This window comes from Taudactylus pleione, unplaced genomic scaffold (genome assembly GCF_031769625.1).
Source record: "Taudactylus pleione unplaced genomic scaffold, aTauple2 ptg000199l, whole genome shotgun sequence".
NCBI classification, from domain to species: Eukaryota; Metazoa; Chordata; class Amphibia; order Anura; family Myobatrachidae; genus Taudactylus; species Taudactylus pleione.
In genome coordinates, this window is record NW_028284601.1 from 9,832,211 (window position 1) to 9,889,513 (window position 57,303).

At 48.7% G+C, this 57,303-nt stretch overlaps 1 pseudogene across 1 annotated transcript; it reads right to left on the bottom strand.

The window, feature by feature from the left end:
- Positions 1-10,017: 10,017 nt before the first annotated feature.
- Positions 10,018-53,025, bottom strand: LOC148518775 (cytochrome P450 2G1-like; annotated as a pseudogene). Its single transcript, XR_015878975.1, has 9 exons — positions 52,851-53,025; positions 46,817-46,979; positions 42,637-42,786; positions 22,627-22,787; positions 21,774-21,950; positions 16,947-17,088; positions 15,815-15,999; positions 13,439-13,580; positions 10,018-10,748 (listed from the first exon to the last, which is right to left on the bottom strand). The product of XR_015878975.1 is annotated as a cytochrome P450 2G1-like (transcript).
- Positions 53,026-57,303: the final 4,278 nt, after the last annotated feature.

Genomic DNA, 57,303 nt, shown 5'->3' on the forward strand with positions numbered 1-57,303 from the left:
ATCTCAGGCACGCCAGCGCCGTTCTCTCACCTCCAGCGACGATCCAACCAGCAACCTGTTGGCTTAAACAAATAAACAGTGTGAGATAAACCATAACAACAAAATAAAATTAGCATTTACTTATCCTGCTGAAATTATTTCTTACACCTGTCTCTATTCTCTTCCTACTAAACATTTCTTAACAACCTTATCATAAGTGTTTGTGTCTGTGCACCAGATATCTTACTTCAAAATTCAACCTTTTACCACCCTCCGGTTATCAATATATATATATATATATATATATACACACACATATACATCCTGCTCTAAAAACCCCAACATTGTATATATATGTGAACATTCCTGTTTCCTAAGCAACTCGTTCAATCATACTGATGTCAGTTTTGTGAATGGTATGAAGCATAGATAACCCAATATACTCCATGTTGTTTCTGTAAAATGGGTGTCTGTCTGCTTGAATCTTCTTGGACATCCCATAATATCAACAAATCAGTCTGTGTCACATCTTCAGGAAAGTCTCTTATCTTGTATCACTCTGCTTAAGACAACTTCACTCCTGAATAAGTGTTTTGTAGCTGTTCAGTACAGCACTTGTCTTCCATCTTCTTGGTGGCAAACAATGAATTCAAACTGCCAGACTTGTGCAGTTATTTCACAGTATATGAGGCCTTTATCAGTAACAAGCAAGGTAGGCCACATTTCCAGCTGTTGGCAAACATAACAGGTTTTTGCAATGTCTCTGAACATGGTTTGGATATAAGGAATCCCTTTGATTTGAGCTTGCTTGAATGCAGCGTCAGCTCCGTCATGGCTTAACAGTTCTCCTAGCACCATCAGTGCTGTCTTTGCGGTGAATTGCACACCATGTTCTGTGTTCAGTTCTCTTGTGCACACACCATTGAAGCTGTAGGTGTGTGTATCAGCATGTCCCACGTCGATCTTCCAGCTTTGGACAGCAGCACATATAGACTTTGTGTCAAATGTCCATTTTTCAGTGTGAAGACTTACAGGGCATCCAGTCTTGTCAGTGACTTGAAAAACAGTCATAAATTCAACAAGTTCGCTAGCCCCTTCTTCTGGCTGTCGGCTGTCAGCTTGTAAAGATAGCTGCTTTGCTTCAGCAAAGGTCCACAACAATCCTGTGTGGGTGCAGATAGCACCATAGTCCATGAACCAATAATGCTCTCTGTCTTGGAAATCTTCCCACCACCAAGGAGCTGCGATCATAAAGAAATCCAGTATGGACAGTTCAAACATTGGTTTAAATTTCACTTGGCCAGCCAGTAGCACTTTAAACTCCCCAATCAGCATGAGAGTTTCTGCCATTGTCGTTAGCAACTGTGTGTCTTTCAGCTGCTTCAAAACCTTTGGCTGGTAAGGCTTTGTAAGGAAATACACTTGGATGCGAATTTCATTACCAAACACAAAATCTGCACCTTTGTCACTAAACAAACCAACAATCAGTGTGTTTGTACTGCATGTATGCCCCTTGTCGTTGGTCAGTGTGTACCCACCAACCCATCCTTCACAATGAGCAAGTAAACCATGAACATCATTTGCAATGGATGTTTCATCAGAAAACACAACTTGTTCACTTTTTGCATCTTTAAACTCAACAATGACACGTTGATCATGCCATGTAAAAGTAATGTTATCACAAGGGGAGTATTCAGTCTCATGGGCATGGTCTATAACTGCAATCCTGCCTAATCCCCACCCCTTGCATTTTGTCTCATTGGGCAAGGCAAAAGGCATCATCACCACCCCTTCACTCAGCAACACCCCTCTCAATGGCCATGCAAACACATTCTTTTTTTCAATCAGTTCACATTGAATGGCAAGCTGGACAGTCTTAGGCAATACATGCATACCATCATTCACCTTAAGAGTATCACTAACCAATGGCATGTTATCAGAAACCTCATCTGCATTCAATTTTGAATCTGATTTCTGGACATATTCTTTGCATTCATGGATTTCATCAATTTGTTCACATTTTGTCAAATCATGAGACATTTGCATCACATAATGAGTTTTCTGATCAAAAATATTTTCTGTTTCAAGTTCTTTCTTACACACTTCTCTGTGTATCTCAAACTCACTAATTTCTACACTTTCTGTGTGTAATAAATCAGCACTTATTTCTGCGCTAGCTGACATCTCAGCTCTTACTTGTGAAGATTCACTCCCCCTCCCTATGGAATTTCTGGGACAATGTGAATTCAGGCTTACTCTTTCTGTCTGTGAGATAGGCTTTCTTATCACTGCATTCTTCTCAACAGATTTTACACTTCTTTCAACATATATTGGTCTACACAAAATGTCACTATTTTTACACTTATCAATACCAGGCAGTGAAAAACCAACATTATGCTTTTTCTGGAAATCAGCCAGCTGAAATCCCAATTCATTTTTCAACATATTTGCATATTTCTTGAAAATCTTAAAATGCATTATTCTTGTTTGTTTCAACAACACAAACACAAAGACAGTAAACAGACAACATACAGATATACTGTGATGTACAGTATACACTCTGTGACTGATCAGGTCACACCTCCCTCATTCACTCATGAGACAGAGGATTTTTTACATGGGTTTGCACAACCCTGCATTTGCACAACACTACGTTTGCACAGCAATGCTAAAACAATCGACTACACATTCCAAGCAGATTTATGACTATTAACTCTCTGTATCCCACTTCTGACACCACTTTAATGTTCCCGGTGGAACGAGATAAGGTTCTTGGATACAGAAGGTTAATTAAGCCACACAAACCAGTATCTTGAAAAAAGATATAATTTATTACAACAAATGACAAGATATGGAAGAATAATAGTTACTTAGCTTCGGAATATAAGATGGTTACACGATCCAGGAGCCTCCTCTCAGAATAGAGCTGGAACGAACAATATCCTAGCCACCAGCTGCAATCTCTGGTCCAGGCATAGGGCAGGCCACTGGAAGCTTCTTTGTTCTTCGTTTATATAGTATCCTACTTGTCATACCCATCTAACTCTACTAATATGGGCATAACCCTACTTCAAACTACTTTATTGGTTAACTACTGAGAAGGACTTTCTTAAACTTAACGCAAGCGTACATCGCAGTAGACAACGCCTTGTGGATTTATGGCTTGTCTGCTTTCCACATTCCTATACCATTTCATGCCTGATACCACTTCATGTCTGATACACACATAAGAACCATGAATAGAAATGGCTGTCAGTAGCCATTTTGCTATCCCAATACATGCTGGTTTCAATTTCTGAATAGCTCGGTGGACTTCATCTAATGTAATGGGATCTGACAGCATTTGTCCTACATTGGGCAGAATTGTCAATATTGGAGTAAGCCCGGCGTTTCTTCAACCGTGGTGGTTGTAGCTGCGTTGCCTGCAGCACCTGCTGCTGCGGTGTCATGCTTGTGTTTGTTTGTGCAACTAGGGTCGGGTAGATGTCTGTTTGAGAAATGGGAGGTGTGTATGCAAAGCTGGCAGGCCTGAGGAGATCTCTTGACATGTGAATACATGCTTCCCTGACCGGGAATCGAACCAGGGTCTCGGCAGAGGGATGCCGGATCCTACCCACTAGACCACCAGGGACATTGGTGTTGTAGATGGTATGGTGTATGTAGCAGATAAGAGTGTAGCAGTAGATTAAGCAGGCTGAACTGGGTTGTTTCTTGAGAATAATAAAAGCACTCTTCTTACTTGGTTCTGTAGTCCAGGACACTTGAGTGGCAGATCTTGGCAGAAGGATTTACCAGGCTTGGACTGGGTTTTCTCTGTAGTCTGGGAGCACTCTAAAGATGACAGGACCGGATACAGAGCGAACACCGGAATGGATAGTAGCTGTGGAATAATCTGGCTTGGCACCAGGGAAGCTGATATATCTGAGCAGACAGGTGGATACTTTGCACAGGTTCATCACACTGGAACAAGCTGGAATTACTTGGGAAGTTAGTGTAGCAAATACAGACAGAACTGCACCAGTAGGATAACTAATGAATGTAACTGGAGCAGTGGCATAACTATGGTCTTCGGAGCCCAGGGCAAATTAAAGATTGGTGCCCCCTCCCACCACCACACAGCAAGACATATTTATGCACGCCAGAGGCGCGTGCCAAAAAATGGGCATGGTCAAATACCTGAAGGGGCGTGGCTACTTAAAATGGGGCATGCCATCATGGCACGCCACCCATTTCTTGTCAGTCTGGGAACATTCCTTTCCATTCCATATGCATCTTACCTATACGGTGGTTTCTCATAATGTGGTACCTCTGAAGAAATACATCCTCCCGGGGATGACAGCGTCTTCAGTCAGTATTCACTATTCATGTAGGTCACATCGTCCGGAAGGTACCTGTTTGTGTAGGAATATTAACAAGGTCATCATCTTACAACAGCGGTTCAACCAGACTCATTCCCCCTGTGTAACTTCCTGCCCCCTGCATAGCTCAGCCACACCATCATCTCACGGCATCGTCTCTTAGCCACACCATCATAACCCCCTGTGTCTCTCAGCCACACCATCATCTCCCCCTGCGTCTCTCAGCCACACCATCATCTCCCCCTGCGTCTCTCAGCACACAGTCCTATCACGGCATCATCTTAACCACACCATAATCTTTCCCCTGTGTCTCTCAGCATGCCATCTTCTCCCCCTGCATCTCTCAGCCACACCATCATCTCCCCCTGCATCTCTCAGCCACACCATCATCTCCCCCTGCATGTCTCAGCACACCATCATCTCACTGCATCATCTTAGCCACACCATCATCTCACTGCATCATCTCTTAGCCAAACCATCATCTCCCTCCCCATGTCATCTCTTTTTAGCCACACCATTGCCTCCCCCCTGTGTCATCTCTCAGCACACCATCATCCCCCTGCATTGTCTCTCAGCACACCATCACCTCCCCCCACAGATACACATACACTGACATAGATACACAGACATATACACACACACTGACACATACACCATGACACACATACACATACACAAACACTGACACATATACACACAGACACATATACATACACACATACATATATGCATACATATACAGACACACACACACACACACTGAAAGCCTATACAGACACACACTTACACACACTGAAAGCCTATACAGACAAACACTTACACACACAAAGCCTATACAGACACACACACTGAAAGCCTATTCAGACACATACTTACACACACAAAGCCTATACAGACTCACACTTACACATAAACTGAAAGCCTATACAGACACACACACTGAAAGCCTATACAGACACACACTTACACACAAAGCCTAAACACACACATACAAAGCCTATACAGACACACACACACTGAAAGCCTATACAGACACACACTTACACAGACACTGAAAACCTATACAGACACACACTTACACACACACACTGAAAGCATATACAGACACACACTTACACACACACAAAGCCTATACAGATACACTTACACACACACACAAAGCCTATACAGACACACACACTGAAAACCTATACAGACACAAACTTATATCACACAAATGCAGCCAGCTGCCCCCCACATAAAAATGAACACCCCTTCCCCTCCTGTGGCAGCTTAGCCATCCAATCCCTCCCCAGCAGCAGCTTAGCCATCCAATCCTCTCCCCCATGGCAGTTTACCCATCCAATACCCCCTGTGGCATTTAGCCATCCAGTACCATCCCCCCCGCTGCTGTTTAGCCATCCGCCCCTCCAATAGCTTAAATGTGGTAAGCGGAGACAGAGAGCACCGGGTAGGGAAGAATCACTCCTCACCCAGCGCAGACGGCAGCTCTAGTCCAGGTCAGGAGGAGGATAGAGCTTGGTAGGAAGGCTGCCCAGGAGGGGCTGCGAGGTTCCGCTGCAGCTCCCCCTACAGACAGCCAAGCCAGCACCAGGCTAGCAGGCACACTTGCCTGCTTGTTAAAGGGCAAACTCAGAACACAATGGTGGTTGGGGGGTGGGCGTGCGGGTACGATGCCCTTGCCCGGTGGCGCCCCCCCTCTGAAGGCTTGCCATGATGCCCAGGGCATGTGCCCCGCTCGACCCCCCCTAGTTACGCCACTGAACCGGAGCACAGTTGAGCTTCACTCAGTAGGGACTGAGCTAGACAGATGTATACTTGCACAGGTGCAGACCAGAATCAGCAACAAAGGAACAGGCTTTATATTACCTATGAAACTAGAGATGCAGATTGTACAGGAGTAGAATGACATAGGAGTTAGTGCAGCAAACACAATCAGAACTGCACCAGCAGGATAATAAAGAAAACAGCAGGAGCTCAGTAAGCTTCTCTAAGTAGAGACTGAGATAGACATTGTACCGGCAATAAATCTGGAAAAGAGCGCTTGTATCTGTGTGCAATTATTAAAATGTATCACGATGTAATTTTTGTAAATAATAAAATAAAAAATTAATTATAAATTATTTTCCACACCCCACTTGTTTTTTATAGCTCTTTTGTGAACAGGTGGTATGGAGTACAAGTGTCCGTGGGTAGCCGGGTAACTGCGGGACTTTAAAGTAGGGGTGTGCACCGGCCACTTTTCGTGTTTTGGTTTTGGATCTGGATCTTTCTTCGTGTTTTGGTTCTGGATTGGTTTTGCCAAAACCACCCTTCCGTGTTTTAGATCTGTATTTTTTTGAAAAAAAAAAAGCATAAAAACAGCTAAAATCACAGAATTTGTGGGTTTTTCTGCTCCTATGCTATTATTAACCTCAATAACCTTAATTTCCACTTATTTCCAGTCTATTCTGAACACCTCACAATAGTGTTTTTATGTCCAAAAGGTTGCACCGAGGTAACTGGATGACTATGCTAAGCGACACGAGTGGGCAGCACAAACACGTGGCCCATCTAGGAGTGACACTGCAGTGGCAGACAGGATGGCAGTTTGAGAAACTAGACCCCAAACAGTACATAATACAAAGAAAAAAAAGAAGTGCAAGATTGAATTGTTCTTAGGCCCTCCCACCCACCCTTATGTTGTATAAACAGGACATGCACACTTTAACAAACCAATCATTTCAGCGCCAGGGTCTGCCACACGACTGTGGCTGAAATAATTGGTTCGTTTGGGACCCCACAAACCAAGCTGGCAATTAATCTGTCCCTGCACAAACTGGCTCTATGGAGGCAAGATGTCGTCCTCATCCTCCTCATCCACCGATTCCTCACCCTCTTCAGTGTTGTGTACATCCTCATCCTCACAGAGTATTAATTTGTCCTCGCTGGAATCCACCACCACAGGTCCCTCTGTATGTTCTGGAGGCTGGTCTCCCTGGAAGAGTTGATAATTCACTTTTATGAACTTCATCTTTTCCCTATTTTGTGGAAGCAACCTCCTGCGCCTTTCGCTGACAAGGTTCCCGGCTGCACTAAACACTCTTTCGGAGTACACACTGGAGGGGGGGCAACTCAGGTAAAATAGAGCCAGTTTGTACAGGAGCCTCCAAATTGCCTCTTTTTCCTGCCAGTACAGGTATGGACTGTCTGACATGCCTACTTGGATGCTGTCACCGATGTAATCCTCCACCATTCTGTCAATGGTGACAGTATCATATGCAGTGACAGTAGACATGTCAGAAATTGTTGGCACTTCCTTCAGTCCGGACCAGATGTCCAAACCGGCCCTTGACTTATGACACAGGCGCACACTTGGCGCTGCTGCTGTGTTGATGCACGTGCGGCTACTGTGCATACATTTCGCACACATACACAGAAAAAAAAGAATTGTTTATTTTTTGTGGAGTGCACTTTGGGGGTTGCACCATCCTTTAACAGACTTATGGGATACAGGCCCACGCTTGGCGGTGCTCCTTTGTTGATGCACGTGCAGCCACAGTTCACACAATTCACAAACACAGAAAATATTTTTTTATTTTGTTTGGAGTGCACTTTGTGGGATACACCACCCTTTAACAGACGAGCCAGCCGGCCCCTTACTTATGACACAGGCGAACACTTGGCGCTACTTTTTTGATGCACGTGCGGCCACAGTGCACACAATTCACAAACACAGAAAATTATTTTTTATTTTGTTTGGAGTGCACTTTGGGGGTTACAGCACCCTTTAATGACAAGGCAGCCAGCCCTTTACTTATGGGACACAGGCGCACGCTTGGCGCTGCTCCTTTGTTGATGCACGTGCAGCCACAGTGCACACAATTCACAAACACAAAAAATAATTTTTTATGGACTGAGTGGTCACAGCCCCTATGGACAACAGCAGCACAACACAGCCCAGCCAGCCCTAGCTCCCACCCTCCCTCTTCACTGTCCACAGCCGGAGTGAGAAATGGCGCTGATGCGGGGACCTTTTATAGAATCCAAAACCCACGAGATCCGGAAGGCGGGATGATGAGGTTTTGCCTCGATTTCAGTTCCGAGTCAGGCGGGAAAAGTCGAGCCTGACTCGGATACGACTCGGATCGGGGGGGTTCGGATTTCAGAAATCCGAACCCGCTTATCCCTACTTTAAAGCAGAACTAACTCTATTCTTACCCTAAAATAGCCATCCCTCCGGTGTCCGATGTTTGTTGTTAGCTGTTTTAAGATGCGCGACTTATCCACTCCGTCCCTTCGGCTTTGGCGCTCTGTTCCTCTCATTTTTGGGGTGAGCAGCGTCTAGCAAATCTCCTGCTGGCCCCTAGTACCTGCTCCACCAGTAGCCACTTCCTGCCGGATCCTTCTCCAACCTTGCACACTCCTGTTGCCCCCCGGTGTCTGACAATCTGGGTAGGTGTTTCCCCGTCCCCTCTTGTCATCATGTTGACATTGCAGCGGCTCACCCGCACTACAGTAGTATGTATTTCGAGATGTGTAGGTTGCTAAAATGAGCTAGTTTTGCTACCACAGACATTAGCAGCAATAATTTCCTGTAGTTTTTGTTAAATGATTTACATTTTTGTGGCTGATTGGTTTCAGCAATTTTTGGCAGATAAAAATAGTTTAACCACTTACTTGACAAATTTTTTTCCAAAAACCGCTCCGAAATTGTTTTTACATTATGATTGAATTAGGTCAAGAACATCTTTTAAAAACTTTTCCAACACAGCTTTATAAAAATTGTTTATTTATTAAACACCGTATACCATAAATATAGCAATTTTTATGGTATACTGCAGAGATAGCCATTGATGGCTGTACCATCGATAGCCGATGAGTTCAACCATTGATAGAAACCATGGATTGTTTGAGACCACAGCCACCGATGTTCCCTTTACATTGGTTGGGGGACTACCACCGTCAGCAATGGCTAGGGTCCTGATTCAGAGGTGCTCGCTATTTGCAAGTGCTCGCTCTGAATCAGGGCGGATTTTAAAAAAAAATCAATTCGCCTCCAGGCCGCTCGCATAGCTGTGGGTGACCACCCACAGCTTGTGCGGGCGACCTGGCGATGGTTGTGATTATCGCGGCCATCGGGCTTGCGACGAGACCCTTGTGGTAGTGTCTCATCCACCGCAAGCCCCAGTGTGTGTGTGCAGGACCCATTCTGTGAGTGTGCAGAATGGGTCCTGCGTAGTCGCACGTAGCTCCTTGGCAGAGGCATTTAAGAGGCGGTGCGGGGGCGGACGGCGTCCCGGAAACGGGGACATGTACGCCTCGTTTTCTGGGAGTAGCAAGCCTCAGTAAGCTGAGGTTTACTTAGCTGGCCGGTGGTATATATACATTATATATATATATATATATACAAATATTGACACACACATATAGATATACATTTTTTTTTTACACAATACACTGCCCGCAGCTGCAGCACTCACACAAGCAGCTGCCCCAGGGACACACAGAGAAGCCGCTGCACAGGGGAAACACAGATGCCGGGGACACACAGAGCAGCCGCTGCACAGGGGACACACAGATGCCGGGGACACACAGAGCAGCCGCTGCACAGGGGACACACAGATGCCGGGGACACACAGAGAAGCCGCTGCACGGGGGGACACACAGATGCCGGGGACACACAGAGAAGCCGCTGCACAGGGGACACACAGATGCCGGGGACACACAGAGAAGCCGCTGCACAGGGGACACACAGATGCCGGGGACACACAGAGAAGCCGCTGCACAGGGGACACACAGATGCCGGAGACACACAGAGAAGCCGCTGCACAGGGGACACACAGATGCCGGGGACACACAGAGCAGCCGCTGCACAGGGGACACACAGATGCCGGGGACACACAGAGAAGCCGCTGCACAGGGGACACACAGATGCCGGGGACAAACAGAGAAGCCTAAAGTATGTATATGAGAAAATTTTGTTGAAACAATGTAGGTATATAACACATACACCCCAGATCTTGAAATGGTAAGTGCAGTAGATTAACACCTTTTGTTCATTTGATTCATTTTTAATTACTCTTTTTGGGATCACATGTCCTCATGTAGGATAGATAGATAGATAGATAGATAGATAGATAGATAGATAGATAGATAGATAGATAGATAGATAGATAGATAGATAGAAGATTTTGTATTAGGTCAAATCAATGCTTTACGTTGAAATGTGAAAGGCGGTAAACTACAGGTGACGAGGAATGACGGTCATCTTGTAGTTGCGGGGAAAGTGACCAGCACTGCTTGTTTCAGGGCCTATGTCCAAGTCCTCTGGAGATACCGATGTGGTCAGGGTGAACTTCTGAAGGAGTACTGTGAGAAACACAAACAGCTCCATGCGGGCCAGGCCTTCTCCCGGACACTGCCGCCTCCCTAAAGAGATAGGTAACCATAAAGTGAGCTCAAACACAGCAATAAGGGTTTATACACAGCAAAGTAAAAACTTCTTGTGGTCTGCACATACTGGACGGGATGCATAACACATCGCCATTTGCATGTGATGCATCCCGCCACTCTTTGCATGCATGTCGGTGTTAATTATGCCGGTATGCATGAAGAGAAACGCAAAGGACAGGTCTCTCAGTAAGAGTGAGGGATTTCCAGGTCTACGACCCAGAAATCCCTCAGGCGTCCTTCTGCGCATGGGCAGAAGAATGTGTGCTATGGGGAGTGCTAGGAGAGATCTGAATGGATCTCTCCCAGGGGGAAGCCACGAATAGAACCCATAGGCTTCTATTGGCTTCTATTGGGCAACACTAGCTATATTTCTATCTATATTTGAATATACTGCTTTGTGCATCTAGTGTCTTCATCTTGCAGCAAGAACCACCTTCTATTGAGCTTCTATTGAATTTCAATCTTAAATGTAATGTTACCTGGTTTATTGGGTTCTTGTATAGGTCTTTACTACTTAGATCCAGGAGTGAAAGCAATTAAGGTCACCTTTAAGTTCTGCAAATTCTAAAGCATTCACAAAGATTTTAGCAATACTGTACATAGTAAAAGAACAATATTACATTCTGTATATTGCACTTGATTTTACTTAGTAAATTAGTCTCTGTATAACAAATGACAGTAAGTTATTGTGTGGATGTGAATAGATACTCACTATACTATGAGTACAGTGACAGACTTTGAACTCTTTAGATTTATATAATGTCTATGAGACTACTTTCAGTTTCCCAGTGTTCTCCTTTACCTAAAAACTCTTTATCCATCAAAATAAATTCCATTTCTAAGGGGTCTATTTACTAAACAGTGTTAGGAGATAGAGTGAAAAGTGATAAAGTACCAGCCAATCAGCTCCCAACTGTCATCTCACAGGCTGTGTTTGAAAAATGACAGTTGGGAGCTGATTGGCTGGCACCTAATCACTTTTCACTCTGTCTCCTAACACTGCTTAGTAACTAGACCTCTAAGTCTTTTTCTGATTGAGATTTTGGGCAGGATGCAGCAAAGAGAGATATGTGGTCAAATGCAAGTTTGACCGCGTATCTTATATGCACGGAGCCCTGGAATGCGATGCTTTCCGGAGCTTGGATGCCGTGGGTAACCCTATCTCTGATTGGATCCCTCCCAGCAGAGGGACTTAGAACTGGAAGTCCCTCATTCCCCAAGGACCGCTCTTACAGAGAGAGTGGGCCTTTGCACATTCCTTCATGCATGCTGGAGTTACCAATGCCAGCATGCATGCAAAGAGTGGTCGGGATGCATCACGTCCCAAATAATGCAACTGTTCAGGCATCCCTCCCCTTGTCTTGATCTGTGTCTGGGTTGGTAACAGAATATCACATATGTATTACGTTAAACACTGGGAAGGATGTGTGGTGTAGTGGTTAGCTTTACTGCCTGACAGCACTGAGGTCATAAGTTCAAATTCTGGTGATGAACAATCTGTGTGGAGTGTGTATGCTCTCCCTGTGTTCACATGGGCTTCCTCCAGGTGCTCCCATTTTCCTCCCACACTCTAATAACATAATCATGGGGCAATTCAATTATTTTATCGCACCCTATCTACTGTCTAAAGTGACGGGAGATCGGGGTGCGATATTCAATTGTTTTCGAGCACCCATGCATAACTGTTAAAAAATCTATATAATAATCAGCTGATAGTTGTCCCATCTCTAATATGCAAGCCCAGTGCGATCCTAGTGTGCCCGGTGGGGACAGAGGACCCCCTCCCCCCCCGGGCAACTTGGTACAGGGGTAAGTAAGGGGGTCGGGATGGAACAGGAGTAGGGGCCTGAGCAGGAGATCGAGGTGGGACAGAGCAGTAAATAAGGGAATGGGGTGGGACAAAATGCGGGGGGGAGAACAATAGAGAGGGGGAGGGGCTGAGCAAGGTGGGGTGGTCAGACTGAGGGCCTGATTCAGAGCTGAACGCTCTGACCAGAGCGCTCGCTCTGGATCAGGACCCTCCTACCTTTTTTTGGAGCATCCTCATGGACGCTCGCATAGCAGTGGGTTACCACCCACAGCTTTAGCGAGCGTCCATGATGATGGTCGCGATGGTCAAGACCATTGCGACCATCGGGCTTGCGACGGAGACCCTGCGGTAGGGTCTCGCTGCCGCAAGCCCTGGAGTGATTCTGGCTCTATCAGAGCCAAAATCACTCCCATTGACATCACTAGTGATGTCAGTGGGGCCGGCTTGAGACGGTAGGCGTTCCCATGGGAACACCTCCATCTGGCAGGCACGCCCCCGGCACGCCCACCAAAGGGGGCTTGCTGTCAATCAACATCGACAGCACGCCCCCTTTGGTGCGAGACCCGGAGCGATGGTGAGCCTGTCGCTCGCCGGGTCTCGCACATGCACACGACGGAGCTCCCTCTGTCGTGCGCATGCGCAGTGGGGAACATCGACCCGCTTGCGAGCGTCCTGCTGCTCGTGAGCGGGTCTGAATGACCCCCTGAGTGGACTCACTTATACTGGATTTTTTTTACTAAATAATTAAATGAATAATGATGGTGTTGTTGTCAAGTAATTTAACACTTCACAACAACACCATCACGTTATCAATAAATGTTCTCTAGATACATAGCAAACACCAAATGCACAGTACCTGCAGAGAAAGGCAGCAGAGCCAGGCTCTTCTTTATACCCCCCTGATCATCCAAGGACCGTTCTGGGGAGAACACCTCTGGTTGGGGAAAGTATTTAGGATCCTTCAGTACAGTTGTCAGCAAGAAGAGAATGTCCATGTCCTGATATGGGAGATAGAGAGATTTCTGATCATTTGCTTATACAAAAAGAAAATATGACAAAAATAAATCTCATTCAACATAGAGATTTTTTAGAATTGTATCTTCTACTTTTTAACATGTTCACCTATCAACAGAACAGAATAGAGGCAGCAAGCAATATTCACAAGAGTGAACCAAGGGCCTGATTCAGACCCGGAAGCAAAGTCGCGGATGCACGCTATGGGCGCTTGCCGTCTGTCTGCGCATGGGGCAAAATACGCATGCGCGAACCAGTCACTGCGTTCGGGAATCGTGCGCTCGTAGTACACAGACTGGACACTAGTTTGAGTGACAGAATGTGCCGTTTGTGGGTGGTAACAGTGAAGGTGCTTGTGAACGGGGAAGTGGTGATGCGAACGCAGGCGTGTCTGGGCGTTAAAACTGAGTTTTATTGGTGTGCATAATTAGCATGGAAGCATCACTGTACACGTCACTAGGTTGTATTTCAGCCTGCAGTGATCGCAGTGCTTGCGGCGGGGTAGGGTTTATCTCAAGCGATGCGTGCTGCTCCGATAGCTCTCGATGGTTCTAATTAATCCTGGAGATGACATGTGTAAGAAAAGTGGGTGTCTTTATACCGGCGTGCGCTCACTCTGCCGTCACACTCTAAGACATAGAGGGCGTCCTTACACCAGACAGTGCGATCGCAGAATTTGCATACCCGGACCCTTTTGGCATGCACGAGAGCGCAGTTTAGCGTCCGGGTCTGAATCGCCCCCAAATTCACTCTTGAGAAATAGGTACAGTATCAAACCTTGGACAGAGATTAAATGGAGAGAGATGAAGTTCCAGTCAATCGGCTCCTAACCTATTTTGCAAATACAGCCTGTAACATGACAGTTAGGAGCTGATTGGTTGGTACTTTATTTCTCTCCACTTGATCTCTCTCCAAGGCTTGATATATCTCCTCCTCATCTGCAACAATTAGTAACATCACTGACACATTTTAAAAGATCCACAGGTGGAGCTAATTATTCCACTAGTGCTTTTGTGAGGACATATGGAAAACATGTACTGTTTGATGTCCTGAAAACCAAGATTGAGAACATGTGCTCTAAATCACAGAGTCTCAAACTGAAGTTTGGGGTCTTCAGGACCCCAAACAGAGCATATTTTCCAGGTCTCCTCAAAGAATCACAAGTGACATAATTAGCTGCACCTGTGGATATTTTAAAATGTGTCAGTGAGTAATGAATACACCTGTGCACCTGCTGAGTGACCTGGAAAACATGACCTGTGTGTGGGTCCTGAAGACAGAGTTTGAGAAGCTGTGCTCTAGATCAGTGGTTCTCAAACTCGGTCCTCAGGACCCCACACAGTTCACGTTTTGCAGGTCACCCAGCAGGTGCACAGGTGTATTCATTAGTCACTGACACTTTTTAAAAGATCCACAGGTGCAGCTAACTGTTTCACTACTAATTATGTGAGGAGACCTGCAAAACATGCACTGTTTGGGGTCCTGAGGACAGAGTTTGAGAAGCTGTGCTCTAGATCAGTGGTTCTCAAACTCGGTCATCAGGACCCCAAACAGTGCATGTTTAGCAGGTCTCCTCACATAATTACAAGTGAAATAGTTAGCTACACCTGTTGATCTTTTAAAACGTGTCAGTGAGTAATGAATACACCTGTGCACCTGCTGAGTGACCTGGAAAACATGACCTGTGTGTGGGTCCTGAAGACAGAGTTTGAGAAGCTGTGCTCTAGATCAGTGGTTCTCAAACTCGGTCCTCAGGACCCCACACAGTTCACGTTTTGCAGGTCACCCAGCAGGTGCACAGGTGTATTCATTAGTCACTGACACTTTTTAAAAGATCCACAGGTGCAGCTAACTGTTTCACTACTAAGTATGTGAGGAGACCTGCAAAACATGCACTGTTTGGGGTCCTGAGGACAGAGTTTGAGAAGCTGTGCTCTAGATCAGTGGTTCTCAAACTCGGTCATCAGGACCCCAAACAGTGCATGTTTAGCAGGTCTCCTCACATAATTACAAGTGAAATAGTTAGCTACACCTGTTGATCTTTTAAAACGTGTCAGTGAGTAACAAATACACCTTTGCACCTGCTGGGCTACCTGGAAAAAGTGAACTGTGTGGGGTCCTGAGGACCGAGTTTGAGAACCACTGCTCTAGATTATGGGATCAGTATGGTGTGATATAAGTAGTGTCTCTCCAGGCAAATGTTATACAGAGTATTTACCTTGGGGATGATGTAGCCTTGAATTGAGGTGTCCTGTGTTGTGCGGTGGGGCAGTCCAGTGGGGACAATATCACTGAATCTCTGTATTTTATGGATTACAGCTTCAGTATAAGGCATCCTGAATCTGTCTTCTGCTGATGGGCACCTATCACCAATTACCTGGTCTATCTCCTTCTGGATCTTCACTAAACAATAGAAACTGGAAGTTATACTACTGACAATGTTATTCTAGGGAATCAGAATTAAGACAGAGGCAGGAGATAACGTTGTGTGACAAGAATAGATGACACTGGGACATACTTATTAAACAAAACCTGCAAAATGTAAGCATTGCAATAGCAGCCCCCATAGGTTTCTATGGGGGTTGCTATATTGTGAAACTGAGATGCGGACATAATACCAACAGTCGGTATGCCAGTGCTTTTAATGCTGTTGCTGGAATCCTATCCATACCTGTCAGAAACCCAGGGCCACTTCACGAAGGTAAGTATTGGGGTTGGGGGGTGGGTTAGGGTTAGTGTTAAGGGTTAGGTACTAGAGGGAGGGTTAGGTTTAGGCACTGGCAGGGTCAGGCTTAGACTGCGGTGGAGGAGGTTAGGTTTAGGCACTAAGGGGGTGGTCAGGTTTAGGGTGTGGGGAGGGAGGGTGTCGGTGTTCTAACTCTGGATGCCAGCGTCGGGATTCTGACCTCCAACTTGCGAGCATTTCCAAACTTGACCTATAGGCTAGATATCGCACAATTTTACAAAAAGATAAATTCTTAGGATTCCTCCCCGGTAATGGCCGCTCGCACATACACGGTCTGATGACCGTGCACGCCCAGTCGCGCACCGGGGCGTGCCAGGGATAGTAGAGCTTATGTCCCTGGATGTGTTACTTCACAAATCTGATCAGAACATAATAGCAAATAGTGGGAATAAAAATTCTAATTATTGGGTCTAAATCCCGATAATTAAGAAAAATGTGCCCCAATGTCCTATTTGTTCCAGCAACATGATATGTTAGTAAGAGGAAATGGAAACTAATACAAAACGGTAAAGTAGTAATGGGTCGATTATTAAGGGATTGTTGTGTTTTATTTCTGATATAGCCAATCGTAGTTTTATACCCAATCCAACATTATCGTCATTACCTTGAATATCTGGATATTTGAGAAGAATGAGGCAGCCATATCGGAGTGTAATGCTGATAGTCTCCGTCCCAGCAAAGAACAAGTTCACTGTAGATACCAAAAGATTCTCCATGTGAAACTCAGTGTCTGGATTTTGCTTATCCTGGGTAAATAAGACACATAAATAACCAAATCAACTTCTTCTTGGTGATTCTAAGAAACACAGATGACACCTCTCTGTACATTACACGCAAAAGACTATTAATTTGAAGTGGTGAACACAAGAGGGGACTTTTATGAAAGCTTTTCCGCAGGTAACAGCATAGGAAACTTGTGCAAAACCATTGACATTTTATATGCTATTTTTTTTAAGGGTTACAAAATTAGCAAAGCCAAATGCCTGACTGTTTGCTGTCCCAGGCTGATATAGCAGCTAATTTCATTATAGGAGAGCCAGTGAGATTTTATCCATTGTTCCTTTTATATTCAATCTGGAAGACACTGTTATGGTGGGTACACACCTGACAGATATATCTGCAGAAGATGGTCATTCATACACACTGAACGGCCATCATCTGATTCTGCCCGTGGGACCTGGTGGTACAAACTTGCTGATGGACAGATATCTCTGCAGACATATCTGTCCATTGGCTGTGCAGAATAGCCAATGCGATATGTCTGTGAATGACGCCGTTCACAGACATATCGTGGGTACACACTGGCCGACGGGCAGCAGATACTGTATATTGGCCGATCAATTGATCGGCCAATATATCTGTCAGTGTGTACCCAGCTTCAGACTCAGAGTCAGAGGGATGATCACTTGGAGCAGATACTTGTAATAGTAAAACTAGAACACAGCTCTGCCCCCCTTTAACCACTTACCTAGCGACATCATATGTGATGCAACCAGTGGCATGCTCCAGCGGTGTGGCTGCAGTGCAGTCCAAAATTCAGATAGGGGAGCCACACCAACTGCCACCCCAAATGTTGCCAAATATTGCCGGCCTGGACTCCCTGGCTGTTGGTGTGGCTCCCCTATTTGAATTTTAGACTGTGCTAAAGCCCTACATCTGGAGCTGCCACTGGATGCGACCGAAGCCAGCTGTGCTTCAGCTGCTAATCTTGCATCACATACGACCGTGCTACCCTGTTCTGTGCTTCAGCTGCCAATCTTGCATTACATTCGACCGTGCTACCCCGTTCTGTGCTTCAGCTGCCAATCTTGCATCACATTCGACCGTGCTACCCCGTTCTGTGCTTCGGCGGTAGAAGAGAAGATTCATTCTGCACAAGTGATCTCAATGCCTCCACTTGCACTGTCTGGCTTTCACCATACAGAATCAGCACAACCCTCCCTCACTGCTCACTGCCTTCGATATAACAGTGTACTTACTGTACAGCATAAATTCCTTACAGCCTAATAATCCATAATGAAAAGGATAAGGGACAGAGGACCTGATTCAGAGCCGGACGCTATTTGCGAACGGTCGTTCAGAAATAGGGGCCGGCTATTTATATCGAGCGCTCGCTCTTTGCGGTCTGTTGACGCCTCTATGTCTGAGCGAGCGAACGAAACATGCGTTCGCTATTTTGTAAAGACGCCCCCTGGCCGTTCGCATCATACGTCATCTCCGCTATTTATTAGATTAATCGAGTACATCGAAAGGCGTCTGAACTGCTCGCAGTGCTTGTGGTAGGTTTTACTTCCCGCAATCACTGCGAGCAGTTCAGGCTAAAAGACAACCAAGTGACGTGATCGATGACACTCCCTTACTAATAATGCACTCCCATTAAACGCCCGTTTTGACCGTTTGGCACGCCTGCGTTCGGATCTCCACAACCCGTTTTCAAGCACCTTCCCCTGTTACCACCCACAAACGCCTCATTCTGTCACTCAAATTAGCAGGCCCTCGCTGTTTTGCGACCGCAATGACTGGTTGGCGCATGCGCATTACGACCCATACGCATGCGCTGATGTGCGAACATCGCTCGGAGCGAACGACGGGCAGCTTATGAGCGGCTCTGAATCAGGCCCAGAGGTATCAAAATATTTTTGTTGCAGTTAATGCTTCGACAACAGCTGTTTTCAGAGGATTTCCATATTAATTCAGTATTGGGGTATACTTTAAAATAGAGATGAGCTCTTCAGATTTGCAGAAGACCGACCACATTCAAACTTTTGGATTCCAAGACGAACAAGGCCCTGATTCAGAGCCGGACGCTCTGAAAGAGCGCTTGCTCTGAATCAGGGCATTTTTTTTTTTGAGCGGCCTCCTGGCCGCTAGCATAGTTGTGTGTGACCACCCACAGCTATTGTGAGCAGCCAGGACGATGGTCGTGATGGTCAAGACCATCGCGACCATCGGGCTAATATAGCAGCTAATTTCATTATAGGAGAGCCAGTGAGATTTTATCCATTGTTCCTTTTATATTCAATCTGGAAGACAGATATATCTGCAGAAGATGGTCATTCATACACACTGAACGGCCATCATCTGATTCTGCCCGTGGGACCTGCTGGCCAGGTCTGGGGTGTGTCCCGTCCCCTCCTCGTGGCTGCCGCTGTTTGTGTATGGGTGGTCTGGAGACTGCCCATACAAACTTGCTGATGGACAGATATGTCTGCAGACATATCTGTCCATTGGCTGTGCAGCATAGCCAATGCGATATGTCTGTGAATGACGCCATTCACAGACATATCGTGGGTACACACTGGCCGACGGGCAGCAGATACTGTATATTGGCCGTTCAATTGATCGGCCAATATATCTGTCAGTGTGTACCCAGCTTCAGACTCAGAGGGATGATCACTTGGAGCAGATACTTGTAATAGTAAAACTAGAACACAGCTCTGCCCCCCTTTAACCACTTACCTAGCGACATCATATGTGATGCAACCAGTGGCGGCTCCAGCGGTGTGGCTGCAGTGCAGTCCAAAATTCAGATAGGGGAGCCACACCAACTGCCACCCCAAATGTTGCCAAATATTGCCGGCCTGGACTCCCTGGCTGTTGGTGTGGCTCCCCTATTTTAATTTTAGACTGTGCTAAAGCCCTACATCTGGAGCCGCCACTGGATGCGACCGAAGCCAGCTGTGCTTCAGCTGCTAATCTTGCATCACATACGACCGTGCTACCCTGTTCTGTGCTTCAGCTGCCAATCTTGCATCACATTCGACCGTGCTACCCCGTTCTGTGCTTCGGCGGTAGAAGAGAAGATTCATTCTGCACAAGTGATTTCAATGCCTCCACTTGCACTGTCTGGCTTTCACCATACAGAATCAGCACAACCCTCCCTCACTGCTCACTGCCTTCGATATAACAGTGTACTTACTGTACAGCATAAATTCCTTACAGCCTAATAATCCATAATGAAAAGGATAAGGGACAGAGGGCCTGATTCAGAGCCGGACGCTATTTGCGAACGGTCGTTCAGAAATAGGGGCCGGCTATTTAAATTGAGTGCTCGCTCTTTGCGGTCTGTTGACGCCTCTATGTCTGAGCGAGCGAACGAAACATGCGTTCGCTATTTTGTAAAGACGCCCCCTGGCCGTTCGCATCATACGTCATCTCCGCTATTTATTAGATTAATCGAGTACATCGAAAGGCGTCTGAACTGCTCGCAGTGCTTGTGGTAGGTTTTACTTCCCGCAATCACTGCGAGCAGTTCAGGCTAAAAGACAACCAAGTGACGTGATTGATGACACTCCCTTACTAATAATGCACTCCCATTAAACGCCCGTTTTGACCGTTTGGCACGCCTGCGTTCGGATCTCCACTCCCCGTTTTCAAGCACCTTCCCCTGTTACCACCCACAAACGCCTCATTCTGTCACTCAAATTAGCAGGCCCTCGCTGTTTTGCGACCGCAATGACTGGTTGGCGCGACCATCGGGCTTGCGATGAGACCCTTGTGGTAGGGTCTCGTGGCCGCAAGCCCCAGAGAGCTTTCGGCTCTAATAGAGACGGAAGCTCTCCCACTAACATCATTGGTGATGTCAGTGGGGCCATCCACAAACAGCAGGCATTCGCTTGGGAACGCCTCCATTTGTGAAGCCAGCCCCCCGCCACACCTACAAAACGGGGCGAGCTGTCAATCAAAATCGACAGCAGCCCCTTTTGTAGTGTGCCACGGAGCGAGTGCTTTTTGCGCACGCTCTGGGGCTCGCGTGCGCACTGGGCCACCATCGACCCGCTTGCGAGCGCTATGCTCTTGCAAGCGGGTCTGAATCAGGCCCAGAGTCCCGGCTCTCTTCACTTTAAGGTTCCGAGAAGAACTCAGTCCCTACTCCACTCTCTCGTCAATTTCAGAAATCTAAAACCAAAACCGAACCAAAACACTTGAAGGTGGTTTTGCCAAAACCAAAACACGATGATGATTTAGAACCAAAACCAAAACTCGGGGGTCTCTGTATGTGCACATCTCTACTTCTATCAAAGATACAATATCTGCTGCAGTTCCTCATGTATCCATCACAAGTGCAGTTCCCATAGGGGACTGTGAAAATACCCAATGCATCAATCCCTGAAAGCATAGTTTTATGGAGGTTGCCCCCCAATAGCATAGTCCTACTTATGATGGCATTAGCTATTGTAGCTTATAGGCTACAACATGGCAATATTTTTTTCGAAGTGAGACCCTTCTGGTAATGACAGCTCGTGCATACTCGGTTAAATGATAGTATACGTGAGCACTTGTCCCTGAAGGAATTTTTGAAACATATCGCCACACCCACCAAAAAAGAAAGAAATTATTCTTATTGAGGGTAAATATTAATAATTAATTATATTAGTAAATCGAAACAAAATCTAAAAACCATCTAAAATTATGCCATTTTGCTCCTTACCTGCTGTAGCTTAATCAAAAAACAGTCAATAAAGTGGCGTGGAGATTGAGTATTCAGGGTCTCCAAGCTGTTTTTCACCATCTCCTGCACGAATGCCTTCAGGTCTGACAAATACAGCAACCCTCGTTGATGAGGACCAGGAACATTGTCCAGGAACCCATGGAAGTTGTAAAACATCTACAGTAATAAGTCAAGATAGTAGATTAGATCTATTGAAAGACTAGTCATCCAAGAGGCAGCAACTAGTCATCCAAGAGTCAGGGGGACAACTGGTCTAACCGATTCTACCTAATCAGGTCAGCAGAGGCATCAGAAACGTAGTATTCTGGTTTAGAGGTTCACACTTATGTCCAGAGTTTGGCTACAGGTTTGGCTAATTTCCGGGGCTTGGACGAAGCCTATGGGCTTCTCTCCGCAAGAGTGCTGTGAGAGGGATCCAATCGGATCCCTCCCAGTGTCCCCCACGGTGCGCCTGTTCTTCTGTGCATGCGCCAGAGGGATTTCTGGGTCATAGACCTGGAAGTCCCTCATTCGCAAAGGACGTCTCTTATCGAGAAAGTTGCCCTTTGCGTTTTCCGTCATGTATACTGGCGTAATTAAGCAAATAAGCTTAAATGGCATTTATTTACAAATACTAATTACACCCCAAAGATATATCTAACACTCTCATATTTCATTATTTTAACAGGAAAAAGAAAAACTCCAGTGACGTTACCTGTAACTTAAAGTTCTAACAAAATTAACAGAACTTTTTCCTCCTGCACTAGGTATAGTATATAGTATATACCTATATAGTATTTACCTATTTTTATTTGATAAGTATGGTAGAGTATTCTGATGTGTTAATACTCACTAAACCCCACGTAGAGGTCATTAAGCGCACGGCCCCGATGATATTACTCAGCAAGCACAAAAAACGTTCATCTTTGTAGTCATAATGCTTCCCAAATACGATAGAACAGATAATGTTGGATACAGCACAGGCAAAGAAAAATGTAGGATCAAACGGCTTCCCTATCAACAGACAGCAAATAATAATATCAGTGACAACAGGAATCAGCAAAGTGACATAGTGACACAGACAGAAGGGAGTTATTAGTCCTGGAGCCTGTCCCTCTCATTGCCGGGTGAAGCAGACAAAAGGAAGCTGCGAGACATGCAGCCTGTCCCTGGCTGCAAGGTGACACACACAGAATTCAGCTTCAGCTTTCATTCCTGGAGCCTGTCCCTCTCACTGCAGGATGCACATCCCACCTGGCTGTACCATGCCACCCTCTCCTCCCACCTGGCTGTACCATGCCACCCTCTCCTCCCACCTGGCTGTACCATGCCACCCTCTCCTCCCACCTGGCTGTACCATGCCACCCTCTCCTCCCACCTGGCTGTACCATGCCACCCTCTCCTCCCACCTGGCTGTACCATGCCACCCTCTCCTCCCACCTGGCTGTACCATGCCACCCTCTCCTCCCACCTGGCTGTACCATGCCACCCTCTCCTCCCACCTGGATGTACCATGCCACCCTCTCCTCCCACCTGGCTGTACCATGCCACCCTCTCCTCCCACCTGGCTGTACCATGCCACCCTCTCCTCCCACCTGGCTGTACCATACCACCCTCTCCTCCCACCTGGCTGTACCATACCACCTTCTCCTCCAACCTGGCTGTACCATGCCACCCTCTCCTCCCACCTGGCTGTACCATACCACCCTCTCCTCCCACCTGGATGTACCATGCCAACCTCTCCTCCCACCTGGATGTACCATGCCACCCTCTCCTCCCACCTGGCTGTACCATGCCAACCTCTCCTCCCACCTGGCTGTACCATGCCACCCTCTCCTCCCACCCCTGGCTGTACCATACCACCCTCTCCTCCCACCTGGCTGTACCATGCCACCCTCTCCTCCCACCTGGATGTACCATGCCACCCTCTCCTCCCACCTGGATGTACCATGCCAACCTCTCCTCCCACCTGGCTGTACTATGCCACCCTCTCCTCCCACCTGGCTGTACCATACCACCCTCTCCTCCCACATGGCTGTACCATACCACCCTCTCCTCCAACCTGGCTGTACCATGCCACCCTCTCCTCCCACCTGGCTGTACCATACCACCCTCTCCTCCCACCTGGATGTACCATGCCAACCTCTCCTCCCACCTGGCTGTACCATACCACCCTCTCCTCCCACCTGGATGTACCATGCCAACCTCTCCTCCCACCTGGATGTACCATGCCACCCTCTCCTCCCACCTGGCTGTACCATGCCAACCTCTCCTCCCACCTGGCTGTACCATACCACCCTCTCCTCCCACCTGGCTGTACCATACCACCCTCTCCTCCCACCTGGATGTACCATGCCAACCTCTCCTCCCACCTGGATGTACCATGCCACCCTCTCCTCCCACCTGGCTGTACCATGCCAACCTCTCCTCCCACCTGGCTGTACCATACCACCCTTCCTCCCACCTGGCTGTACCATGCCACCCTCTCCTCCCACCTGGATGTACCATGCCAACCTCTCCTCCCACCTGGCTGTACCATGCCACCCTCTCCTCCCACCTGGCTGTACCATGCCAACCTCTCCTCCCACCTGGATGTACCATGCCACCCTCTCCTCCCACCTGGATGTACCATGCCACCCTCTCCTCCCACCTGGCTGTACCATGCCACCCTCTCCTCCCACCTGGCTGTACCATGCCACCCTCTCCTCCCACCTGGCTGTACCATACCACCCTCTCCTCCCACCTGGCTGTACCATACCACCTTCTCCTCCAACCTGGCTGTACCATGCCACCCTCTCCTCCCACCTGGCTGTACCATACCACCCTCTCCTCCCACCTGGATGTACCATGCCAACCTCTCCTCCCACCTGGATGTACCATGCCACCCTCTCCTCCCACCTGGCTGTACCATGCCAACCTCTCCTCCCACCTGGCTGTACCATGCCACCCTCTCCTCCCACCTGGCTGTACCATACCACCCTCTCCTCCCACCTGGCTGTACCATGCCACCCTCTCCTCCCACCTGGATGTACCATGCCAACCTCTCCTCCCACCTGGCTGTACCATGCCACCCTCTCCTCCCACCTGGATGTACCATGCCAACCTCTCCTCCCACCTGGCTGTACCATGCCACCCTCTCCTCCCACCTGGCTGTACCATGCCACCCTCTCCTCCCACCTGGCTGTACCATACCACCCTCTCCTCCAACCTGGCTGTACCATGCCACCCTCTCCTCCCACCTGGCTGTACCATACCACCCTCTCCTCCCACCTGGATGTACCATGCCAACCTCTCCTCCCACCTGGATGTACCATGCCACCCTCTCCTCCCACCTGGCTGTACCATGCCAACCTCTCCTCCCACCTGGCTGTACCATACCACCCTCTCCTCCCACCTGGCTGTACCATGCCACCCTCTCCTCCCACCTGGATGTACCATGCCAACCTCTCCTCCCACCTGGCTGTACCATGCCACCCTCTCCTCCCACCTGGCTGTACCATGCCACCCTCTCCTCCCACCTGGCTGTACCATGCCACCCTCTCCTCCCACCTGGCTGTACCATGCCACCCTCTCCTCCCACCTGGCTGTACCATGCCACCCTCTCCTCCCACCTGGCTGTACCATGCCACCCTCTCCTCCCATCTGGCTGTACCATGCCACCCTCTCCTCCCACCTGGCTGTACCATGCCACCCTCTCCTCCCACCTGGCCGCCTCATCCAAGAGTGGACAACCTGTAAGTCAGTAACTACTATATGCAGGGGCGCCAAGGAGAGGGGGGAGCGGGTACTGATTACCCGAGCCCAGGCTTGTTGGAGGGGGCCTGGCGGGGTCCGGGGTCCATACCGCTGCCCCTTACTTGTCAGCAGCCAAGTACATGCTGCTGTGTGCTGGGCTGCAGTGGAAGACTGATCTCTTCTGCTGAGCAGCAACAGCAGTCTTCTCTGCCTGTGGGGAAAAGCGATCACACTGACCGTGATCCCTGGATTTGCGCAGGGTTGAGGGGCTACAGCACCTTCCCAGCTCACAGCAAAGAGCTTTTTTCCCTTTTCCTTCTAAGGGGATGTGGCCACGCCTCCCATAATTAGGCCACACCCCTTCTCATGGGCCCGGCCAGTTCTTTATGAACCTGATGAAGTCTGTCCCTCTCAGGCAGGGTGACACAGTCAGAAGGGAGCTATATGAGATGGAGGCTGTCCCTCTCAGGCAGGGTGACACAGTCAGAAGGGAGCTATATGAGATGGAGGCTGTCCCTCTCAGGCAGGGTGACACATTTAGTATTGGGCTATAAGAAAATGCCATTTTTGGGGATTGGACTGCATTTCTCATATGCAACAAAAGGCTTGGATGTGGTGGGTGAAGGTGGCGTTACCCAAAGCCTATGGGCTTCTCTTCGCAGAGTGATGTCAGAGGGATCCAATCCCAGCACCTCCCACAGCGCAGAATGACACCAGAGAGATTTCTGGGTCCCTCAATCGCAAAGGACAGCTCTTAACGAGAGAGCTGTCCTTTGCATTTTTGTTCATGCATAAAGGCGTAATTAATGCCGGCATGCATTCAAAGTGGCAGGAAGCATCGCATGCAAATTGCAATGCGTCATGCATCCCGCTCAAGGAGCCTGTCCCTCCCATTTTAGAGTGGAGCTAAAAGGCAGATCATTTGGAGCTAGAAGGCAGATCATTTACCTCACACTTCAGGGTGATAGAGAGAGCATAGAGTTAAAACAAGACACAGAGCCTGTCCATCTCACTGGAAGTTGGCACAAACAGTATGGAGCTATAAGACACTTAGGCCCTCATTCAGAGCCGTACGCTCTGAGCAGAGCGCACGCTCTGAATGAGGGCCGGCCTCCATTTTCATGGAGCGTCCTCCTGGACGCTCGTATAGCTGTGGGTCACCACCGACAGGCTATACGAGCGTGCATTGTGATGGTCGCGATGGTCGAGACCATCGCGACCATCGAATTTGCGAGCCGGAGCCTGCGGTTGAGGTATTCAACCGCAAGCTCCGGAGTGATTTGGCTCTATCAGAGCCAAAATCACTCCCACTGACATCACTAGTGATGTCAGTGGGCCGGCTTCTGACGGGAGGCGTTCCCGTGGGAACGCCCCCGTCAGGGAGGCACGCCCCCGGCACGCCCACCAAAGGGGGCGTGCTGTCAATCAACATTGACAGCACGCCCCCTTTGATCGGACACAACGAGCGAAGGACTTTCCTTCGCTCGTCGCGTCTGGTGCATGCGCACGACGGAGCTCCCTCCGTCGTGCGCATGCTCAGTGCATAACATCAACCCACTTGCGAGCGGACAGCCGCTCGCGAGTGGGTCTGAATCAGGCCCTTAGCTGTTTTGACAGCATTACCTTTAAACTACCTGTATTCATTAATCACTATGGACCCACAAGTTTCCGCATGTTTTGGGCCAATTCATTATTAGAGGCCCAATGGGGCTGCCTAGTATTCAGCAAATTCAGGAAACTGAGTTTGCTTGCAGGAACCACTGGCATCTTCAGATGGTGTTGATTCCTGGAGCCTATGGGAAAGAGGTCCGGAGTTGCGAAAAGGAACCAAACAGACCTGCCACTGCATTGTGTACCCTGTGGCCGCATGCATGCATGCGTGAACTCAGGTTATGCATGCACAGTCGGCTGATCGCCAGAGGTAAGTATCACTGCTACTTTGTTAGTAGTGTTACTGATTGCAGATCTCCACTCTGGAGCAATACTGAATTGCTCCGGTAATTATGTATCCATCCATGCAACTTGAGACAAGTTGAATACTTAATTATTGGGGCCACCCAGTCTGTCCTTTGTTCTGCAAGGAAACACAAAGGGAGCTATGAGACAAGATGGTATATTTACTAAAGTGAGAGTTTTTAGAAGAGGAGATGTTGCCTATAGCAACCAATCAGATTCTAGCTATTATCTTCTAGAAGGTGCTTGTTAAATGTTAAATAGAATCTGATTGATTGCTATGGGCAACATCTCCACTTCTAAAAACTCTCACTTTAGTAAATATACCCCATGGTGTCTGGCCCTCCCACTGCAAGATGTCGCAGACAGAAGGGAGCTACCAGACATGTTGCCAGGCCCTCCCACTGCAGGATGTCGCAGACAGAAGGGAGCTACCAGACATGTTGCCAGGCCCTCCCACCAGGGCCGGATTAAGGTCTGTGGGGGCCCCTGGGCAACAAACTTGTGGGGGCCCCTTATGCAATGTCCCCAGTAGCAGTGCCCCTTATGCAGTGCCCCCAGTAATGGTCCCCTCTATGCAGTGCACACTGTAGTAGTGCCCCCAGACCCAGTAGTGGTCCCCCCCTATGCAGTGCCCCAAGTAATGGTCCCCCATATGCAGTGCCCACTGTAGTAATGCCCTTATGCAGTTCCCCCAGAAGTGGTCCCCCTATGCAGTACCCCTTATATAATGCCCCCAGTAGTGGTCCCCCTATACAGTGCCCCTTATAAAGTGCCCCCAGACACAGTAGTGGTCCCCCCCTATTGCCCCCAGTAGTAGCCCCCCCTATACAGCGGGGCCAGTAGTTGTCCCCACTATGCATTGACCCTAGAAAACACCCCCCAGTGTCCCCCTTGAAGCGGCCCCCTATACAGTGCCTCCTATAGCGGCCCCCCTATGCAGTGCCCTCTGTAGTGGCCTCCTCCCCTATGCAGTCCCCTGTAGCTGCCCCCCCCATGCAGTGACCTCTGTAGCGGCCCCTACCCTATGCAGTGTGTCCCCTGTAGCTGCCCCCCCCACCATCCAGTGACCTCTATAGCGGCCCCTTCCCCTATGCAGTGACCTCTGTAGCAGCCCCCTCCCCTATGCAGTGTCCCCTGTAGCTGTCCCCCCATGCAGTGACCGCTGTAGCGGCCCCCTCCCCTATGCAGTGTCCCCTGTAGCTGCCCCCCCATGCAGTGACCGCTGTAGCGGCCCCCTCCCCTATGCAGGGACCTCTTTAGCAGCCCCCTTCCCTATGCAGTCTCCCCTGTAGCTGCCTCCCCATGCGATGACCGCTGTAGGGGCCCCCTCCCCTATGCAGTGTCCCCTGTAGCTGCCCCCTCCTCTATGCAGTGTCCCCTGTAGCTGCCCCCTCCCCTATGCAGTCTCCCCTGTAGCTGCCCCCCATGCGGTGACCGCTGTAGGGGCCCCCTCCCCTATGCAGTGTCCCCTGTAGCTGCCCCCTCCCCTATGCAGTGTCCCCTGTAGCTGCCCCCTCCCCTATGCACACACAAACAAAAAAAAAAATCACCACTTACCTGAATTCCCGCTCCTGATGCAGTCGGCATTGCCCGCTCCGAGTCCCGGCTCTTCCACTGCACTATGGGAGAGACGTCAGCGTCATGACGTCTATCCCATTATCAGCAGATGCGGGGGGAGCCGGAAGTCGGAGCTCATGAGTGAGCTCCGGCTGGCTCCCTCCATTGCGCAGCAGCCAATGAGAGTCTGGCTCTCACCGGCTGCTGTAACATACACACAGCTGCCGCCGGCGGCTGTGTGTATGTCACTGTGTAGTGTAGACTGCGCTCACTGCGCGGTCTACACTAAACTAGCGGAGGGGTCACTATCGGTGGGTGCAGACAGCGCACCGCTGCTAGTGGGGGCCCCTCCGGGTGTGGGGGCCCAGGGAGGACCGCCCCTGTGGCCCCTCCCTTAATCCGGCCCTACCTCCCACTGCAGGGTGTCACAGACAGAAGGGAACTACCAGACATGGTGCCAGGCCCTCCCATTGCAGGGTGACACAGACAGAAGGGAGCTACCAGACATGGTGCCAGGCCCTCCCACTGCAGGATGTCAGAGACAGAAGGAAGCTACGAGACATGGTGCCAGGCCCTCCCACTGCAGGGTGACACAGACAGAAGGGAGCTACCAGACATGGTGCCAGGCCCTCCCACTGCAGGATGTCACAGACAGAAGGGAGCTACGAGACATGGTGCCAGGCCCTCCCACTGCAGGGTGTCACAGACAGAAGGGAGCTACGAGACATGGTGCCAGGCCCTCCCACTGCAGGGTGACACAAACAGAAAGGAGCTACCAGACATGGTGCCAGGCCCTCCCACTGCAGGATGTCACAGACAGAAGGGAGCTACGAGACATGGTGCCAGGCCCTCCCACTGCAGGGTGACACAAACAGAAACGAGCTACTATGAGACATAGGGTTTGCAGTATCTACAGTATGAGCCATAAAATATTTCTGTACCTTCAGTTTTGTGAAACTCCTCAGCAAGAAACTTTGCCTTGTCCTGGATTCTCTCCTCTATGCGCTTCTCTTCCCCATCCCAAAATTTCTTAAGGTGCTAAGTGCAAAACGCCGCATTTGTTTCCAGCGTTCCCCATTGCTGGTAGTTATGCCTGTGGGGAGGAAATGTTCAGTAAGTTAGATATCTCAAATGTGACTATTTGATATAGTATAAAATACATGCCTACTATATACTGTATATTAAACTCCCCATCGCCTGCTGAGTGTTCCCTCCTAGCAGTGCAGGGTAAACCATCAATCATAATCATAATGAAATAACGACACAGACTTGTATAAGGGGAAAGGAAGGTCAGCTTTATTTAATTTTAAACTAATTAAACTATTTAATGTATAACTGAACTAACTAATAGAATAAGAAAGAAAGACAGACAGAGTATGGTGGCGCAGAAAGAGCGGCCCCACAATGCAAGATCACCAACTGCATACTCACACCGATCTTCTACATGGGAGGTGAGCAGCCAGCCCATTACCATGCCCAAGGTATCCACCTCCCACCCCAATGACACAACGTGAGACCCACCTGGTTAGGTGGTTGCTGCTGACCCCAGAAGGGTAAAATCAGCCTAAGCCATGTATTGGAAGGGAGAGCACCTCAAGCTCCAAAGACAGATGGCGACTGCTACCATTCTTTCCCGCCACAAGAAAAGCCGACACCAAACAACTCAATGAATAAGGGAAGGAGGGCGGGAAACAGCCGACCAGAGAAATTTCTATGAAATGGCTGCCAAGCAGCAACTCTGAAACAGCACTGACCCACCCTCTGCCAATCCTATAGGCTAACCAAACCTAACCCCACCCCCTGCCCAATCCTATAGGCTAACCAAACCTAACCCCACCCCACAACACTACGTCACTAAACAACTAGCCCCTTCTTGTCCAGAGGCCGACACCCACAGGCTCAGGTATTTAACTCCTTGCATATGAAATGCACTCCGTCCTACAATATCTATTATATATTTTTGTAGGGGAATGAAAAAAAGTGATTGTGTGTGCGGTGCTGTTCATCATGTAAACAAAAGAAAACTGAGAATGCTTATTTAGGATATATAGGACAATGCATATATATGTATGACATACAGGACACTGCATAAAACACACAAAATAAAACATTTAACACACAAGATGGTCAGCCTGACATGCTGCAGATAACACACAGGATGGGCAGCCTGACATGCTGCAGATAACACACAAGATGGTCAGCCTGACATGCTGCAGATAACACACAAGATGGTCAGCCTGACATGCTGCAGATAACACACAAGATGGTCAGCCTGACATGCTGCAGATAACACACAAGATGGTCAACCTGACATGCTGCAGATAACACACAAGATGGTCAGCCTGACACGCTGCAGATAACACACAGGGTGGGCAGCCTGACACGCTGCAGATAACACACAGGGTGGGCAGCCTGACACGCTGCAGATAACACACAGGGTGGTCAGCCTGACACGTTGCAGATAACACACAGGGTGGGCAGGCTGACACGCTGCAGATAACACACCTGATGGGCAGCCTGACACGCTGCAGATAACACACAGGGTGGGCAGCCTGACACGCTGCAGATAACACACAGGATGGGCAGCCTGACACGCTGCAGATAACACACAGGATGGGCAGCCTGACACGCTGCAGATAACACACAGGATGGGCAGCCTGACACGCTGCAGATAACACACAGGATGGGCAGCCTGACACGCTGCAGATAACACACAGGATGGGCAGCCTGACACGCTGCAGATAACACACAGGATGGGCAGCCTGACACGCTGCAGATAACACACAGGATGGGCAGCCTGACACGCTGCAGATAACACACAGGATGGGCAGCCTGACACGCTGCAGATAACACACAGGATGGGCAGCCTGACACGCTGCAGATAACACACAGGATGGGCAGCCTGACACGCTGCAGATAACACACAGGATGGGCAGCCTGACACGCTGCAGATAACACACAGGATGGGCAGCCTGACACGCTGCAGATAACACACAGGATGGGCAGCCTGACACGCTGCAGATAACACACAGGATGGGCAGCCTGACACGCTGCAGATAACACACAGGATGGGCAGCCTGACACGCTGCAGATAACACACAGGATGGGCAGCCTGACACGCTGCAGATAACACACAGGGAGGGCAGGCTGACACGCTGCAGATAACACACAGGATGGGCAGCCTGACATGCTGCAGATAACACACAGGGTAATGGCCGCTCGCACATACACGGTCTGATGACCGTGCATGCCCAATCGCGCACCGGGGCGTGCCAGGGATAGTAGAGCCCTGGATGTGTTACTTCACAAATCTGATCAGAACATAATAGCAAATAGTAGGAATAAAAATTCTAATTATTGGGTCTAAATCCCGATAATTAAGAAAAATGTGCCCCAATGTGCTATTTGTTCCAACAACATGATATGTTAGTAAGAGGAAATGGAACCTAATACAAAACGGTAAAGTAATAATGGGTCGATTATTAAGGGATTGTTGTGTTTTATTTCTGATATAGCCAATCGTAGTTTTATACCCAATCCAACATTATCGTCATTACCTTGAATATCTGGATATTTGAGAAGAATGAGGCAGCCATATCGGAGTGTAATGCTGACAGTCTCCGTCCCAGCAAAGAACAAGTTCACTGTAGATGCTTATCCTGGGTAAATAAGACACAAAAATAACCAAATCAACTTCTTCTTGATGATTCTAAGAAACACAGATGACACCTTTCTGTACATTACACGCAAAAGACTATTAATTTGAAGTGGTGAACACAAGAGGGGACTTTTATGAAAGCTTTTCCGCAGGTAACAGCATAGGAAACTTGTGCAAAACCATTGAAATTTTATATGCTATTTTTTTTAAGGGTTACAAAATTAGCAAAGCCAAATGCCTGACTGTTTGCTGTCCCAGGCTGATATAGCAGCTAATTTCATTATAGGAGAGCCAGTGAGATTTTATCCATTGTTCCTTTTATATTCAATCTGGAAGACAGATATATCTGCAGAAGATGGTCATTCATACACACTGAACGGCCATCATCTGATTCTGCCCGTGGGACCTGGTGGCCAGGTCTGGGGTGTGTCCCGTCCCCTCCTCGTGGCTGCCGCTGTGTGTGTATGGGCGGTCTGGAGACTGCCCGTACAAACGTGCTGATGGACAGATATGTCTGCAGACATATCTGTACATTGGCTGTGCAGCATAGCCAATGCGATATGTCTGTGAATGACGCCATTCACAGACATATCGTGGGTACACACTGGCCGACGGGCAGCAGATACTGTATATTGGGCGTTCACTTGATCGGCCAATATATCTGTCAGTGTGTACCCAGCTTCAGACTCAGAGGGATGATCACTTGGAGCAGATACTTGTAATAGTAAAACTAGAACACAGCTCTGCCCCCCTTTAACCACTTACCTAGCGACATCATATGTGATGCAACCAGTGGCGGCTCCAGCGGTGTGGCTGCAGTGCAGTCCAAAATTCAGATAGGGGAGCCACACCAACTGCCACCCCAAATGTTGCCAAATATTGCCGGCCTGGACTCCCTGGCTGTTGGTGTGGCTCCCCTATTTTAATTTTAGACTGTGCTAAAGCCCTACATCTGGAGCCGCCACTGGATGCGACCGAAGCCAGCTGTGCTTCAGCTGCTAATCTTGCATCACATACGACCGTGCTACCCTGTTCTGTGCTTCAGCTGCCAATCTTGCATCACATTCGACCGTGCTACCCCGTTCTGTGCTTCGGCGGTAGAAGAGAAGATTCATTCTGCACAAGTGATCTCAATGCCTCCACTTGCACTGTCTGGATTTCACCATACAGAATCAGCACAACCCTCCCTCACTGCTCACTGCCTTCGATATAACAGTGTACTTACTGTACAGCATAAATTCCTTACAGCCTAATAATCCATAATGAAAAGGATAAGGGACAGAGGGCCTGATTCAGAGCCGGACGCTATTTGCGAACGGTCGTTCAGAAATAGGGGCCGGCTATTTAAATCGAGTGCTCGCTCTTTGCGGTCTGTTGACGCCTCTATGTCTGAGCGAGCGAACGAAACATGTGTTCGCTATTTTGTAAAGACGTCCCCTGGCCGTTCGCATCATACGTCATCTCCGCTATTTATTAGATTAATCGAGTACATCGAAAGGCGTCTGAACTGCTCGCAGTGCTTGTGGTAGGTTTTACTAAACTACCACAAGCACTGCGAGCAGTTCAGCTAAAAGACAACCAATGACTATCGATGACACTCCCTTACTAATAATGCACTCCCATTAAACGCCCGTTTTGACCGTTTGGCACGCCTGCGTTCGGATCTCCACTCCCCGTTTTCAAGCACCTTCCCCTGTTACCACCCACAAACGCCTCATTCTGTCACTCAAATTAGCAGGCCCTCGCTGTTTTGCGACCGCAATGACAGGTTGGCGCATGCGCATTACGACCCATACGCATGCGCAGATGTGCGAACATCGCTCGGAGCAAACGACGGGCAGCTTATGGTGATGTCAGTGGGGCCATCCACAAACAGCAGGCATTCGCTTGGGAACGCCTCCATTTGTGAAGCCAGCCCCCCGCCACACCTACAAAACGGGGCGAGCTGTCGATCAACATCGACAGCAGCCCCTTTTGTAGTGAGCCACGAAGCGAGTGCTTTTTGCGCTCGCTCCGTGCTCGCGCAGTGCACACGCCACGCGTGTGCACACTGGGCCACCATTGACCCGATTGCGAGCGCTATGCTCTTGCAAGCGGGTCTGAATCAGGCCCAGAGTCCCGGCTCTCTTCGCTTTAAGGTTCCGAGTAGAACTCAGTCCCTACTCCACTCTCTCGTCAATTTCAGAAATCTAAAACCAAAACCGAACCAAAACACTTGATGGTGGTTTTGCCAAAACCAAAACACGATGATGATTTAGAACCAAAACCAAAACTCGGGGGTCTCTGTATGTACACATCTCTACTTCTATCAAAGATACAGTATCTGCTGCAGTCCCTCATGTATCCATCACAAGTGCAGTTCCCATAGGGGACTGTGAAAATACCCAATGCATCAATCCCTGAAAGCATAGTTTTATGGAGGTTGCCCCCCAATAGCATAGTCCTACTTATGATGGCATTAGCTATTGTAGCTTATAGGCTACAACATGGCAATATTTTTTTCAAAGTGAGACCCTTCTGGTAATGACAGCTCGTGCATACTCGGTTAAATGATAGTATACGTGAGCACTTGTCCCTGAAGGAATTTTTGAAACATATCGCCACACCCACCAAAAAAGAAAGAAATTATTCTTATTGAGGGTAAATATTAATAATTAATTATATTAGTAAATCGAAACAAAATCTAAAAACCATCTAAAATTATGCCATTTTGCTCCTTACCTGCTGTAGCTTAATCAAAAAACAGTCAATAAAGTGGCGGGGAGATTGAGTATTCAGGGTTTCCAAGCTGTTTTTCACCATCTCCTGCACGAATGCCTTCAGGTCTGACAAATACAGCAACCCTCGTTGATGAGGACCAGGAACATTGTCCAGGAACCCATGGAAGTTGTAAAACATCTACAGTAATAAGTCAAGATAGTAGATTAGATCTATTGAAAGACTAGTCATCCAAGAGGCAGCAACTAGTCATCCAAGAGTCAGGGGGACAACTGGTCTAACCGATTCTACCTAATCAGGTCAGCAGAGGCATCAGAAACGTAGTATTCTGGTTTAGAGGTTCACACTTATATCCAGAGTTTGGCTACAGGTTTGGCTAATTTCCGGGGCTTGGACGAAGCCTATGGGCTTCTCTCCGCAAGAGTGCTGTGAGAGGGATCCAATCGGATCCCTCCCAGTGTCCCCCACGGTGCGCCTGTTCTTCTGTGCATGGGCCAGAGGGATTTCTGGGTCATAGACCTGGAAGTCCCTCATTCGCAAAGGACGTCTCTTATCGAGAAAGTTGCCCTTTGCGTTTTCCGTCATGTATACTGGCGTAATTAAGCAAATAAGCTTAAATGGCATTTATTTACAAATACTAATTACACCCCAAAGAGATATCTAACACTCTCATATTTCATTATTTTAACAGGAAAAAGAAAAACTCCAGTGACGTTACCTGTAACTTAAAGTTCTAACAAAATTAACAGAACTTTTTCCTCCTGCACTAGGTATAGTATATAGTATATACCTATATAGTATTTACCTATTTTTATTTGATAAGTATGGTAGAGTATTCTGATGTGTTAATACTCACTAAACCCCACGTAGAGGTCATTAAGCGCACGGCCCCGATGATATTACTCAGCAAGCACAAAAAACTTTCATCTTTGTAGTCATAATGCTTCCCAAATACGATAGAACAGATAATGTTGGATACAGCACAGGCAAAGAAAAATGTAGGATCAAACGGCTTCCCTATCAACAGACAGCAAATAATAATATCAGTGACAACAGGAATCAGCAAGGTGACATAGTGACACAGACAGAAGGGAGTTATTAGTCCTGGAGCCTGTCCCTCTCATTGCCGGGTGAAGCAGACAAAAGGAAGCTGCGAGACATGCAGCCTGTCCCTGGCTGCAAGGTGACACACACAGAATTCAGCTTCAGCTTTCATTCCTGGAGCCTGTCCCTCTCACTGCAGGATACACATCCCACCTGGCTGTACCATGCCACCCTCTCCTCCCACCTGGCTGTACCATGCCACCCTCTCCTCCCACCTGGCTGTACCATACCACCCTCTCCTCCCACCTGGCTGTACCATGCCACCCTCTCCTCCCACCTGGCTGTACCATGCCACCCTCTCCTCCCACCTGGCTGTACCATGCCACCCTCTCCTCCCACCTGGCTGTACCATGCCACGCTCTCCTCCCACCTGGCTGTACCATGCCACCCTCTCCTCCCACCTGGCTGTACCATGCCACCCTCTCCTCCCACCTGGCTGTACCATGCCACCCTCTCCTCCCACCTGGCTGTACCATGCCACCCTCTCCTCCCACCTGCATGTTCCATGCCACCCTCTCCTCCCACCTGCATGTACCATGCCAACCTCTCCTCCCACCTGGATGTACCATGCCAACCTCTCCTCCCACCTGGCTGTACCATGCCAACCTCTCCTCCCACCTGGCTGTACCATGCCACCCTCTCCTCCCACCTGGCTGTACCATGCCACCCTCTCCTCCCACCTGGCTGTACCATGCCACCCTCTCCTCCCACCTGGCTGTACCATGCCACCCTCTCCTCCCACCTGGCTGTACCATGCCACCCTCTCCTCCCACCTGGCTGTACCATACCACCCTCTCCTCCCACCTGGCTGTACCATGCCACCCTCTCCTCCCACCTGGCTGTACCATGCCACCCTCTCCTCCCACCTGGCTGTACCATACCACCCTCTCCTCCCACCTGGCTGTACCATGCCACCCTCTCAACCCACCTGGCTGTACCATGCCACCCTCTCCTCCCACCTGGATGTACCATGCCACCCTCTCCTCCCACCTGGCTGTACCATGCCACCCTCTCCTCCCACCTGGCTGTACCATGCCACCCTCTCCTCCCACCTGGCTGTACCATGCCACCCTCTCCTCCCACCTGGCTGTACCATGCCACCCTCTCCTCCCACCTGGCTGTACCATGCCAACCTCTCCTACCACCTGGCTGTACCATACCACCCTCTCCTCCCACCTGGCTGTACCATGCCACCCTCTCCTCCCACCTGGCTGTACCATGCCACCCTCTCCTCCCACCTGGCTGTACCATGCCACCCTCTCCTCCCACCTGGCTGTACCATGCCACCCTCTCCTCCCACCTGGCTGTACCATGCCACCCTCTCCTCCCACCTGGATGTACCATGCCACCCTCTCTTCCCACCTGGCTGTACCATGCCACCCTCTCCTCCCACCTGGCTGTACCATGCCACCCTCTCCTCCCACCTGGCTGTACCATGCCACCCTCTCCTCCCACCTGGCTGTACCATGCCACCCTCTCCTCCCACCTGGCTGTACCATGCCACCCTCTCCTCCCACCTGGCTGTACCATACCACCCTCTCCTCCCACCTGGCTGTACCATGCCACCCTCTCCTCCCACCTGGCTGTACCATGCCACCGTCTTCTCCCACCTGGCTGTACCATGCCACCCTCTCCTCCCACCTGGCTGTACCATGCCACCCTCTCCTCCCACCTGGCTGTACCATGCCACCCTCTCCTCCCACCTGGCCGCCTCATCCAAGAGTGGACAACCTGTAAGTCAGTAACTACTATATGCAGGGGCGCCAAGGAGAGGGGGGAGCGGGTACTGATTACCCGAGCCCAGGCTTGTTGGAGGGGGCCTGGCGGGGTCCGGGGTCCATACCGCTGCCCCTTACTTGTCAGCAGCCAAGTACATGCTGCTGTGTGCTGGGCTGCAGTGGAAGACTGATCTCTTCTGCTGAGCAGCAACAGCAGTCTTCTCTGCCTGTGGGGAAAAGCGATCACACTGACCGTGATCCCTGGATTTGCGCAGGGTTGAGGGGCTACAGCACCTTCCCAGCTCACAGCAAAGAGCTTTTTTCCCTTTTCCTTCTAAGGGGATGTGGCCACGCCTCCCATAATTAGGCCACACCCCTTCTCATGGGCCCGGCCAGTTCTTTATGAACCTGATGGAGGCTGTCCCTCTCAGGCAGGGTGACACAGTCAGAAGGGAGCTATATGAGATGGAGGCTGTCCCTCTCAGGCAGGGTGACACAGTCAGAAGGGAGCTATATGAGATGGAGGCTGTCCCTCTCAGGCAGGGTGACACATTTAGTATTGGGCTATAAGAAAATGCCATTTTTGGGGATTGGACTGCATTTCTCATATGCAACAAAAGGCTTGGATGTGGTGGGTGAAGGTGGCGTTACCCAAAGCCTATGGGCTTCTCTTCGCAGAGTGATGTCAGAGGGATCCAATCCCAGCACCCCCCACAGCGCAGAATGACACCAGAGAGATTTCTGGGTCCCTCAATCGCAAAGGACAGCTCTTAACGAGAGAGCTGTCCTTTGCATTTTTGTTCATGCATACAGGCGTAATTAATGCCGGCATGCATTCAAAGTGGCAGGAAGCATCGCATGCAAATTGCAATGCGTCATGCATCCCGCTCAAGGAGCCTGTCCCTCCCATTTTAGAGTGGAGCTAAAAGGCAGATCATTTGGAGCTAGAAGGCAGATCATTTACCTCACACTTCAGGGTGATAGAGAGAGCATAGAGTTAAAACAAGACACAGAGCCTGTCCATCTCACTGGAGGTTGGCACAAACAGTATGGAGCTATAAGACACTTAGGCCCTCATTCAGAGCCGTACGCTCTGAGCAGAGCGCACGCTCTGAATGAGGGCCGGCCTCCATTTTCATGGAGCGTCCTCCTGGACGCTCGTATAGCTGTGGGTCACCACCCACAGGCTATACGAGCGTGCATTGTGATGGTCGCGATGGTCGAGACCATCGCGACCATCGAATTTGCGAGCCGGAGCCTGCGGTTGAGGTTTTCAACCGCAAGCTCCGGAGTGATTTTGGCTCTATCAGAGCCAAAATCACTCCCACTGACATCACTAGTGATGTCAGTGGGCCGGCTTCTGACGGGAGGCGTTCCCGTGGGAACGCCCCCGTCAGGGAGGCACGCCCCCGGCACGCCCACCAAAGGGGGCGTGCTGTCAATCAACATTGACAGCACGTCCCCTTTGATCGGACACAACGAGCGAAGGACTTTCCTTCGGTCGTCGCGTCTGGCGCATGCGCACGACGGAGCTCCCTCCGTCGTGCGCATGCTCAGTGTATAACATCGACCCACTTGCGAGCGGACAGCCGCTCGCGAGTGGGTCTGAATCAGGCCCTTAGCTGTTTTGACAGCATTACCTTTAAACTACCTGTATTCATTAATCATTATGGACCCACAAGTTTCCGCATGTTTTGGGCCAATTCATTATTAGAGGCCCAATGGGGCTGCCTAGTATTCAGCAAATTCAGGAAACTGAGTTTGCTTGCAGGAACCACTGGCATCTTCAGATGGTGTTGATTCCTGGAGCCTATGGGAAAGAGGTCCGGAGTTGCGAAGAGGAACCAAACAGACCTGCCACTGCATTGTGTACCCTGTGGCCGCATGCATGCATGCGTGAACTCAGGTTATGCATGCACAGTCGGCTGATCGCCAGAGGTAAGTATCACTGCTACTTTGTTAGTAGTGTTACTGATTGCAGATCTCCACTCTGGAGCAATACTGAATTGCTCCGGTAATTATGTATCCATCCATGCAACTTGAGACAAGTTGAATACTTAATTATTGGGGCCACCCAGTCTGTCCTTTGTTCTGCAAGGAAACACAAAGGGAGCTATGAGACAAGATGGTATATTTACTAAAGTGAGAGTTTTTAGAAGAGGAGATGTTGCCTATAGCAACCAATCAGATTCTAGCTATTATCTTCTAGAAGGTGCTTGTTAAATGTTAAATAGAATCTGATTGATTGCTATGGGCAACATCTCCACTTCTAAAAACTCTCACTTTAGTAAATATACCCCATGGTGTCTGGCCCTCCCACTGCAAGATGTCGCAGACAGAAGGGAGCTACCAGACATGTTGCCAGGCCCTCCCACTGCAGGATGTCGCAGACAGAAGGGAGCTACCAGACATGTTGCCAGGCCCTCCCACCAGGGCCGGATTAAGGTCTGTGGGGGCCCCTGGGCAACAAACTTGTGGGGGCCCCTTATGCAATGTCCCCAGTAGCAGTGCCCCTTATGCAGTGCCCCCAGTAATGGTCCCCCCCTATGCAGTGCACACTGTAGTAGTGCCCCCAGACCCAGTAGTGGTCCCCCCCTATGCAGTGCCCCAAGTAATGGTCCCCCATATGCAGTGCCCACTGTAGTAATGCCCTTATGCAGTTCCCCCAGAAGTGGTCCCCCTATGCAGTACCCCTTATATAATGTCCCCAGTAGTGGTCCCCCTATACAGTGCCCCTTATAAAGTGCCCCCAGACACAGTAGTGGTCCCCCCCTATTGCCCCCAGTAGTAGCCCCCCTATACAGCGGGGCCAGTAGTTGTCCCCACTATGCATTGACCCTAGAAAACACCCCCCAGTGTCCCCCTTGAAGCGGCCCCCTATACAGTGCCTCCTATAGCGGCCCCCCTATGCAGTGCCCTCTGTAGTGGCCTCCTCCCCTATGCAGTCCCCTGTAGCTGCCCCCCCCATGCAGTGACCTCTGTAGCGGCCCCTACCCTATGCAGTGTGTCCCCTGTAGCTGCCCCCCCCCACCATCCAGTGACCTCTATAGCGGCCCCTTCCCCTATGCAGTGACCTCTGTAGCAGCCCCCTCCCCTATGCAGTGTCCCCTGTAGCTGTCCCCCCATGCAGTGACCGCTGTAGCGGCCCCCTCCCCTATGCAGTGTCCCCTGTAGCTGCCCCCCCATGCAGTGACCGCTGTAGCGGCCCCCTCCCCTATGCAGGGACCTCTTTAGCAGCCCCCTTCCCTATGCAGTCTCCCCTGTAGCTGCCTCCCCATGCGATGACCGCTGTAGGGGCCCCCTCCCCTATGCAGTGTCCCCTGTAGCTGCCCCCTCCTCTATGCAGTGTCCCCTGTAGCTGCCCCCTCCCCTATGCAGTCTCCCCTGTAGCTGCTCCCCATGCGGTGACCGCTGTAGGGGCCCCCTCCCCTATGCAGTGTCCCCTGTAGCTGCCCCCTCCCCTATGCAGTGTCCCCTGTAGCTGCCCCCTCCCCTATGCACACACAAACAAAAAAAAAAATCACCACTTACCTGAATTCCCGCTCCTGATGCAGTCGGCATTGCCCGCTCCGAGTCCCGGCTCTTCCACTGCACTATGGGAGAGACGTCAGCGTCATGACGTCTATCCCATTATCAGCAGATGCGGGGGGAGCCGGAAGTCGGAGCTCATGAGTGAGCTCCGGCTGGCTCCCTCCATTGTGCAGCAGCCAATGAGAGTCTGGCTCTCACCGGCTGCTGTAACATACACACAGCTGCCGCCGGCGGCTGTGTGTATGTCACTGTGTAGTGTAGACTGCGCTCACTGCGCGGTCTACACTACACTAGCGGAGGGGTCACTATCGGTGGGTGCAGACAGCGCACCGCTGCTAGTGGGGGCCCCTCCGGGTGTGGGGGCCCAGGGAGGACCGCCCCTGTGGCCCCTCCCTTAATCCAGCCCTACCTCCCACTGCAGGGTGTCACAAACAGAAGGGAACTACCAGACATGGTGCCAGGCCCTCCCATTGCAGGGTGACACAGACAGAAGGGAGCTACCAGACATGGTGCCAGGCCCTCCCACTGCAGGGTGACACAGACAGAAGGGAGCTACCAGACATGGTGCCAGGCCCTCCCACTGCAGGATGTCACAGACAGAAGGGAGCTACGAGATATGGTGCCAGGCCCTCCCACTGCAGGGTGTCACAGACAGAAGGGAGCTACGAGACATGGTGCCAGGCCCTCCCACTGCAGGGTGACACAAACAGAAAGGAGCTACCAGACATGGTGCCAGGCCCTCCCACTGCAGGATGTCACAGACAGAAGGGAGCTACGAGACATGGTGCCAGGCCCTCCCACTGCAGGGTGACACAAACAGAAACGAGCTACTATGAGACATAGGGTTTGCAGTATCTACAGTATGAGCCATAAAATATTTCTGTACCTTCAGTTTTGTGAAACTCCTCAGCAAGAAACTTTGCCTCGTCCTGGATTCTCTCCTCTATGCTTCTCTTCCCCATCCCAAAATTTCTTAAGGTGCTAAGTGCAAAACGCCGCATTTGTTTCCAGCGTTCCCCATTGCTGGTAGTTATGCCTGTGGGGAGGAAATGTTCAGTAAGTTAGATATCTCAAATGTGACTATTTGATATAGTATAAAATACATGCCTACTATATACTGTATATTAAACTCCCCATCGCCTGCTGAGTGTTCCCTCCTAGCAGTGCAGGGTAAACCATCAATCATAATCAAATAACGACACAGACTTGTATAAGGGGAAAGGAAGGTCAGCTTTATTTAATTTTAAACTAATTAAACTATTTAATGTATAACTGAACTAACTAATAGAATAAGAAAGAAAGACAGACAGAGTATGGTGGCGCAGAAAGAGCGGCCCCACAATGCAAGATCACCAACTGCATACTCACACCGATCTTCTAAATGGGAGGCGAGCAGCCAGCCCATTACCATGCCCAAGGTATCCACCTCCCACCCCAATGACACAACGTGAGACCCACCTGGTTAGGTGGTTGCTGCTGACCCCAGAAGGGTAAAATCAGCCTAAGCCATGTATTGGAAGGGAGAGCACCTCAAGCTCCAAAGACAGATGGCGACTGCTACCATTCTTTCCCGCCACAAGAAAAGCCGACACCAAACAACTCAATGAATAAGGGAAGGAGGGCGGGAAACAGCCGACCAGAGAAATTTCTATGAAATGGCTGCCAAGCAGCAACTCTGAAACAGCACTGACCCACCCTCTGCCAATCCTATAGGCTAACCAAACCTAACCCCACCCCCTGCCCAATCCTATAGGCTAACCAAACCTAACCCCACCCCACAACACTACGTCACTAAACAACTAGCCCCTTCTTGTCCAGAGGCCGACACCCACAGGCTCAGGTATTTAACTCCTTGCATATGAAATGCACTCCGTCCTACAATATCTATTATATATTTTTGTAGGGGAATGAAAAAAAGTGATTGTGTGTGCGGTGCTGTTCATCATGTAAACAAAAGAAAACTGAGAATGCTTATTTAGGATATATAGGACAATGCATATATATGTATGACATACAGGACACTGCATAAAACACACAAAATAAAACATTTAACACACAGGATGGGCAGCTTGACATGCTGCAAATAACACACAGGGTGGGCAGCCTGACATGCTGCAGATAACACACAAGATGGTCAGCCTGACATGCTGCAGATAACACACAAGATGGTCAGCCTGACATGCTGCAGATAACACACAAGATGGTCAGCCTGACACGCTGCAGATAACACACAAGATGGTCAGCCTGACACGCTGCAGATAACACACAAGATGGTCAGCCTGACATGCTGCAAATAACACACAGGGTGGTCAGCCTGACATGCTGCAGATAACACACAGGGAGGGAAGCCTGACATGCTGCAGATAACACACAGGAAGGTCAGCCTGACATGCTGCAGATAACACACAGGGAGGGCAGCCTGACATGCTGCAGATAACACACAGGGAGGGCAGCCTGACATGCTGCAGATAACACACAGGGAGGGCAGCCTGACATGCTGCAGATAACACACAGGGAGGGCAGCCTGACATGCTGCAGATAACACACAGGGAGGGCAGCCTGACATGCTGCAGATAACACACAGGGAGGGCAGCCTGACATGCTGCAGATAACACACAGGGAGGGCAGCCTGACATGCTGCAGATAACACACAGGATGGTCAGCCTGACACGCTGCAAATAACACACAGGATGGGCAGGCTGACACGCTGCAGATAACACACAGGATGGGCAGCCTGACACGCTGCAGATAACACACAGGATGGGCAGCCTGACACGCTGCAGATAACACACAGGATGGGCAGCCTGACACGCTGCAGATAACACACAGGATGGGCAGCCTGACACGTTGCAGATAACACACAGGATGGGCAGGCTGACACGCTGCAGATAACACACAGGGAGGGCAGCCTGACACGCTGCAGATAACACACAGGGTGGTCAGCCTGACACGCTGCAGATAACACACAGGGTGGTCAGCCTGACACGCTGCAGATAACACACAGGGTGGTCAGCCTGACACGCAGCAGATAACACACAGGGTGGTCAGCCTGACACGCTGCAGATAACACACAGGGTGGGCAGCCTGACACGCTGCAGATAACACACAGGGAGGGCAGGCTGACACGCTGCAGATAACACACAGGATGGGCAGCCTGACACGCTGCAGATAACACACAGGGTGGTCAGCCTGACACGCTGCAGATAACACACAGGATGGGCAGCCTGACACGCTGCAGATAACACACAGGATGGGCAGCCTGACACGCTGCAGATAACACACAGGGTGGGCAGCCTGACACGCTGCAGATAACACACAGGGAGGGCAGGCTGACACGCTGCAGATAACACACAGGGAGGGCAGCCGGACACGCTGCAGATAACACACAGGGTGGTCAGCCTGACACGTTGCAGATAACACACAGGATGGGCAGCCTGACACGCTGCAGATAACACACAGGATGGGCAGCCTGACACGCTGCAGATAACACACAGGGTGGGCAGCCTGACACGCTGCAGATAACACACAGGGTGGTCAGCCTGACACGCTGCAGATAACACACAGGGTGGTCAGCCTGACACGTTGCAGATAACACACAGGATGGGCAGCCTGACACGCTGCAGATAACACACAGGATGGGCAGGCTGACACGCTGCAGATAACACACAGGGTGGTCAGCCTGACACGTTGCAGATAACACACAGGGTGGTCAGCCTGACACGCTGCAGATAACACACAGGATGGGCAGCCTGACACGCTGCAGATAACACACAGGATGGGCAGCCTGACACGCTGCAGATAACACACAGGGTGGTCAGCCTGACATGCTGCAGATAACACACAGGGTGGGCAGCCTGACATGCTGCAAATAACACACAGGGTGGTCAGCCTGACATGCTGCAGATAACACACAGGGTGGGCAACTTCCCTTCAGCTGTGCAATACCATCCACATTATAATCAGGGGGAATTCAATGTTACACTCTTCTCCCCTCCTACTCAGTTACACATTCCCTCCTACCCACTCCTCCTCGTATACCTTCTTCCCCCTGCTACACTCACACATACCCTTAGATAGAGTAGATCCACCCTCCTACCACAGAATCAGCTATTTCTCCAAAGGGTAATAATATGTACTGTATGTATATAATGTACCATCACCTATATAATATCCCTGCATATAATCCCCCTCTTAACTACCTTCCTGTTTATTTCATGTTATCTCAGAATAATCTCCTTTACCTCAGAGTAATCTATTATATGGTGTTATTTAATTTTTTGGAAATGTGCTGGGTCTGGATCTCTGTGAGCCCCTTGTTTTGTGCCTCCTTCTGGGCTTCTTGGTCGGTCTCTGCTGCTCCTGTTTATCAGGAGGAGGATCCGGCAAAGCATAATCCCTGCCTGGGAGAGGAAGGACAGATCCCTGGGCTGCATGGAGAGAGCTGCCAGCTCAGCTGCCTCAGCCACATAGGTCTGTTATATTATTGTCCAACATTGGTCATTCAGCGAAGTTGGAAAATAACAACATGTAGACATCACATCAATCATACATTCGGGAAAGTGGGGTAATAAGGAGATGTAGGGATCATGCTCACCATATACTCCGGGAAGTACCAGACCAATGAATGTAGTACAAATGTTGACATTTATGATGATACTAAAATGTCTACATTCCACAAGAAGTCCTCATCAGTTGTTCATCGGTCCTATTACACCGCTGGAGCTGCCTTCCCAATTGCATCAGGAGGTAAGTCACTGCTAGACCGCCAAGAACAATTTGTTGATCATGTCGACATTTCATCAATGATGACATTATGATTGTTGACTGATGACATTGATTGTCAATGTCAACAATTGCGGGCAAGTTGACATTATGACCATACCAACTATTCATGTTCAAGACATCACATACTGGGTAAGTACATAGTTTGATGGATGTAACATATGCTCTGGGCACATTTGCTAGTACAGTTTATAGTAAGCATGTATATACAGCATTCTACCAATTTTTATACAAAAAGAATACAACTAATCATGTATATATTAATATATGACATCACAACTCACCATATCCTTTCAGCACATATTCAGCCACTGGTAATCTCCCTCTCCCACTGAATACATCTCTCTGGTCTATCAGAGTCTCTTTCACCAGATCATATCCGCAAACCACCACCATGGGCTTAGATGCAATAAATACAGTGAAAATCGGTCCATATTTTTCCTGAAACTGCACATGTGACCAGGCGTGAGAGCCAAATAAAGTTTTATATATTAAACATTTTGCGTCTGATACTGGAGGAGTCGCAGCTACGATAATATACCAATAGTATCATCTTTCTCCTGGTGTCTGAGGGCCTGATTCAGCAAGGGAATCAAGTGAGAAATCGCATGGATCCGGCTGATGTTGCATCTCTGTGCATGCGTATGCACCGCATTTCGCATTGCGCAAACCAGTCACTGCGGCCGGCTAAAGGGGACGGAGACCTCTCCGATGTGGATTGACATGAACTGCCATTTGTTGGTGGTGACGGGGTGGCTGGCCGAACGCAGACGTGCCTGTGCATTCCAACGCCGTTACAGGGGCGTGCATAATTAAGGCAGTGCTGCGGTGTACGCAGCCAGATGACTCAATGCATGCAAGAAGTGGCCTAAAATCCTGCACTAGGTCAGGTCATCCTCTATTGTGTGTCTGGGTCCGATGGTTCACGATGTTACTGATGTTTGCGCTATCGCTATCATGTGTACTGATTAAGCATTGAGTAAATGGAGTTGGGCGGCACTATGTATTGCTGGGCATCTGCATCCTTGTGCTGCGGATGCAGTGCGTATGCATTGGTTAGCATATACTCGCAGTGGCCAAGTGCGTGCGATCTCTCACATGCGTCCCTGGCTGAATCCGGCCCTGAATGAGCAGTCACACACGTTCTGCGTCTCTGCACGCTGTAACAGCGCCAGTGATTCTTCATATGCCATCATCGGTGCACCATTCACACTTGCACCAGCCCTATGACAAATGCAGTTTATCCATCTGGCAATGTTCTATGTGGCTGCAGCTATGCGTCTCCGAACGCAGCTGCTTTCACTGACAGGTCCGCAACACTCCCGTAACACAAACCTATTTTGCGTTCACTTCAGGCAACCTCCCAGTCACCACCCAGGAAGGACCATCACTTTTCCACCCCATTTGTCCTCTTACCACCTTTCCTGATCACAGCAGCACCTTTGTGCTTATACTACATGTAACGCCTGCGTCCTAGGGTTTTCTAGAACATTTTGCACTTGTGCAGTTGCAAGTAAGCACTGAACATCGACATTGCGTGCGCCTCAGAATCAGGCCCACAATGTGGAGGTGCATCCATAAGAGTATTGCTAGAGTCATAAAGTAAATCAGGAGAGCAAAGGTATTCTCTAATTTGGGGCCCTCAACCTACTAATAATTAGGGATGTGCAGACTCGGATTAGTTCGGATTTTCCCGCCAAAAATTGGATCTCAGAAAGAGGCAAAACTTCATCTTCCATGGACTAGCATCATCTTTCATGGACTTTTGTCCCACTACAGCTTTGGGGGCTGAAATTTCTTGGCTAGATGTGGCCGTGAAGCACTTTGAGAGCTGGAATTACTTGGCTAGCTGTGGCCGGTGGGCCATAGGATATGAAGCTGCCTTTGGCCCGTGCAGCAGCCTTGATGACTGGTATATCTTGGCTAGCTGTGGTCGGTGGGCTGTAGAATAAGCGGTCTTTAGGCCATGCAGCAGCCTTGAGGGCTGGTATACCTTGGCTCACTGTGGCCAGTGGGCCGTAGGATATGGTGTGGCCTTTGGGCCGTGCAGCAGCCTTGAGAGCTGAATAAGCTTGGCAAGATGTTTCAGATGAAGATCTGTACAATAATAAAGTCACTGGTGTTGGTACGCCAGATGGCACATTGAACATGCTGGAGTGTGGCCTGTGCTGCCGGGTTGACACAAGCAGCTGATGCTGTAGTGCGGCCTGTACTGCCGGGTTGGCACAAGCAGCTTATGCTGTAATGCAGGCTGTGCCGCCGGGTTGACACAAGCAGCGCACGCTGGGCTGCATTCTCTGGACACAGAGTACTGTCCGTGCCACCTGAATGACACGAACAGCAGATGACAGGTATGCGAACCGTGCCATCTAGATGACACTAACGGCAGGTAGATGATAAGCGAACCATTCTGCCTGGATGACACAAACGGCAGAATAACACAATACAATAGACAGTAGAACTGGAGCTCGACTGGGTGACAAGAGACTAAGCCAGAACCGGAAACACGAATAGTCTATCATCGGCATGGAGTGAAGGGCTGGTTGTAATTTAACAGATACAAGGTCCAATCAGAGCAAGCCCTGCAAGCCTCCCTAATGACAGACTAGTGTGCACCTGGCCTGTGCACACAGACAGGACAATTAACTAGTGTGCAGCTGATACTGCACACAGACAGACAGTAATTAATGAACACATGAGATTAGCACACAGACAGACAGGAAAAAATGCAGTATTCCGGTAGCAACTAAGACTGGGAACTGCAATCAAGATGATCTGCTAACCTCAGATCCTAACAGTTTGTCCATGAAAGATGACATTTTGCCTCTTTCTGAGACACGATTTTTGGTATGAACATCCGAATTTGGCAGGAAAATTTGAACTAATCCACCTGTACATCCCTACTAATAATTTAAACATACATTAACATATTGTGGTGCAGTATTTGTTAAAAAGAGACCACCGGGTGGTTGTTAAGTGTATACAGATACTGCACACACAAATATGAAACAAAGTAGGAAAACATCTATAATAGCAATGACATTCTGGTCAATATCAATGGTCAGTATAGCAGAGGTACCCAAACTCGGTCCTCAAGGCACCCTAACAGTCCAGGTTTTAAGGATATCCATGCTTGACCACAGGTGATTTCGTTAGTAGTTCAGTCCAGAGCTGTAACTAGACTTTTTGGTGCCCTGGGACAGAAAGAGCATTGGTGCCCCCTCCCCGTGCCATAAGATGTGCACTCAAAAAAGGGAAGTGGCCTCATTAGAAAGGGTCACCATGACAATTCTGATTTGTGCAGTGGAAATTTTTTTTTTTTTTTATATATAGGGATGTGCACTGACCCCGTGTTTTGTTTTCGGGTTTTGGATCTGTATCTCCTTCGTGTTTTGGATCTGGATCTGGTTTTGCAAAACCACCCTTGCGTGTTTTGGTTTTGGATCTGTATCTTTTTAAAAAAATGATAAAAACAGGCCCACATAATTTGGGCCTGTTTTTGTTCCTACAGTATTATTAACCTTAATAACATTTATTCGTAGTCATTTGCAGTCAATTTTGACCACATCACAGCTCACAATATAAAATTTTTCATCTAGGTTAGGCTTAGGGCCAAAATGTTGCATCCAGCTAGCTGGCTGACTAAACTAAGTGACAGCAGTGGGCGGCACTAACATGTGGCCATTTTTAAAAATGAAAAGGGCATACGGGAGATGCTGAGTGTGGCCATTACAATTTCTGGACATTCATAAACAATCAAATTAAAAATGTCAGGCAGCAATGCACCAAACAGCACATAATGCATAGAAAAGAGGCGCAAGATGGAATAGTCCTTGGGCCCTCGCACCCACCCTTATGTTGTATATGAAACAGGACATTCACAGTTTAACAAACCAATCATTTCAGCGACAGGAACTGAAAATTGTGGCTCAAATTATTGGTTTGTTTGGACCCCCATAAAACAAGCTGCCAATGTGCATTGGACAAGGAAATGATCCCATACACAAGCTGGCTTTACATTACAAAATCAGATGTCATCATCATCATCATCGTCCTCATCATCCCCATCAGTGTGTACATCCTCTTCTTCACACAATATTAATTTGTCCCCGCTGGAATCCACCATAGAAGCCTCTGTATTTTTTTATGTAATTGTTGGTAGAGGTCTTCCTCGTGGAATTTGTAATTTATTTTAATAAACATCATCTTTTCCACATTTTGAGGAAGTAACCTCCTAGGCCGATCACTGACAAGGTTGCCAGCTGCACTGAAAACTCTTTCGGAGTACACACTGTAGGGTGGGCAACTTAAGTAATGCAAAGCCAGTTTGTGTATGGGACTCCAAATTGCCTCTTTTTCCTGCCAGTACTGAAAGGGACTGTCTGACATGCCTATTTGGATGTTATCCCTAAAATAGTCATCCACCATACGTCAGCAATATGTTGACTGCCCTTCCCCACAATTACAGATGGCACACAAATGTTGGAAGGAGGATCCTCTATTTGAAAGGTCTGGCTCACACATGGCAACGGCGGGCACACTTGCACTCTCCTCGGGGATTTGTGATTTTGATTTCTCGGAGCACACAGTTAGTTCTTCCGGAGATGTCTTACTCGTCTACTTCTTAACAACTTTCATTTTATTTATAGTACCACCACTACTACAACAAGCAGAAGGACTATCATCACTAGAACCACCAGTCATAAATAAAGGCCAAGACCTTATCCTTTCCTTGCCACTTCGTGTAGTGAATGGCATATTGACAATTTTTTGTTTATCTAAAGTCAACTTGGCTTTAGATTTTTTTTTCTTTAATAAAGTAAAAGAAGTTGCTTTTCCATGTCCATGGCCTGACTTAAGCCCTGGGGCATCGACCTTCATAAAGGACGAGGACGTTGATGGCCTTGCATCATCATGACTGCTGCTGGCAGCTACAACATGTGGTTCTTGCTCTCCTGTCATGTGACTGCTTCTATATTCCCTGAGGTCTTGCAGCAGAGTCACCAAAGCAAGCAGCAATAGTGTTGCCAAGTTGTGGCTAACATGCACACACACAGAAAAAAGAATACACTTTTCATTATATATTTTTATTTTTTGTCCATAACTTGGGGCCCAGAGCACCCCTGACCGAGGCAGCAGCGTTTGACGACACAGCAGACAGCACCAGCCCAGATGGACACAGCAGACAGCACCAGCAGAGATGGACACAGCAGACAGCACCAGCCCAGATGGACACAGCAGACAACACCAGCCCAGATGGACACAGCAGACAGCACCAGCCCAGATGGACACAGCAGACAACACCAGCCCAGATGGACACAGCAGACAGCACCAGCCCAGATGGACACAGCAGACAGCACTAGCCCTACAGTACCCAGCCTCCCTGTTCACTCTCCACAGCCGGAGTGAAATGGCGCTGCCACGGGGACCCTTTATATAGCAGAACCGAAAGCTCGCGAGCCACGAGATTTTGTCTCTGAGGTTTTGCTTCGGTTTGAGATCCGGGGCCAGCGGAGATCTCTAAATTCGGGTGGGTTCGGATCTCTGAGATCCGAACCCGCTCATCTCTAGTTTTTTATATTAGTTTCTTTTTGTATCTTTGGAATCCTGGCACCAGTCCCTCCACTTGCAGCAGATAGAAAAACACACTATTTAATTTTACTTTTTCAGCATTGGAACAATTGGCCTGATTCAGAAATGTACGCTAACCCGATGGTTAGCTCACATCTCCAATGTGTTAGCCGTTTATCGAATGCGCATGTGTAAAATGTGTCCAAGAATATGTAAAAAAAAATTCCGATTCTACTGATAAAAGATTGCAACAAAAAACATTATAAAGATACACTGTAACTTTCATAAAGAATATGTGCACTCTACATTTTTAGTTATTTTTGAGTTTTATAGTTGACAGTCAGATACAAGTAAATATAATATAGCTGCATAGATTTTGAGATGAATGTCTTTCTATTATTGCTCCTATTTTGTACATGTCTATATTAAGGGGGGCATCCACTACACGATTTTAGCAGGCGATTGAACGATAACGACGTCGTTATCGTTCAATCGTTTATAAATCGTGCAGTATTTGGTCGTTTGATCGTCTCGTCAGTCGACTGAACATGCAGGTCAATTTCACTTGATCTATTAAAGATAGTTTGCAAATCGTTCAGACTGAAAGATAAAATTTCAAGGGAAAAGATCAAGGGAAAATCATTTAGAGATTGGACAGGGAGTAGATCGTCTAGTGGATGTGCCTCTTAAGACTTCCCATAGCATCCGCACTTATTTGCAATCGTTTAGCCCAAATTGCTTTCATACCTTTTGGAGTGAATGCAGGAAATTCCCAGGTGTCAATTGGAATATGTTGCCTATCACAGAGAGTGGAAGAGGCCCAGGTGGCAGACGGGATTGCACCTTGGTGCCCTTTTTTTAGCATTGTTGTGCAAACCAGAACAAGCAGAATAAGAATAATAACAGCAGTAGATAGCCACATGTTATCGATATCTCTATTTTGACCTGTTATGCTGCTGCGCACTAGGATTCTCTTTTATGCAGCCAAAGGATCTCAGGTGATTAAAAATGTGTGACTTGTAGATTACATAACCAACTGTTATCACTGAAAAATATATAATTCCTGTGAAATGTTTAGCAAAGAAGATACTGATTTTTAAATTGACAATTGACAGTTGATCTAACTGTTTTTGAAAAAATATTGACAGTTTGTGCATTATGACATGAGAATACAAGACAATAGTAGGTAAATGATTCAGCATGTATAATTCACTAGAGCTGTAGAATATAACTCTTATAACAAATGGCAGCATGGTTGGCATAGTGGTAAGCATTACTGTCTCACAGTCCTGAGTCTTGCGTTCCATACCTGACAAAGGCACTATATGTGTGGAGTTTGTATGTACTACATGTGTTTGAATGAGTATTCTCTGGGCGCTCCAGTTTCCTCCCACTATCCAAAAAACATACTGGTATGTGAATTTGCTACTGACAAAAAGTTAACCCTAGAGTGTACACGTGTGTTTATGTGACTAAGGGGAAGGTGTATTAAAGCTTGGAGAGAGCTAAAGTAGAGAGAGATAAAGTACTAACCAGCCAGCTCCTAACTGTCATTTTGCAAAGACAGTCTGTAACATGGCAGTTAGGAGGTGATTGGTTGGTATTTTATCTCTTTTCAAGCTTTGATAAATCTCCCTCCTCGATTGTAAGATTCACTGTGGACCTGATCCAGATTTGGGAATAGGGTAAAACCCATGTTGCACTGTAGGTGGGGTAGATTTAAAATGTGCAGACAGCAGTGGCGTATCTAGGGTGGAGTGAGCAGAGCACATGCCATGGTAGGCCCGACAGAAGGGGCACTGCCGGCCAAGGCTGTGTACCCGGCAGAGAGTCCGCTGCTAGACATACCACTGGGTGTTTATTGAATGAATGTGCTCCCTCCCAGCCTTCCACTGCTCTGACTCCACCTCCGTTCCGGACCATCCAGGGGTGGGTGGGAAATGTGGGACAGGGTAGACCTCCAGTTCAGCATTGTCATGGGTGTCTGGACTGTGGAGGCCCTGGGTAGTGGGTGGGGCTGGTGCCAAACTGGGCATCTGTTGTCACCCTCATCCTATGTACCTGCCACCTCACCCCTGTGCTGCCCCCTTTCCCTTGCCCTGTGTGCCTGCCACCTTACCCCTGTGGTGTCTCCTTCCTCTATCCCTGTGTACCTGACACCTCACCCCTGTGCTGCCCCTTTACCCTCACCCTGTGTGCATTCCACTGTGTCATAAAAAAAATGCAAAACGATGCATATGTTATATATCCAACACAATTTTGTTGTTACCCAAAGTAACGCCCATTGGTTTCATATAAAGAAATTAAAAATATAAATATATATTGAAAAAGAGGAGAACTGTGTGAGTATCCCTTAAAAATAAAAAGCAAATTTAATAAACACAATGTGCAATCATAACAATGGTCAAAAAGACATATACACTAAGATCAGTGATATGATGAATGACAACACCTATCAATCAGGTGTACAGGGTATATCTATTCCACCAGACGAAAATGCAGTACCATAAGGTTTAATCACTGTATATAATAATTATATTGAAGTTCCATATAGCACACATAGGGCCTGATTCAGAGCCGGACGAAATTTGCGCTCGCTCGTTCATAAAAAGGGGGTTGGCTATTTAAATTGACCGTTCGCTCTTTGTGGTCTGTTGATGCCTCCATGTCTGAACGAGCGAACAAAACATGCTGTCGTAATTTTGAAAAAACGCCCCCTGGCCGCTCGCATCATACGTCATATCCGCTATTTATTTGATTAATCGAGTACATCGAAAGGCGAATGAACTGCTCGCTATTCTTGTGGTTGCATTTTCCTACCGTAATCATGCGAGCAGTTCTGGCAAAAAGACACCCAACTGACGTAGTCGATGACGCTGCTTTGTTAATTATGCACACCGATAAAATGCCCGTTTTGACCTTTAAGCACGCCTGCGTTCTGATCTCCACTCCCCGTTTTCAAGCACCTTCCCCTGTTACCACCCACATACGCCTCCTTCTGTCACTCATATTAGTAGGCATTCGCTATTTAGCGAACAAATGATTTTCGGCCGCACTGACTGGTTCGCGCATGCATATTATGATCCGTACGCATGCGCAGTTGGGCAAACATCGCTCGGAACGAACAAGCGGCCGCTTACGAGCGGCTCTGAATCAGGCCCATAGTTACCGGTACCACTCAATTAAATATATCTATTCCACCAGACGAAAATGCAGTACCATAAGGTTTAATCACTGTATATAATAATTATATTGAAGTTCCATACAGCACACATAGTTACCGGTACCACTCAATTAAATAAGGGAAGAAACGGCAGTGTCCAGCAGGGTTAGAATAGCCTGTAGCTTATGCAGTCCCTTGGCTCTAGTGAACAGTCCCAGAGTGGCTTTACTTTGTCTAATCAGTTTCTTTATTATGGCATGGGTTATTCCAAATAATCCTCTGGTGGTGATCCTGATGCATTTCCTTGTCACAGACAGCTTTCTCAAAGGCAGTATAGGTTGTAATCCCCATTTATACATATACAAGGAATCGGTATGAAATACCGCCAGCCGCATGGGTTCGATTCCCGGCATCGGCAGGCCAACAGAAGCAGAGTTCCTGACAGCGGAAGCCCGACAGCGCTGGAAATCCCAATCGTCCCTAAGGTAAGTATAAACTAACCTAATCTAACCCCCTAACCCTACTTAGGGGTGCCTAACCCTAACCTCCCTCCCAAGTGCCTAACCCTAACCCCCCCTTCCCCGCTGCCTAAACCTAAGTCCCCCGGGGGTGCCTAACCCTAACCCTCCCTCCCCCTAGCCTAACCCTAACCCTCCCGGGGGGGTGCCTGACGCTAAGTCCCCCCCGGGAGCCCTAAACCTAACCCTACCCCCCGCGGCTGTCCACTCACAGCGCCCGGCACCCCTCCGATCAGGTGCCAGGCGCCTGTCTCTCGGCGTCAGGAAAATGTCAGGCGTCTACATGTAGATGCTCGGCATTTCACCCTCGCCGGGATATGACAGGCTGGAAGCCGGCTGTCGGTATTAAGGTGCACCTGAATCAGTACTTAAATTATTATATATGTGATACCCTAGTGGATTATGGGGTGAAGTGGGAGCAATGCTTTCAGAGTTGAGGTACCTTGATGTAGGATGGTCCTCTTCTGTGAATACTTGCTGCCCCACCTGGCAGAGAGGCAAGGTCTATCTCCAGTCATATAAAAATTAAATACCATTAATAGAGAAATGGATGTGTGGAAAAATCATAAATCACATTTATTAACTATACACATAAAATCATGAATATATATATAAAAATTATATTCAATATTTACATTCAATATATCATAAGAGCATAAACGATATTCAGTGCTCTGTAGTTTTCCAGCTGCTAGGAAATCCCTCATTAGATGATTATTTTGGGTACAGGCTGTAATTGTAGTAAGACATCAGGAAAAAGTTATGTGCAGCAAATATTTACCAAGTGGAACAATCTTAGTATGGCAGTCCAATTAGCAGATAACCGCAAGGCAAGGTAATAATGGTAGTCCACTTGTAGCTGGGTCCTGAGTCCAAGAGAAAAGAATCCAAACAGCGTGGCTAGTGCGTCCCAAGTCCACGAAATTTGAGGGTCACTTCCAAAGTCAAAGCAGCAGTGTAGGGAATCTCTTAACGTGTTTCGCTGGACAATGTGCGTCCAGCTTCATCAGAAGGCCTAATTCAATCACAAAATATATAATCAAAGTTATATTCTACACTGTATCAAATAAATGGCAAAATTATTACATTTAACAATTATGCAAGATATAGTCTCTGTAGGATAAAGCTTTAGAGTACTGGCTGTGGCCAGTTGGTGCACGGTAAACGTTGGCTAGCACAACAGAGTAGAGCTGAAAGCAGAACAAAGTAGTGCACCAAAACCTACAAGGTGTATTCCGATCATCATCTTCTCAAGAAATAAAATATGAGTATAAACCCAATATGGAGGACACCTATTCCGGTAATTGCCCAGAGCCATGTACAGCTGAACCGATGGCACTGAGGACCTCATTCAGAGGCGGTCGTTAGTTGCAAGCAGTCGTACTGAATCAGGGCGGCTGCTTGCATCCTGAACGACTGCCTCCTTGTCGATTGCTGAGCTGTGGGTTAACACCCACAGCTCTAGCGACCGATATGGGTGATGGTCACGATGATCAAGACCATCGCGACAATCGGGGCT